The following is a 68,668-nucleotide window of genomic DNA, read 5'->3' on the forward strand; positions in this document are numbered from 1 at the left end:
CCCTCATAGATATCATCCTAACTAACTCGCCCTCCAAATACACCTCTGCTGTTTTCAACCAAGATCACAGTGATCACTGCCTCATTGCCTGCATCAGTAATGGGTCTGCGGTCCAACGACCACCCCTCATCACTGTGAAACACTCCCTAAAACACTTCAGCAAACAGGCCTTTCTAATCGACCTGGCCGGGGTATCTTGGAATGACATTGACCTCGTTCCGTCAGTAGAGGATGCCTGGTTATTCTTAAAAAGTGCCTTCCTCACCATCTTAAATAAGCATGCTCCATTCAAAAATTTAGAACCAGGAATAGATTTAGCCCTTGGTTCACTCCAGACCTGTCTGCCCTTGACCAGCACAAAAACATCCTGTGGCGTTCTGCATTAGCATCGAATAGCCCCCGTGATAGGCAATTTTTCAGGGAAGTTAGGAACCAAAATACAGGCAGTTAGGAAAGCTAAGGCTAGCTTTTTCAAACAGAAATTTGCATCCTGTAGTACAAACTCAAAAAAGTTCTGGGACACTGTAAAGTTCATGGAGTATAACAGCACCTCCTCCCAGATGCCCATTGCACTGAGGCTAGGAAACACTGTCACTACCGATAAATCCACAATAATTGAACATTTCAATAAGCATTTTTCTACGGCTGGCCATGATTTCCACCTGGCTACCCCTACCCTGATCAGCAACCCTGCGCTCCCCACAGCAACTTGCTTAAACCTCCCCCACTTCTCCTTCACCCAAATCCAGATAACTGATGTTCTGAAACAGCTGCAAAATCTGGACCCCTACAAATCAGCCGGGATAGACAATCTGGACCCCTCTTTCTAAAACGATATGCCGAAATTGTTGCAACCCCTATTACTAGCCTGTTCAACCTCTCTTTCATATCGTATGAGATTCCATACATTGGAAAGCTGCCACGGTCATCCCCCTCTTCAAAGGGGGTGACACTCTAGACCCAAACTGCTACAGATCTAAATCTATTCTACCTTGCATTTCTAAGGTCTTTGAAAGCCAAGTTAACAAACAGATTAACGACCATTTTGAATCTCACCGTACCTTCTCCGCTATGCAACCTGGTTTCAGAGCTGGTCATGGGTGTACCTCAGCCACGCTCAAGGTCCTAAACGATATCATAACCGCCATCGATAAGAGATAATACTGTGCAGCCGTATTCATCGACCTGGCTAAGGCTTTCGACTATGTCAATCACAACATTCTTATTGGCAGACTCAACAGCCTTGGTTTCTCAAATGACTGCCTCGCTTGGTTCACCAACTACTTCTTCAATAGAGTTCAGTATGTCAAATCGGAGGGCCTGGCAGTCTCTATGGGGGTGCCACAGGGTTGAATTCTCGGGCCGACTCTCTTCTCTGTATACATCAATGATGTCGCTCTCGCTGCTGGTGATCATTTAATCCACCTCTACGCAGACGACACCATTCTGTATACCTCTGGCCCTTCTTTGGACACTGTGTTAACTGACCTCCAGATGAGCTTCAATGCCATTACAACTCTCCTTCCGTGACCTCCAACTGCTCTTAAATGCAAGTAAAACTAAATGCATGCTCTTCAACCGATTGCTGCACGCCCATCCAGCATCACTACTCTGGCCGGTTCTGACTTGTGGACAACAAGAATATTGAATATGTGGACAACTACAAATACCTAGGTGTCTGGTTAGACTGTAAACTCTCCTTCCAGACTCAAATTAAACATCTCCAATCCAAAATTAAATCTAGAATCGGCTTCCTATTTCACAACAAAGCATCCTTCACTCATGCTGCCAAACATACCCTTGTAAAACTAACCATCTTACCGATCCTCGACTTCGGCGATGCCATTTACAAAATAGCCTTCAACACCTTACTCAACAAATTGGATGCAGTCTATCACAGTGCCATCCGTTTTGTCACGAAAGCCCCATATACTACCCACCACTGCGACCTGTATGCTCTCGTTGGCTGGCCCTCGCTTCATACTCGTCTCAAACCCACTAGCTCCAGGTCATCTACAAGTCTCTGCAAGGTAAAGCCCCGCCTTATCTCAGCTCACTGGTCACCATAGCAACACCCACTCATAGCACACGATCCAGCAGGTATATCTCGCTGGTCACCCCCAAAGCCAATTCTTCCTTTGGCCGCTTCTCCTTCCAGTTCTCTGCTCCCAATGACTGGAACGAACTGCAAAAATCTCTGAAGCTGGAGACTCTTACCTCCCTCACTAGCTTTAAGCACCAGCTGTCAGAAACAGCACACAGATCACTGCACCTGTACATAGCTCATCTGTAAATAGCCCATTCAATCTACCTCATCCCCATACCGTATTTATTTATTTATCTTGCTCCTATGCACCCCAGTATCTCTACTTGCACATTCAACTTTTGCACATCCTACTATTCCAGTGTTTAATTGCTATATTGTAATTACTTTGCCACCATGGCCTATTTTTTGCCTTTACCTCTCTTATCCTACCTCATTTGCACATGCTGTATGTAGATTTTCTACTGTATTATTGATTGCATGTTTGTTTATTCCATGTGTAACTCTGTGTTGTTGTATGTGTCGAACTGCTTTGCTTTATCTTGGCCAGGTCGCAGTTGCAAATGAGAACTTGTTCTCAACTAGCCTACCTGGTTAAATAAAGGTGAAATAAAAAAACTGAGCAATCGGGGGAGAAGAGCCTTGGTAAGAGTGGTGACCAAGAACCCGATGGTCACTCTGAAAGAGCTCCAGAGTTCCTCTGTGGGGATGGGAGAACCTTCCAGAAGGACAACCATCTATGCAGCACTCCACCAATCAGGCCTTTATGGTAAAGTGGCCAGACAGAAACCACTCTTCAGTAAAAGGCACATGACAGCCCGCTTGGTGGTTTGCAAAAAGGCACCTAAAGACTCTCAGATCATGAGAAACAAGATTATTCTGTCTGATGAAACCAAGATTGAACTCTTTGGCCTGAATACCAAGTGTCACGTCTGAAGGAAACCTGGCACCATCCCTACTGTGAAGCATGGTGGTGGCAGCATCATGCTGTGGGGATGTTTTTCAGTGGCAGGGACTGGGAGACTGGTCAGGAATGAGGCAAAGATGAATGGAGCAAAGTACAGAGAGATCCTTGATCAAAACCTGCTCCAGAGCGCTCAGGACCTCAGACTGGGCGAAGGTTCACCTTCCAACAGACAATGACCTTAAGCACGCAGCTAAGACAACGCAGGAGTGGCTTCGGGACAAGTCTCTGAATGTCCTCTCTGGCCCAGCCAGAGAGCCCGGACTTGAACCCGATCGAACATCTCTGGAGAGACCTGTAAATAGTTGTGCAGCGACACTAACCCGTCCAACCTGACAGAGCTTGAGAGCATCTTCAGAAAATAATGGGAGAACCTCCCCAAATACAGATGTGCCAAGCTTGTAGCGTAATACCGAAGAAGAATTAAAGGCTGTAATCGCTGCCAAAGGTGCTTCAACAAAGTACTGAGTAAAGGGTCTTATGTAAATTATTCTTATTTTTAATACATTTCCTAAAATTTGCTTTGTCATTATGGGGTAGATTGATGAAAAAACAATTTAATCAATTTTAGATTAAGGCTTTAACGTAGCAAAATGTAAAATAATTCAAGGGGTCTGAATACTTTCAGAATGCACTGTATGGGCTGACACTCGGCTGCTTGCTCCGGACTGATGACACGCACCTCAGGGCGAGTGCGGGGAGGAGGCATAGGACGTACTGGACTGTGGAGGCGCACTGGAGGTCTGGAGCATAGAGCTGGCACAATCCGTCCTGGCTGCATGCTCAATTTAGCCCGGGGTGCTGGCCCAGGATGCACTGGGCTGTGAAGGCACAATGGAGACACGGTGCATAGAACCGCATAACATGGTGCCTGAACAGTGACACACACCCCAGGGCGAGTGCGAGGAGGAGACACAGGATGCACCGGACTGGGGAGGTGCACCAAAGGCCAGATGGGTGAAACCGGTGCACATGACAACAGACTAGTGTCACGCTCCTAAGCACATCCGCTCTGCAGCGCTCTCAACGCCAGCACCTCTCTCCGGATTCTTGCGTCGAGCTGCTCACTCGACTCCCTGACTGGCTCAAGCCTCGGCTCCGCCGACCACTCCGTGTGCCCCCCTCCCGTGCCTGCGTCAAGTCCTATATTCCTGGTCTTTTCGTAGTTCCTCTCTCGCTGCCTCCGCCTGCTTCCATGGCAGGGTCTTGTCCCCTGCCATTACCTCCTCCCAGGTCCAGGATGTCCTCCACTCCTGGGCATGGTGCTTGGTCACTTGTTGGTGGGATCTTCTGTTACGCCCGTTGTCGGAATGAGACCAAAGCGCAGGTTGGAAAGTGAACACCAAAACAAAATGAACACCCAAAAACATCAAAAGATAAACGAACGTAATGTTCTGCAGGGCTATACAGCTACTGGGCAAAAACAAGATCCCACAAACTCAGGTGGAAAACAGGCTGCCTAAGTATGATTCCCAATCAGAGACAACGATAGACAGCTGCCTCTGATTGCGAACCATACCCAGCCAACAAAGAAATAGAAAACTAGAATGCCCACCCAAATCACACCCTGACCTAACCAAATAGAGAAATAAGCAGGCTCTCTAAGTTCAGGGCGTGACAGGTTTTAATCCTCATACAGTCTCTAAAATAACGTAATGTGAAGCGTAGAGAACAGGTTTAAAATAAATAAACTATTAATACACTGTGCCGCTGATAAATTAATTGCCAGTGAGACTTACTGTGAGTACTGCTCAATCCACCATTCTGACAGAAATTACTAAGGATGATGTAACTTTTCACCTTGACCTCAAAAAAACATACAGTGCCTTGCGAAAGTATTCGGCCCCCTTGAACTTTGCGACCTTTTGCCACATTTCAGGCTTCAAACATAAAGATATAAAACTGTATTTTTTTGTGAAGAATCAACAACAAGTGGGACACAATCATGAAGTGGAACGACATTTATTGGATATTTCAAAGTTTTTTAACAAATCAAAAACTGAAAAATTGGGCGTGCAAAATTATTCAGCCCCCTTAAGTTAATACTTTGTAGCGCCACCTTTTGCTGCGATTACAGCTGTAAGTCGCTTGGGGTATGCCTCTATCAGTTTTGCACATCGAGAGACTGAAATTTTTTCCCATTCCTCCTTGCAAAACAGCTCGAGCTCAGTGAGGTTGGATGGAGAGCATTTGTGAACAGCAGTTTTCAGTTCTTTCCACAGATTCTCGATTGGATTCAGGTCTGGACTTTGACTTGGCCATTCTAACACCTGGATATGTTTATTTTTGAACCATTCCATTGTAGATTTTGCTTTTTTATCATTGTCTTGTTGGAAGACAAATCTCCGTCCCAGTCTCAGGTCTTTTGCAGACTCCATCAGGTTTTCTTCCAGAATGGTCCTGTATTTGGCTCCATCCATCTTCCCATCAATTTTAACCATCTTCCCTGTCCCTGCTGAAGAAAAGCAGGCCCAAACCATGATGCTGCCACCACCATGTTTGACAGTGGGGATGGTGTGTTCAGGGTGATGAGCTGTGTGGCCAAAAAGTTCAATTTTGGTTTCATCTGACCAGAGCACCTTCTTCCACATGTTTGGTGTGTCTCCCAGGTGGCTTGTGGCAAACTTTAAATGACACTTTTTATGGATATCTTTAAGAAATGGCTTTCTTCTTGCCACTCTTCCATAAAGGCCAGATTTGTGCAATATACGACTGATTGTTGTCCTATGGACAGTGTCTCCCACCTCAGCTGTAGATCTCTGCAGTTCATCCAGAGTGATCATGGGCCTCTTGGCTGCATCTCTGATCAGTCTTCTCCTTGTATGAGCTGAAAGTTTAGAGGGACGGCCAGGTCTTGGTAGATTTGCAGTGGTCTGATACTCCTTCCATTTCAATATTATCGCTTGCACAGTGCTCCTTGGGATGTTTAAAACTTGGGAAATCTTTTTGTATCCAAATCCGGCTTTAAACTTCTTCACAACAGTATCTCGGACCTGCCTGGTGTGTTCCTTGTTCTTCATGATGCTCTCTGCACTTTTAACGGACCTCTGAGACTATCACAGTGCAGGTGCATTTATACGGAGACTTGATTACACACAGGTGGATTGTATTTATCATCATTAGTCATTTAGGTCAACATTGGATCATTCAGAGATCCTCACTGAACTTCTGGAGAGAGTTTGCTGCACTGAAAGTAAAGGGGCTGAATAATTTTGCACGCCCAATTTTTCAGTTTTTGATTTGTTAAAAAAGTTTGAAATATCCAATAAATGTCGTTCCACTTCATGATTGTGTCCCACTTGTTGTTGATTCTTCACAAAAAAATACAGTTTTATATCTTTATGTTTGAAGCCTGAAATGTGGCAAAAGATCGCAAAGTTCAAGGGGGGCGAATACTTTCGCAAGGCACTGTATTTAATTTATCCAAGGACACACTCAATTATTATTTTTCCCAACGATCAAAAGCCCAGTAGATGTTTTAATGGTCTCTGCACGTTATTGCCCATTTCTTTACACTGGAGGTGTCGCTAAGGTTACTCTTGTAATATATTGACCATGTATCATTCTTTATGCTAGACAATACAAAATTGTGGGTGCTTATATCTGTCTTATTTCACACATGTACAAGTGTGTTAAATATGAATGTGCGAATTGGAAATGTGTTTCTTTCATATCCCAAATCACCCTGAGACACCCTCAGAGAGTGGGGTCACTGCCAGGGTCTGCTAACAGCAACCCTGGAGCAATTGGGGTTAAGTGCCTTGCTCAAGGTAACATCGGCCAATTCTTCACCTGGTCGGCTCGGGGATTCAAACTAGTGTCCTTCCGGGCCCAATGCTTTAACCACTAGGCTCCCTGTCGACCTAGAGTGGTGATGGCCTGGCAATCATTCAAGACCACGCCATCAATGAGAAATCTATATGCTTGACCCAAACACTTACTTTATCGTCACCTGCTTTGAAGCAGTGACAGATTCGTGGCATGGCTTTTGTATCGGTATGGAGTTGAAAAGACCTCCAGCTCTATTTTAAAAGAGGACTCTTCACAAAGATTGTTTCATCAATGTGGTAAAAATAGATTGGGATTTCATCAGAGGACAATTGTATGCAAATCAGTCTCCCTTGAAGGGTTGAACTGCCCAGGGGACAGAAGTGAGGGAGATTTAGGTTGGATCTACTCAGCAGTCATTTTAGTCCACTGGGACTCCTTGATTTGTATTCACCCACACATAAAGCCATTGTGCTAATGTTAGCTATGAGTCACTATTAAGTAAGTACAGCATCAGGGCGCGTTATTTATATATTGGAGTTATTGTAGATACTGGTAATGTACTCTACTCAATATGTCTGTTTTGGGGTGGAGGATTGAAGCAGTTAGTCGTGAGGAGTCTGTCTTAGGTAAGTTATTGCAGTAGCACTTTACATGCAAATGTCATGAGGTGAGCTGTACTATTCAGCTTTAACCCCCTTGTACACTGTTGACACTACTCCCACTGGGCACAAGCTGCCCATTTTCCATGAGACAATGTTGTAGCCATGTGGAAAACATCATGAATTTGTAAGTCATCAACGTACACACATTTAGAGAACTTTTTTTTTTTCACCCAACCTTCAACAAACAATTTCAAATTACTTTGATTGACAGCTTACTGAAATAGTGACACAATCTAGGCACAGAAGTGATGTCAGTGCCCAGGCAGTGGGTTCTTGCTTTCCGGAAAGATAGGGCCAATTGCAACCACCGATGGCAACCAGATTATCGCCAGCTGATCTCTCGTTAAAACATCAATACACTCAACAACAAAAAAAAATCAATCGCACAGATGATCTCAATTGCAACCATCACCGATTCACCGTTCCATAACACGGATGTCGGGGGTTATCTTTAGTTCTGATCGCAACCAATCATTTCCAAGACAATTTCCCCCTCCGGTGGGTATTATCATCGGAACATTTTATATTCTTGCTTATTGAGCAGACAAAGGGCAATTTATCTATTTGACAATCATTCCATACAACTGAAATAAAGTATTTTATAACAATCTATGAATTGATTTATTGCACACGTGTACTTCACAGAAAAGTTGTTCCCCCGACGGAAATATGCAAATACATGCTAGAATCTCGCTCGCTTGTGCTTGGCTCTGCCCACCACCTTGCTTGTTCTGCCCACTATGCTTCATTTGCTCCCATTGAAAACAACGCAGATAAACTATCTTGGGTTAGTTATAACTATATTTGGTAACAGCATCAGATCAGTCGGTCTGCTACTTTTTATTCCACAGGTTTTTCGCTTTGAGCGCTATGTCATCTTCTGTTAGTCATGCGTTTAGAAAGGTAAACTGCAGGTTCCGAGTCTTCATTGCAATTCTGACATAGGTTCTGCTTCCCTCCATCCGGCTGGCAATTATCACAAGTCACTGCTCATCGGGTCCTGCTGTTATGGTCAGCTGAATGGTCAGTCCACAGGAGGGATGTTTTACATTATGCTTGACCCAGGTTCCTGCAGCTTCGGTCCACTATCACAGGCCGAAATATATGAATTACACCCCGATGGCTTTAAACTATTAACAATTTAGTCAAAAATGCTTTATAAGGGGCACACGTATTGCATGCCTCTGACCTGTCACAGCAGATGAAGGACACCACTGACAGACACTGTGCTTCTCATGCCTTGACCCCCAGTTCAGCAGTATCAAATGAGGTCAATATTCACCATCCCAGAGTGTCGACCGCTCGCATTCTGTTTGCGTACACATCCGCTGCAGGGGCAGCAGTGATGTGGAAAACCTTCACACTTCACATGCAAAAAAACGACATCACTTCCAATCATTTCTCATTAAGTCATGTGTGCCCTGCTCAATTGCATGCGCCGAACTACTGTGTTGGTGAGCGAAGACAATAATGACAGTGGACAAAAGTTGCTTGACTTGAGTCTTTGGAAGTTATCGCTGGGAGTCGTGTGGTCATTACGAATTAGGACGAAGAAGTGAGACTGCAGCTTATGTCTGTGATGAAAGTGGGAAAATAAATATTCATTAGCACCTTTGGGCTGCAGAGACCATGGAATACTTGAGGGAGAACGTTAAACATGTCTGTTAATGGTTCTCTTCATTTAATGCTCAACATAATCACATAAACAATGTTCAGGACAGGAAAGATAGAGGGAAATATGCCTGTTTGCTGGAAGAGTCGCATTGAACGAGTGGACGAGGGTAAATGTCACGCACACCCAGACATACTTGTAGGTAACCTTTTGGTTTGCAGTTGGCAAACCTTTTGATTTGCAGTTATGCATAATAATGCATAATTTGGCTATTTGTGTAACCATCTTAAACCTGTCTAGAATAAATTATCCTTCATTCCAGATCCTCTACATAGGGCACACGTGATTCAAAAGAGGGTGTCTCAATTCCTGAAAGACACCCACTTCAAATATGCTACCAAAATAACACAACTTCATAAACTATAAAAGTGGGAGGCAGGTAACTTAGTGGTTACCCGAGCCGACAAGGTGAAAAATATGTTGATGTGCCCTTGAGCAAGGCACTTAACCCCAATTTGCTCCAGGGGTGATGCACTACTATGGCTGACCCTGTAAAACAACTCATTTCACTGCACCTACATATCTGGTACATGTTGACAACAAAACCATGTTTTTTTAACTTGTTGTTTTTTAAAGGATTCCACAAAACATCCCCTTTTGAATGTCTTACAGTTACAGTAAGCCCTATAGCTCTATGTTGAGGGTAGCAGTTTGGTATCTGGCCATGGGTTCAGCCATCTCCTGAGAGCCTCCTATGAGAACCCAGGGCTATTTCCAGTGTGCTAGGCTATTTATAGAGTGCTGCTTGTCTCAATAGAGAGGCAAAATGATCCGGATCTTCCAAGCAATCAGGCCAGTAATCTGACCGACTAAGGGCTTTTTTGAATCAAAACTGTAGCTCGCTTGAGTATTATGGGTGTTCAGGTCCGTTTAAATCCTCAGACTTATGAGGTCATGATCACCTCAATAAAGTAGGTAAGTGTATCGCAATAGGAGGTGTGTAATCATACCTAAACGCCTTTTCTAGAGGAAGTGATTGAGTTCATTAGCCTTTTGCTATGTCTGTGTGTGCTTGGCGTGCATAGCCATTTCTGATGTAAAGTCACCAACTGTGCCGGATGGGTTTGCAGCAGCTTCAGGGTACAGATTCTAATGAGGTGGAGTCCTCCATGGTTCTTGAATGTAGTGAACACAAATTCACAAACAACATTAATGCAGAGGCATTAAGGAAGAGGCATTAAGGAAGACACTAAAAATAAACTTCCAGAATGAAAACTTAACCTAGAGTCACATGGACAACTTTTTCTTTTTTTCTTGGACCATTAGACTGTATTATGACATCCAAAGTTAAGACGTACCAAACATACAATGAAACGCATTAAAAGTCTTCAAGCTTGTTATTGGAGGCATTTAAGCAGCTGGTGACCTCTCTTTCTCCCTTGTACCTAATGGACATTGAGACTCGTTGATCCATGCTTTGTTTTCTGAACACACAAGCTAACTTACAGTGTCGTGCTACACTTGCACTTGTAGACGACAGATATTTATGTCTTTAACAAGGGCGGAAATGAGTAACTCGCACATCTCTGGGGTATGTGGCCGGCGGGAGATGAAAGGAGAGGCATTAAAATAAAGTTAGTGGGCAAACGTTTGCCCTGGAGCTAATGGTGTGTGCAAGTGTAGTTCGCTCTCTCCTCCCTCTCCACTTCATGTGAATGCATTACTCCTCCAGCGCATCAACTGTGCACTTTATGAAGCACCCCCTCTCCAATCGATTGGTGTACATAACTCCAGTAAGACTGGAAACTGGTGATTGTTGCAAGGCAGTCTTGTCTCCCTCTCTCTTTCTCCATCCAAACGCAGTCAAACACAGCAAGCCCAAGTTCTCTCCTCCTGTGAATATTGGATCATATAGAATGGTCCTTTTCCAGAGCTGTTTGAATTTCAGATCATGTAGAATGTAATCTATGGATACATTTATAATGCCTCACTGGTGACCCTTGAATGGTCTACTTGCTTAGTTACTTGTTCCTTGTCATCATATTTTGTAAATTGAATCGTTCACTTTTATAATGAAAGCCAATGTGAAAGACAAAAGCATAAAATGGTCTGATTAGATTTCAGCTTTCTCCTTTCCCCAGCGATTCACAAATCCCCTGGCAGCTACTGTTCATCTATAACAATTAACGGTGAAGAGTATATTACTGCTTAACTACCCCAAATTGGTATTTTGGGCTTTCAAGATGCATTCCCCAGCACCTTTTTCCATTAGGTTGACAAGAAATGCACTGCTTGAACAGTTTTTTTGTTATGATGTGCCGGAGGGTCGGGCTGCCGTCTTATCGGCTCTCAACCAATCATGCTATTTTGTTTGTCTTTTCGCTTTGTTTGTAACTTGTTTTGTAGATAATGTTGCTGCTACCGTCTCTTATGACCGAAAAGAGCTGCTAGACATCAGAACTGGGATTATTCACCTCAAATTGGAAGAGGAGTTCTTCAATGAGTCGGAAGCCAGGGACATACTGCAGACACCCGACCAGGCCTCGATCCCAGTGATTCACTGGAGAAAGAAACTGAGATTTCGCAGCAAAAGATCAGGGTGCCTTGCGAGGATCAGGCGACGAATGGCTAATATGCCTTTGCCTTCCGTTGTGCTAGCTAATGTTCTATCACTGGAAAATAAATGGGACGAACTGAAGGGACGTATATCCTACCAACGGGACATTAAAAACTGTAATATCTTATGTTTCACCAAGTCGTGGCTGAACGACAACATTAAGAACATACAGCTGGCAGGTTATACACTCTATCGGCAAGACAGAACAGCAGCCTCTGGTAAGACACGGGGCAGGGGCCTATGCATTTATGTAAACAACAGCTGGTGCACGATATCTAAGGAAGTCTCAAAGTTTGGCTCGCCTGAGGTAGAGTATCTCATGATAAGCTGTAGACCAAACTATCTACCTAGAGAGTTTATCTGTATTTTTCGTAGCTGTCTATATACCACCACAGAGCGAGGATGGCACTAAAACCGCACTCAATGTGCCATAAGCAAACAGGAAAATGCTCATCCAGAGGCGACTCTCCTAATGGCCAGTGACTTTAATGTAGGGAAACTTAAATCAGTTTTACCGAATTTCTATCAGCATGTTAAATGTGCAACCAGAGGGGAAAAAATTAAAGACCACCTTCACTCCACACACGGAGATGCGTACAAAACTCTCCCTCGCCCTCCATTTAAAAAAAAATAATAACTCCATCCTCCTGATTCCTGCTGACAAGCAAAAATTCAAGCAGGAAGCACCAGTGACTCGGTCTATAAAAGTGGTCAGATGAAAGAGATGCTAAACTACAGGCTTGTTTTGCTAGCATAGACTGGAGTATGTTCTGGGATTCTTCCAATGGCATTGAGGAGTACACCACATCAGTCACTGGATTTATCAATAAGTGCATCGAGAACATCGTCCCCACAGTGACTGTACATACATACCCCAACCAGAAGCAATGGATTACAGGCAACATTCGCACTGAGCTAAAGGGTAGAGCTGCCACTTTCAAAGAGTGTGACTCTAACCCGGAAGCTTATAAGAAATCCTGCTGTGCCCTCCGACGAACCATCAAACAGGCAAAGTGTCAATGCAGGACTAAGATCGGATCGTACTACACCGACTCCGACGCTCGTCGGATGTGGCAGGGCTTGCAAACTATTACAGACTACAAAGGGAAGCACAGCCGAGAGCTGCCCAGTGACACGAGCCTACCATATGAGCTAAATTACTTCTATACTCGCTTCGAGGCAAGTAACACTGAAACATGCATGAGAGCATCAGCTGTTCCAGATGACTGTGTGATCACGCCCTCTGCAGCCGATCTGAGTAAGACTTTCAAACAGGTAAACAATCACAAGGCCGATGAGCCAGACGGATTACCAGGACGTGTACTCCGAGCATGCTCTGACCAACTGGCAAGTGTCTTCACTGACATTTTTAACCTCTCCTGTCTGAGTCTGTAAGTTTGCTGATGACACAACAGTCGTAGGCCTGATCACCCACAACGATGAGACAGCCTATAGGGAGGAGGTCAGAGACCTGACCGTGTGGTGCAAGGACAATAACCTCTCCCTCAACGTGATCAAGACAAAGGAGATGATTGTGGACTACAGGAAAAGGAGGGCCGAGCACGCCCCCACCGATGGAGAGGGGAAAATGAAACCTATTCCCCCTCGGGAGACTGAAAATATTTGGCATGGTTCCTCAGATCCTCAAAAGGTTTTACAGCTACACCATCAAGAGCATCCTGACGGGTTGCATCACTGACTGGTATGGCAGCTGCTCGGCCTCCGATCGCAAGGCACTACAGAGGATAGTGAGTATGGCCCAGTACATCACCGGGCCCAAGCTTTCTGCCATCCAGGACATCTATACCAGGCGGTGTCAGAGGAAGGCCCTAAAAATTGTCAAAGACTCCAGCCACCCTAGTCATAGACTGTTACCTCTGCTACCGCACGGCAAGCGGTACCGGCACGCCAAGTCTAGGTCCAAGAGGCTTCTTAACAGCTTCTACCCCCAAGCCATAAGTAACTAAGCAACACAGCTAACTGGCTGCTATCCGAGTGACTATTGGCTAATGTCGATTCCGGAGCAAACACCAATTATCCCGGAGCTAGCCAGCTGAAGAGATCCATCAGCCACTCCTGGGCTACAATCACTTATCCGGACCCGTTTTACTGCCAATGCGGAGCCCCACCGGGCCTTCATGACTGAAATACCGACGTTATCTGCCCGAGGGAGTTATTCAACTGGCCCCTCCATCGCGACATAACCTTAACGCCCATCTGCTAACTGCGGCCCGCTAATCGTTATCTGTCTTGAGCATATCGGCTGCTATCTGAACAGGTCTATCGAACAATCTTCTTGGGCCACTATAACTATAACTATTTTGACAATTGGATTGGTCCCCTCTACCACACGGAACCCACTAATCTACCGACGGAAACGCATGGGGTGGCTAAAAACAGACCTCCATCTTCTGCTAGCTAGCTACCCATGGCTCGGCTAGCTGTCTGAATCGCTGTTACCCCAACCAACCTCACTACTCACTGGACCCTTATGATCACTCGGCTAAGCATGCCTTAATGTCAATATGCCTTGTCCATTGCTGTCAAGGTTAGTGTTTGTTGGCTTATTCCACTGTAGAGCCTCTAGCCCTGCTCATTATACCTTATCCAACCCTTCAGTTCCACCACCCACTCATGCGACATCACCTGGTTTCAATGATGATTCTAGAGACAATATCTCTTTCATCATCACTCAATGCCTAGGTTTACCTCCACTGTATTCACATCCTACCATACCTTTGTCTGTACATTATACCTTGAATCTATTTTAACACACCCAGAAACCTGCTCCTTTTACTCTTTGTTCCGGACGTCCTAGACGTCCAATTCTCATGGCTTTTAGCCGTACCCTTATCCTACTCCTCCTCTGTTCCTCTGGCGATGTAGAGGTGAATCCAGGCCCAGCATTGCCTAGCTGCACTCCTATTCCCCAGGCGCTCTCATTTGATTAATTCTGTAACTGTAAAAGCCTTGGTTTCATGCATGTTAACATTCAAAGCCTATTCCCTAAGTTTGCTTTATTCACTGCTTTAGCACACTCTGCCAACCCGGATTTCTTAGCCGTGTCTGAATCCTGGCTTAGGAAGACCACCAATAACTCGGAAATCTCCATCCCTAACTACAACATTTTCAGACAAGATAGAACGGCCAAAGGGGGCGGTGTTGCAATCTACTGCAGAGATAGCCTGCAGAGTTCTGTCCTACTATCCAGGTCTGTACACAAACAGTTTGAACTTCTACTTTAAAAAATCCACCTCTCTAAAAACAAGTCTCTCACCATTGCCGCCTGCTATACACCACCCTCTGCCCCCAGCTGTGGTCTGGATACCATATGTGAACTGATTTCCCCCCATCTATCTTCAGAGCTCGTGCTGCTAGGTGACCTAAACAGGAACATGCTTAACAACGAGCCGTCCTACAATCTAAGCTTGATGCCCTCAATCTCACACAAATTATCAATGGACCTACCAGGTACAACCCCAAAGCCGTAAACACGGGCACCCTCATAGATATCATCCTAACCAACCTGCCCTCTAAATACACCTCTGCTGTTTTCAACCAAGATCGCAGCGATCACTGCCTCATTGCCTGCATCCGTAATGGGTCAGCGGTCAAACGACCTCCACTCATCCCAATCAAACATTCCCTGAAACACTTCAGTGAGCAGGCCTTTCTAATCGACCTGGCCTGGGTATCCTGGAAGGATATCGACCTCATCCCGTCAGTAGAAGATGCCTGGTAATTGTTTTTAAATGCCTTCCTCACCATCTTAAATAAGCATGCCCCATTCAAGAAATGTAGAACCAAGAACAGATAAAGCCCTTGGTTCTCTCCAGACCTGACTGCCAATGACCAGCACAAAAACATCCTGTGGCGTTCAGCATTAGCATCGAACAGCTCAGTAAAATGCAACTTTTTAGGGAAGTTAGAAACCAATATACACAGGCAGTTAGAAAAGCTAGCTTTTTCAAACAGAAATTTGCTTCCTGCAACACAAACTCAAAAAGGTTCTGGGACATTGTAAAGTCCATGGAGAATAAGAGGACCTCCTCCCAGCTGCCCACTGCACTGAGGATAGGAAACTCTGTCACCACCAATAAATCCACTATAATTGACCATTTCAATAAGCATTTTTCTATGGCTGGCCATGCTTTCCACTTGGCTACCCCTACCCCGGTCAACAGCCCTGCACCCCCCATAGCAACTCGCCCAAGCCTTCCCCATTTCTCCTTCTCCCAAATCCAGTCAGCTGATGTTCTGAAAGAGCTGCAAAATCTGGATGCCCACAAATCAGCCGGGCTAGACAATCTGGACCCTTTCTTTCTAAAGTTATCTGACAAAATTGTTGCAACCCCTATTACTAGCCTGTTCAACCTCTCTTTTGTGTCGTCTGAGATTCCCAAAGATTGGAAAGCAGCTGCGGTCATCCCCCTCTTCAAAGGAGGGGACACTCTTGACCCAAACTGCTACAGACCTAAATCTATCCTTCCCTGCCTTTCTAAGGTCTTCGAAAGCCAAGTTAACAAACAGATCACCGACCATTTCGAATCCCACCGTACCTTCTCCGCTATACAATCTGGTTTCAGAGCTGGTCATGGGTGCAGCTCAGGCACGCTCAAGATTCTAAACGATATCTTAACCGCCATCGATAAGAAACAATACTGTGCAGCCGTATTCATTGACCTGGCCAAGGCCATACAACTCTCCTTGCATGGACTCCAACTTCTCTTAAATACAAGTAAAACTAAATGCATGCTCTTCAACCGATCAGGTGCTGCCTGCACCTGCCCGCCCGTCCAGCATCACGATGGTTCTGACAACTACAAATGTGGACAACTACAAATACCTAGGTGTCTGGTTAGACTGTAAACTCTCCTTCCAGACTCACATAAAACATCTCCAATCCAAAGTTAAATCTAGAATTGGCTTCCTATTTCACATCAAAGCATCCTTCACTCATGCTGCCAAACATACCCTTGTTAAACTGACCATCTTACCGATCCTCGACTTTGGCGATGTAATTTACAAAATAGCCTCCAACACCCTACTCAACAAATTGGATGCAGTCTATAACAGTGCCATCCGTTTTGTCACCAAAGTCCCATATACTACCCACCACTGCGACCTGTACGCTCTCGTTGGATGGCCCTCGCTTCATACTTGTCGGCAAACCCACTGGCTCCAGGTCATCTACAAGACCCTGCTAGGTAAAGTCCCGCCTTATCTCTGCTCGCTGGTCACCATAGCTGCACCCACCCGTAGCACGCGTTCCAGCAGGTATATCTCACTTGTCACCCCCAAAGCCAATTCCTACCTTTGGTCGCCTCTCCTTTCAGTTCTCTGCTGCCAATGACTGGAACGAACTACAAAAATCTCTGAAACTGGAAACACTTATCTTTCTCACTTGCTTTAAGCACCAGCCGTCAGAGCAGCTCACAGATCACTGCAACTGTACATAGCCCATCTATAAATAGCCCAAACAACTACCTCCTCCCCTACTGTATTAATTTATTATTATATTTTGCTCCTTTGCACCCCAGTATTTCTACTTTGCACACTCATCTACTGTCAAATCTACAATTCCAGTGTTTTAATTGCTATGTTGCATTTACTTCGCCACCATGGCCTATTTACTGCCTTTACCTCCCTTATCTCACCTCAATGCTCACATTGTATATAGACTTTATTTTCAACTGTATTATTTACTGTATGTTTGTTTTACTCCATGTGTAACTTTATGTTGTTACATGTGTCGAACTGCTTTGCTTTATCTTGGCCAGGTCGCAGTTGTAAATGAGAATTTGTTCTCAACTTGCCTACCTGGTTAAATAAAGGTGAAATAAAAATAAATAAAAACTATGACTCCTGAACAGCTAATCAAATGGCTACCCAGACTATTTTATTAGCTATTTGATTACTCTACTGCTACTCTCTGTTATTATCTATGCGTAGCCACTTTAATTACCCTACCTGCATGTACATCATTGCCTCAACTACCTTGACCCCAGTTCCCCCGCACATTGACACATTGACTCTGTACCGGTACCCCCTGTATATAGCCCCGCTATTGTTATTTACTGCTGCTCTTTAATTCTTTGTTTTTCTTATCCCTTAATTTAAAAAAAAAATGTGTAGGTGTTTTCTTTAAACTGCATTGTTGGTTAAGTGCTTGTAAGTAAGCATTTCACTGTAAGGAATTTTTTATTTTTTTTGTTTGGCCTGAGTTTGACAGACTACCTCATGGCTTCTGCAATGCACCTTGCACCTTCATGAGAAGCATGACAACCTTCCCTGATTAAAACTACACCATCTCAACGACCTTCAGATGAGATTGCTCTAGATAGACTGGAGAGATTTCAGCTACCTGTAGACAAATGGCCTCAAACTTGTTGCAAAGAATTGTCTCCTTCTGAGACGTGAGCACGTTTTCCTACGATACATGTCAATACTTATGTGTGAGAGTAACTCTAAACACACACATTCCTAGTGCACATTTTAAAGTCATTTCCTGATAAATTCATATTTACCTAAATGTCTCTATCTGGTTCAGACAATCGTCACCTTTATTCCCCAATCTCTTTATTCCCAAATACCACCCCAGATTCATAAACGCCTCTTACAGAGACAAAATAATTTGGGTTGCATGGGTTTGTCAAATTTCTCATATTTTGACTTGGACATTGGCAGTATACTTGTACTGTGTGGGTGTCTATGGAAGTGTTTCCAGAAAGGCTTTCTCTTTGAGGGCATTGCTCTTCGTTCCAACCACTACGCACAGCACTAACTATTTCAGTTTGGGCTCAATGTAGGAAACATGTTTGACAGAGAGCGACTCTGTTTTGGCTGATCTGTGACCCGCTAGCACCTCGCCCGGTCAGGGGGGATGAGGCAACCTCACAAAGTAACACACGGGGACACTTTATTGACATACAACAGACATGGAATTTGAATGGGAATGGTTGTGGTTCTGTAATGGACAGAAAGCAAGGGTAATGTTACCGGCAATAGCCCCAGAGCAATAATAACAAGAAGGGGGCTGTGAGATGGTACTTACAGTCACCGTCAGGGAATTCCTACGAATGTTGGTCTTTAACATCATCCTCTTTTTCTTCCTTTATCAGTTGTCTTTGAGAGGCGTGACCTTCCCAGGGCACAATTTATTATTTTGATATCTCTATCGGTGCTTGGTTTCTAAGTCACTTTTGGATCTTACGCGTAAAGTAAAAGTCTGGCAGCCAAAAAACCACAACCACACAACACTTTGTGTAGTTTTATCAGACTGCTTTGTGGCGCTGTAAAGCTGCTCTTTTCTCTTTTTCCTCTTTGTACACGTCTCCTTGCCTCCTCATGAGGGTATCATGGAAACATGGTCACAGTGTGCATCCTGCATCACTTCCTCATCCGTTTCCACGGCAGCACCCCCCCCCCCCCCCCCCCCCACCAGTAGCAGCAGATGTATGCACAACACTTGTGCTGGGGCTTTTTTGCTGAGCCACAGCAAATGGGATGGAAACCAAGTGACATCATCATAAACTTGAGTTAGATAGAACATTGACACACCACACCAAACTCTGCGTGTTACAATAACTGTGCCATCGTTTTAGTTCATGAAGCACCACGACATGCTGCAGCATGTGGAGCCTTGTTTTGCTTGCCATCAGATCTAATGTGCACATTAAGGTTAGCCACATGAGACTGTAATTTCCTGCCATTGTAAATCTATTCGAAAGATGTTAAATTAATTAAAATGCGCTAGTCCACAACAGGGTCTCCCAAACTCGGTCCTGAGGCCCCCCCTGAGTGCACACTTTGGTTTTTGCCATAGCACATCACAGCTGATTTGGGGGGGGGGGCAATTTGAGAAACGCTGGTCTATAAGATGCCCCACAATTCAGAGAAATTCCCAAATGTATTAACATTACATGATGTGGCTCTAGCTCATGCTAGGTTTGGTGATTTATCTTAGACACATTGTTTAGAATGTCGGCACATTATCAAATGAATAGAAATCTTCAAAAATATATAAAAAGAAAGGTTTTCACTGTTGGAGATCTCTTTTCGTGATGATGATGATGATGATGGTGCTGGTAAGGAATTGGATGATCATGACGATCACCCAGTCAATAACATATTCATTCTTCCTGCGGAGTGTTTTAGCTCAGAAACATACTATCTTTCCACTTTCTCTCTTTGCCTATACTTGTTCGCTGAACAGAGGCACAACATGTCAGTCTTTGGCTGGGGTGTGATCACTAGACAGCTTGATTCACAGTTCCAACTCATTAGCTCCATGTGCCAACGCCGCCATGTAGCCTCATCAATCGCAACCCCCGGTGCAAAGTGGCTGCTTTCTTTCTCTACCTGCCCATTACGTTCTTTGTGCCCAATGCAATTACCTAAACAAATGACACACAATGACATAGAAAATACACAGCTACAATGGCATTTGTGTTAAGACACCAAAAATGTGAAGATTGACTGTAAAATCTATAATCGGGGGAAATGTCTGGGGTTTGCACTTTGCACACAAAAATATATATATTTTCTCTCTGGCATTTAGGTTTTAAGCAAGCATATTTTTAGCATGGATGTACACACAGGCTTATAGCCACACACACCTACACGCACGTCTGCACACATGCTCAAAAACAACCACACATGTATTCGCACGCACATCACACACACTCACATGCACATGCATACACAGGATGGAAGGAACACACACACACACACACATTGGTGAGAAACTAGGTTATCATAGCAGTCATTATTGCTGCAGGGTATATAGCTTACAGAGCAAGGGAACATGTTTCAAGGAGTCCTGGGACGTGGACTACCAAACACACACAAGGTATACATAGACTAAAATATGTTGATTTCTGTCATCACCATCCTAACCGCACAAGTTATTGTCTCAAGGCTAAAACAACATCCCATGTTTTTTGGCTAGAAAATGCACAGTACAATACATGTTGTTCTCTCTAAGACAGGTCAGGACATACTAGGAAAGGTCAAGATAGCATAAAAACCTTGCATGCATTTTAACCAAAAGCACAATATGACATTTTACGACATTCCATTGCACACATTTATGAATATTAATACATATATGTCTAATTCTGTTCATGCCCAGAGTCCTCAAGTGAAACATACACGTTTTAATATTTGTATATTCTAGCAGACCAGAGCGACTTACAGGAGGTATTACGGTTAAGTGCCATTGCTCAAGGGCACATTGACAAATGTTTCACCAAGTCAGCTCTGGAATTAGAACCAGTGACCTTTCGGTTACTGGCCACACCACTAGGCTACGTGCCGAATGGATTAACAACAATATAAAGTGTTGTAGTTGGATCAAAGCCCCACAAAGAGCATGCGCATTACTCAATCCCCCACAATGAAAGAAGCGATGCTTCAGTGTATGGTTGTTGGACCATAGTTAGCGGCAGGGTTGTATGTAGAAGTTAGGGAACTTCTCTGTTACCACATGATTCTAAGTCTCCATGCCAAATTGCATCCTATTCCCAATATAGTACACTACTTTTCCTTGTAGTGTGTACTACTTTTGATCAGAGTCCTATGGGCACTGGCCGAAAGTAAAATACTATAGGGAATAGGGCAGGGTTCCCCAATTTTTCTGAGAAAATCTAATTAATTTTTTTATTTTTATTACATTTCCATTGTTGGACATAAGACTGTAAAAACACCAGGGAATGTGTTCCAAGTATTCCCACACATAACAGAGGGACACGTGATCGTATACAAATGTAAGTAAGGTTTGAAATGACTATGTTTGAGTCAAACATGATATCCGTTTTGGGCTTCATACATTAAATATGTAATCAATAAATTATTTGTAATTATGTTTCGGCCCCCAGACCATCCACTCAAGGAAAAAACGGCCCAGCGGTTGAATCTAGATGATGACACCTGGAACAGGGAATCATATCAGGTTCACTATGTTCACTACATGCACATTTCTAGCTCCAAAACAACCTCCTGAGTTGCCAACACGTTGTTCAGCCTCCCAACCATCGAGTCCTATTTAGCGTCTCCTCTGTTAGAGGAAGTACTGTGTAAGAGCCTGGACAGTTATGTCCTGTCTGGTTGCAGAGCAGCTACACTTTAAAAGCCAAGTGGCATAACCAGGTTCGTGGAAACCAGGCATCTTGTCTGTCCCTTAACATTTTACCCGCACCAAACCTTCAGGGGGGGGGCACACAGACCCGGGCATGTCAAGGAATGAGATGAGACAGATTGATAGAATAAGTGGGTGGCGGGGCTGGTGTGATTTAGAAGCACCGGCAGTGAGTTCGCAACGTTTGACGGGCCTGAGGGGAGGCTCTTCTGTGCTGACAGTCTGGGGAATAGTATAGTCTGCTGTGGGAGGTAATAAAGGGGGAGTCCCGTATGTTAACCTATGAATTGGGAATATAACTTGCCTTCGAGTATACTTACCTGTCCTGGTCGTCTGTGTTGGGGCTGTGTGCTGGAGCACTTTAAATAATGTGTTGTGTGGAGTTAGGGGTTCACTATAAACTGTGACAGGCACAAACACTTTTTTTGCCAAAGCCCTCCTTATCTGTAAAGATATGACACACGCACTCTGAAGTTCCTCTCTCGGGTGCAGAGAAATCTGTGAAGTGGCGTGTGGCTTGTGGCCAGTTCCTCTACAATACTGTGTGTGTATTCTTGACTGCATATTGCGACAAGACTGACCAATTTGAATTTAGGCTGTAGATTAATACATTGTTCAGCCTTATACAGACTCAGGACTCCTTACTTCTCATCAATTACTTTAGGTGAGGTGAAGTGATGGACACACATAAATTTAGTTCACAATCTAAAACGGAGTATTTGGCATTTTATCGCCAAATAATATTTAGCCTAATATGGCTGAGCATATGGCCCACTCTAAACGAAAAAGTGTAACAGCACTATTGTGATCATGGCTTTGACAACATCAGATGTGTTTCATTGTGCTCTGGGGGTTGGGTGGGGGAGTAACTAACTACAAGCAGCCAGATCTTCAATCGAAAGCTGGTTGTTGCGCCCTTATTCTCTCCCTGTTGGTCTCACCACTGGATTTATTGCGCGGTAGACGGACAACCCAATTTTTCCATAAAACCTTGCGTTTCAACGCAGCACAGTTCACGTCTATTCTCATCTCTCAAGTCAAACCGTGGTGTGAAACAGAGGATACCTACTGGACTTGGGGTGGATGCCAACAACTGAGAGAATATTGTTTTTGGTTTAGTCATCGGGCGACAGCATGAAAGGTGCACGCGTTCAGATGCTCAGCTGACCCTGGCTTTTTCCCCCCCCCTTGGCGATAGCGGGAGATGCTGCTGGAGTTGCTTTGGCGCCATTCCGCTCTCTCTGTCTTTAATCTTTCCATGTTGGGACAATACATTTAGCGAATGGAGATGTGAAGAGGCTTAAAGTATGGCATGCAAAGATGGTTTCTGCCAAGAAGGAGATGGTAACTGCGATGTACCCCAGTTACATTTCGACTCTCTTCTACTTTTTCTGCTTGATTGCTTGGTGAGTTCCGAGGATACATGATCTGGGGGGAATATTTTTTCCTGTCAGATTGGCGCTGCGCTGGTGCTACTGCCCATGGTCCTGAAGACTCTAGGTGCTGAAATCTGAAAGTGCTGTAATTGTGATAAAATCGACTTCCTAATGCTAATTTTGTCATCCATAGCTTGGGTATCGGAGAGGCTACTGTAATTTCACGATAACAAATCATTTTGATTTATTTGTGTCGTTTTTCAGTGTAAAGAGAATCTCTGGAACGATAAAAAAGGATGACAGAATATATCCCGAGAATTTCACACGCATTTTAGACAGACTCCTGGACGGGTATGACAACAGACTGCGACCTGGATTTGGGGGTAGGTACATACCTGAAACGGTGACAGTTTTCGGCTGTCCAATTAGTTTGTGTGCTACAGTGGCTCAAAGAGATGAGCGACTATGATTTCCATTATTGTACCAATGCCTCAGAGCCTGGTTCCTCTCTAGGGTTCTTCCTAGGTTCCTGCCTTTCTAGTGAGTTTTTCCAAGCCACCAAGCTTCTGCATTGCTTGCTGTTTGGGGTTTTAGGCTGGGTTTCTGTATTGCACTTTGTGACATCTGCTGATGTAAAAAGGGTTTTATAAATCCATTTTTATTGATTTGAGTTGTTTAAATAGGCTATGCGGTCGACAGATCAAAATCACATTGTATTTTTCAACCAGAGGGCATGAGCTTTTCCGTAGCCTACTGTTTCAAATGAAACATGTTCCTCCACTGAGCCACGACTACTGCCTCCCACAGATGTGACACGACATTCCTTGTTTCAAAAGCTAGTCGTTCATGAACTGAATTAACACTTTCCTATAATCACTGCTTTGATTCTTGTGTGCGACTGAAAACGGTAGGCTACCTTCAAATGTTTAAGCGACTTTAGTTATGTCTTCTAATCGCCGTGGGGAAAGCCGCTTATTGCACTATTTAAATAGAAAGAGTGCAGTGTCGTTTTCTTGTGTCAAATTCTCCACGAGCACCAAGTACCATACACACACGTGTTTAAAGACTGTATGCTTGAATGTGAATTAATAACGAAAAAGTAACCTATTTTTCGTTCATTATAGACTTGACGGTGGGTTTGAAAATAGCCTACTTTAGGATACGTCCTTCAACTCCACCCTCAAAAAGATTCTACCTTAGTGCGCGTAAACTTCAAAACTCACCAAGTGTGCATAGGTTAGATACTGATACTCCCAGAAATGTACGATTTAAACCTATTTATCTCAGGTTCACTCCATTATATAAAAGTTTAGAACCTGATGCGGGTTATTAGGTAAGCATACGTTGCATGCTATTGCATATACTGTAGGGTTTTGGCACACATCTCCACAGCACTATCAACCCAACCTTTGGCCAATGTCATGCTGTTACTGAGGTTTTATGTTTGACATATTATTCCATGACAGGCCTACATGTGAATAACACAAGTTCTACATAAAATCAATTGAGGATTGATTCATAAAGAGTAGCCTAATAAACCAGAACTAGAGTGCCTGTAGAAAGTATTACAGACCCCTTGGATTTCTTCACATTATATTGTTACAAAGTGGGACTAAAATGGATTTGTCATTTTATGTCAACGATCTTCACAAAATACTCTGTAATATCAAAGTGCAAGAACAATTGTAGCGTTTGTGAAAGATTCATGAAAAATAAAACACTAACATACTTTGACATGATGGAGTATTTTGTGTAAATAAAATGAAATCTATTTTAATCCCACTTTGTAATGCAACGAAATGTGAAAAAAGTTCAAGGCACTGTACGGTCACTTCAAATCAATCAATTAATCACATTCATTTTATAAATCCCTTTTAAGTCAGCAGTTGTCACAAAGTGCATTTCAGATACCCAGCCTAAAACCCCAAAGAGCAACCAATGCAGATGCACAGTGGCTTGGGGCTATGCTGTGATAAGCTTAGGATATTCTAGATATTGTGAAACTGATAGAATTTTTCTCTCAATAGGTCCGGTGACAGAGGTGAAAACAGACATTTATGTGACAAGTTTCGGGCCTGTCTCTGATGTTGAAATGGTATGTACCGAATCAACAACTTGATACAGATGAATAGCCTAAAAATTTTTTTGATTCGTGTAGACAATACACTTAACGTTTCATAGAAGAAGAGAAAGACAACGTTAACTGTTTAGATTTTGGTTTCTGCTTCCTCAGGAGTACACCATGGACGTGTTCTTCAGACAGACATGGGTCGACAGGAGGCTGAGGTATGAGGGTCCTATTGAGATCCTCCGACTCAACAACATGATGGTCGCCAATGTGTGGACTCCTGACACCTTCTTCAGGAATGGCAAGAAGTCTGTGGCACACAACATGACTGCCCCCAACAGGTTGTTCCGCATCATGAAGAACGGCACGATTCTTTACACCATGAGGTACTACATATACCAAAATGCTTTACACCATGATGCATACATTACCCAGCATGCCAGTGTTTCACCATGCTAACATCCTGTCCAAACAATCAGCGTTGGGTGTGTGAACGTTGCAAAATAAATGTACACATACATCCAAACTGATCGCGGGCATCTGCGAAGCCAGGTGCTAAAATATATTATATTTTAGATGCTTGATGCACTGCAAGTCCTGCCTCTCCCATCTACTCATTGGTTTTTAGACACTTACTAACCCACCTGGGTGATTGAGAGTTTAAGCCACACTCCAGTCCAGTTGGTGGTGGAAATGCACCTTAAAGTTGGTTGCCAAACGCTGTATAAAATCCACAGAAGAAGAAGGAGAAGCAGAAGAAGGAGGGGGAGCAGAAGGAGAATGAACAAGGATCAATTAATCAAAGAAAAACTCAAAACTAAGTTTCCCCTTTTATCTGTGGATAAATTGTCAGAGTAGAGAACATACGATTTTGTGTGACTCAAAATTCTAGAAAGATCCAGCAAAAAAAAGGAACACGTGACCCACCGCCTCAATTCAGTCTTATGTAGAAAATTTTGAAAAATTGTGTGAGCTACAAAATGCTATATCATACACTGATGTTGAGGAATAATGGGAAAGTAATTCTGCTTTGAAAGTTGATCAGTTTGTAACCCCACTTTTGAGAAAATGGCCCTAGAATATTTTGGTACACCCACTGAAGAGCTGCTCTTTGTCTACAACTATCCGTTTGTACTGTACCTATGGGTTCAGTTTATGGTTCATTGTCTAGCTAGCTAGCTAAACAATGAATCATAATCCAAACCCATAGCTACAGTACAAACGGATAGTCATTATCTAGCCACCATGCATGAAATGCTGGAGTATGGATCTGCAGGTTGCAAAAGTTAACCAACTAGGTTCAATGTTAGCTACCTAGCTAAAATTAGGCTATAACTAGCAATGCAAATGGATTTCTGAGATGCGAATAATATTATTACACAGATCATAATGGTAGCGTTAGCTAGCGAGCCAGCATGTCCAGCTCATCCATTATCTCAGCCAATCATAGCTAGCGGGAAGCTTCTTGCCTTTTTCCATGGATAAATCAACTAGGCTCGTAATTTAACAATTTTATTCGTATTTGCAGATGGCATACAAGTGTGTTATTAAGGCACATGAAAGTTTACATGTTCCAGAAGGCATTTCTGCCCAAAAAGCATTTTGATAAAAAAAAAGAAAAACGTTCAAATGCCTCTCCTGTGAAGTAGTGACGTTCGACATACATTCTTGAAATGGGTAACATATGCATTTCAGGTTTTAAAATAACAACCCAGTGTTTATCTCCCAAGACAAATTAGCTAGCAACAACAAGCTAGCTAAATGTCCATGAATGTTTAATGGGTTTCGACCTGTCCCCAAAATAATATAGTTGGTTCACAGTTGGTTTTGGTATTTTAACCTGCGTGTCATGAACGATCTGGTGGGGATAGACAAAATCAACATGTGTATGATGGAGCTGGTTTGGTCAGCATGTGCTACTCAGCCTACCTACAGTATCCATCCTAAAGGTAGTTCTCCACTTTATGGATATGATACATGTTTGTCGTCTGTTTGGAGGGGTCCCTACTCTCTCCAACTCCCATTAGTTTCAATATGTTTAGATGTATGTATCCCCATAGGTTGACTATCAGTGCAGAGTGTCCCATGAAGCTTGTGGACTTCCCCATGGATGGTCATGCATGCCCTCTCAAGTTTGGAAGCTGTAAGTATGATATGATATACTTTAAGTCTATTGTAATAGAAGTGACTTGAGAAGTGACTTAAAAAAGCAGTTCTTCATTCTTCTCATGAGACTAATAAATTGTGGGCCATGCATTCTTCGGAACATTATGCATTGAAATACACCCGAATGCAAATCCGACTATACCGTTTCTTAGCAGATATTAAACCTGACACGGTGTATGTGTTTACATGCTCTAACAGTTCTTTGTCCTGTTTGATTTAGTTTGCAATGTTTATAAAAATGTATATTTGAATACACATGATCACACCAATTTACCAGCCAGCTTCTTTTCCCCTGCTTTTTGTTGTATCTGAAAGGGGTAGGGATTTTTAAAAACATGACAAATTTAAACCCACCTATACACCTTTCACACAATGTTTTTCCGCCAACTTCAACAACTTTTTGCAGACTTTTCTTTTTATGTTGCTTATCAACTCCATAATGTTAAATGCAAACAGCCCCCATGGTTTAGCAACACCCCCAAATCCCCACAATCCACCAGCTACCCAGTGATATGTTTAAAAGGGGTATACCAGCAAATAAAGTGGTAAATAAGGGTCTGTTTTTTAAAGGTGGTCCTATTAACACTGCCTTGTATTTGTTACAGATAATATACCACATCTTCTGTCTGAAATGTGTAGATGTACTCAATATATCCCAGTTTGTCAAAAACAACAAAATTACTAGTTTGTTTTGAGAAAAATACTACCATTACCGTTACCCTATGCAGTGTCAAGCTTGTGGTATTCTTCCAGTTTTGTCATATTTTGGAATTTCATACATAGTCCTCAAGTAAGAAGTCATTTTCTTTTTTCTGACAATGACGCTAATAATAAATGACATTCATTTTGTACCAAAAACAGAACAAAGAAACCCAAAGTCAGCACTATTGTTCATAATGAGTGTAACGGTCAGCAAAACAGTGACTTATCTCCAATGGAAGAGGTTTTCAAATGAGGGTTCTGTCTTATCAGAAAACAGTAGCGATTTAAAGATAGCATCTACTGAGGGAAAAGCAAAAGAAAAGATCGGAGGATGGTTTCCCATGCACTTCCCAACCCTCCCCCAATCTATTATCAGCAATTGTGACATTTGTAGAGGCAGAGGACAAAATAGATTCCTCAGTTATCATTCAGTTACGTTATTCTTGGTTTAACATAGTACCTCCCCCCCACCTTCCCCAAATCCCATCCTCCCATCCTGGCCCAGAGTCAGGGAAGCAGACGCTGCATCCGATGGGGCCTGTAGCTCGGGAAAGGTCAGAATCCCTCTTCCCGCCCCAGGTTAGCTCAGACCTATTCTGGATCTCTCCAGAGCTAGTGTGAGTCGGCGCCCCCGGCAGCAGTCCACTCCACGACGCCCCAGCCGGCCCATTTTCCCTGCGCAGTTGGTGTCATGCCGACTTTGAGTCCCCTGTGGGAAGCGACAAACGGGAACAACAGACCCCGACATGAACTCAAGCATGTGTTGTTGTTTTTTCTTTCAGCCCTCTTGTATGAACCCTCATGTCACATTTCAACGTTTTTGCACCGTTTTTTGCAACGCTGGATATGCAAAAACTTTTCCATGCAACAAAGAGCTTCTGAGACCTGGCAGTTTGTTTGAACGCAGACTCATTGAGCACACATAATTCTACCCTTTGAGCACACAGGAGTCTACCCTTTGAGCACACAGGAGTCTACCCTTTGAGCACACAGGAGTCTACCCTTTGAGCACACAGGAGTCTACCCTTTGAGCACACAGTAGACACCCACACCCTTTATTACCATGCTACTGTACCACTCATTTTCAATCAAATTACGAGGAAAAGGTCTCTCAAAATCCAGAGTGCGCTATTTCAGGTCATCTTCAACGTCTGTATGTATTAAGCCAGTGAGGGATGTACAGATAAAGTGGGGGAACCATGCGTAACTGGACTGCACACCATCACATCACACATCATTGTGTCGTACAAATGCATTGTGATCAGCTGACTAGATGAGGGAGATAGAAACGTTTCTCGTGTTCACAAAGCTTAGAGTTAAGGAGAGGATATCACTTGCACACAGTAGTCATACTCTCATATGACTACCATTTTAACATTTCCACTTAATGACGCTCTCTCACAATAAAGGCCCTATTTTCTCTCTCTCTCACTTTCTCACTTTCTCTCTCTCTCTCTCTCTCTCTATCTCTCTGTCGCTCTCTCTCTGTCTCTCTGTCTCTCTGTCTCTCGGTCTCTCGTTTTTTCATTACAGCTACAATTTTGAATTTGTATTAACCCCCCACTTGAGGGTTCAATATATATATATTTTCCTTCTCTCCCCCCAGATGCATACCCTAAAACAGAGATGATTTATACCTGGACCAAAGGACCACAGTATTCAGTGGAGGTTCCCCCAGAATCATCCAGCCTAGTGCAGTATGATCTCATTGGCCACACTGTCAGCAGTGAGGAGGTCAAGTCAATCACAGGTATGGTAGGCCATTGGTAAGATACAGTAGATATCCCCAACTCTGATGATAGTGATGCCATTCTTTGTTAATAAACATTGGAATTTCTTCTTCAGTTCTTAATTCAGTTTGGAATGTTTTCTGTACAGTAGCTTTGTCCAAAATAACTTGTCTAGTTATATTTTATCATTATTTACTTTTACGCTACTGTCTCCAAAGGCACTCTCTATGGTGTCAGTAAAAATGCATGCTTTTGTTTGACACTGTATCCCTCAGAGAACAGTGAAGACACAATACAAACTAGCAGGAGTCCATCATTTTCTGTGCTTGTGCTCACTGTCTCACGTCAGTCTGTTTGTTTTATGGAACAAATCAACCGTCACATCTATGGCTATCCTCCAGGTGAATACGTGGTGATGACAGTTCACTTCCACTTGAAGCGGAAAATGGGCTACTTCATGATTCAGACGTATATCCCCTGCATCATGACAGTAATCCTCTCCCAAGTGTCCTTCTGGATAAATAAAGAATCGGTCCCGGCTCGAACAGTCTTCGGTACGTATTGCACACAAATCCCGCCATTCTGTAAAATACTTATTTTGAGAGGCAGAGAAGATGCGAAAGTGTGAAAGTGTGTGAAGAGTGATGTGCCTCGTCTGTGCGTCTTTGTCTCCATTTTCATTTTGTGACTACGTGCTGCTGAGCAATGGACTTGGCTGTCTTTAGCCTCTTATATAACAATTAAGGGCTATGATTTATTAAATGTGTGTTATACTTCCATTGTTGTTATCCATCAAGTGGCAGTTGCATTTGCCAAAACCAGCCCATTTGTTTACAAACAGAAATGGCAGGGCCCCACTGTGGGTGGAGTCAAAGATTAAATGAGTGCACCTTTTTAAGCCCCGAACTATACACTCCAGCACAGTGGTTCCCAAACGGTGGGGCCCCGGGGGTGCACCACACAGTTTGGGAAACACTGTGCTAGAGTGTATAGTACAAGTCCATAGGAGACCAAGCAAACAGAGGATATTTACTTAACATCAGGTCAGGTAGCCTTAAAGGTACTCTAATTCCATGCAAGGTGCACAAGGTTCCCGGCTTAAAAGGTGCACTCCTCAATCTCTGACTCCACCCACACTTCTGTTTGTTAACACATGGGCTTCCATCTTACCCTTGAAGGTTGTCATAGAATGCACAAGGTGCAATTTTCAAATTGGGTAGTGCATCATCAGTTTTCTTCTTGTCATGTCAGTCATTGCATACCTTAGAGAGTTATTTATAACTTGTCAGAAATGTCCTGTTCAACCAACCCATGCCAGGTAACGTTTTTTTTTTTGCCAGGTTTTTTAGCCCATAGATTTTGAATGAATACACATTAGACATAGCAAAATGTACAGAACTGCAAGAAAATGAGCTTTAAACCTGTAAAATGTTCTCTCCGCCAATAATAGGGGTGTGAAAAGCTTGTGCCCATAGAAATGCGTGGTGCGTGCTCACCCGTAACGGGGGTGGAGATGTTCCCCAATGCTGTAAAGGGGGCCTGAGTGAAAAGGTTGGAGAACCCCTGCTCTAGAACCTCTCAATTGCACAGCACATTTCCATTACTTTCATTAACCTGGGTTTTACAAGTACTCCATGTAAATCAGCCTTTCTTATGTGTTACCCCTGAGCTAGGGAAATCGCATACTGTATTACAGCGTTCAATATATAGCAATTGATTGGTTTGGGTTCAATTCAGAAGACACATTTCGGTTGAATGCAGGGTTCTGAATACTTGCCGAAGGCACTGTGTGTGTGTGTGTGTGTGTGTGTGTGTGTGTGTGTGTGTGTGTGTGTGTGTGTGTGTGTGTGTGTGTGTGTGTGTGTGTGTGTGTACATACACTTAGGTTGGAGTCATTAAAACTAGTTTTTTAACCACTCCACAAATATCTTGTTAACAAACTATAGTTTTGGCAAGTTGGTTAGGACATCTACTTTGTGCATGAGTAATTTTTCCAACAATTGTTTAGACAGATTATTTCACTTAATTTCACTGCGTCACAATTCCAGTGGGTCAGAAGTTTACATACACTACGTTGACTGTGCCTTTAATTAAACAGCTTGGAAAATTCCAGAAAATGATGTCATGGCTTTGGAAGTTTCTGATGGGCTAATTGACATCATTTGAGTCAGTGCCTCTTTGCTTGCCATCATGGGAAAATCAAAAGAAAATCAGCCAAGACCTCAGAAAAAACATTGTAGACCTCCACAAGTCTGATTCATCCTTGGGAGCAATTTCCAAACGCCTGAAGGTACCACGTTCATCTGTACAAACAATAGTACGCAGGTATAAACACCATGGGACCACGCAGCCGTCATACCGCTCTGGAAGGAGACGCATTCTGTCTCCTAGAGATGAATGTACTTTAGTGCGAAAAGTGCAAATCAATCACAGAACAACAGCAAAGGACCTTGTGAAGATGCTGGAGGAAACAGGTACAAAAGTATTTATATCCACAGTAAAACGAGTCCTATATCGACATAATCTGAAAGGCCGCTCAGCATGGAAGAAGCCACTGCTCCAAAACCGCCATTAAAAAGCCAGACTACAGTTTGCAACTGCACATGGGGACAAAGATCGTACTTTTTTAGAAATGTCCTCTGGTCTGATGAAATGAAAAAATAACTGTTTGGCAATAAAGACCATCGTTATGTTTGAAGGAAAAAGGGGGAGGCTTGCAAGCCGAAGAACACCATCCCAACCGTGAAGCATGGGGCTGGCAGCATCATGTTGTGAGGGTGCTTTAAAAAAAGAAAATTATGTATTGCAAAAAATACAAGGAAGGGGTAACATTAAACTATTAAAACATGTAGGACAAACAATACAGCAACAAGACACTATCAAACGTGTCAGTCCTCCCGCAACAGAGCCATCCTTCTGTGGGAGGGTGCTTGTGCATGATAGTGATATAAAATATGTCATAGTTTCCTTTTTCATGATCACAACCTTGTGAAACCCGAACCCTCCAAGATCCCCCCCACAGTTCCCCAATAGCTGTCCCTCAACCATTCGAGACCCCTCCCACAGTCCCCCCCGGAAGAAATAAAAAATACAATTAATTCCATTCCCCACCCCCAAGAACCCCCCAATGCACCAACAACCAAAAGATTGAACTAAAGAGAAAAAAGTAAACGACAGAAGAAAACAGCAAACAATGCAATTTTTTTAAAACAAAATTATACATTTACAACAAGGGACATCGAGGACAACTGAAATCATAACAGCAATGCCAACTGTATATGTTTGTGTTCATGTCTGGCACTATTACATGTGTGTGTGTGTGTTACATTTACATTTTACATTTAAGTCATTTAGCAGACGCTCTTATCCAGAGCGACTTACAAATTGGTGCGTTCACCTTAAGACATCCAGTGGAACAGCCACTTTACAATAGTGCATCTAAATCTTTTAAGGGGGGGTGAGAAGGATTACTTTATCCTATCCTAGCTATTCCTGAAAGAGGTGGGGTTTCAGGTGTCTCCGGAAGGTGGTGATTGACTCCGCTGTCCTGGCGTCGTGAGGGAGTTTGTTCCACCATTGGGGGGCCAGAGCAGCGAACAGTTTTGACTGGGCTGCGCGGGAACTGTACTTCCTCAGTGGTAGGGAGGCGAGTAGGCCAGAGGTGGATGAACGCAGTGCCCTTGTTTGGGTGTAGGGCCTGATCAGAGCCTGGAGGTACTGAGGTGCCGTTCCCCTCACAGCTCCGTAGGCAAGCACCATGGTCTTGTAGCGGATGCGAGCTTCAACTGGAAGCCAGTGGAGAGAGCGGAGGAGCGGGGTGACGTGAGAGAACTTGGGAAGGTTGAACACCAGACGGGCTGCGGCGTTCTGGATGAGTTGTAGGGGTTTAATGGCACAGGCAGGGAGCCCAGCCAACAGCGAGTTGCAGTAATCCAGACGGGAGATGACAAGTGCCTGGATTAGGACCTGCGCTGCTTCCTGTGTGAGGCAGGGTCGTACTCTGCGGATGTTGTAGAGCATGAACCTACAAGAACGGGCCACCGCCTTGATGTTAGTTGAGAACGACAGGGTGTTGTCCAGGATCACGCCAAGGTTCTTAGCGCTCTGGGAGGAGGACACAATGGAGTTGTCAACCGTGATGGCGAGATCATGGAACGGGCAGTCCTTCCCCGGGAGGAAGAGCAGCTCCGTCTTGCCGAGGTTCAGCTTGAGGTGGTGATCCGTCATCCACACTGATATGTCTGCCAGACATGCAGAGATGCGATTCGCCACCTGGTCATGTGTTCTTGTATGTGTTTATTTGAATGAGAGTGTGTGTATATGCATGTGTACAAACACCTGCACGGCATCAGCCTCAGGCAAACCGGCATTAGTTGTAAAAATACTGCCACTTAGTGTCATTCAAATGCACTTTTATTATGTTTTATTTAGACTTTTTTTCCCTTTATCTTTTGACCATCACTCTCTCTCTCACACAGCAACTCCACTCCCACTTGTCTCCAATTCCACATACCAACCCTCAACTTCCCTCAGCCCATCCCATCTATCTCTGCTGGCCACCCACTTCGTGTTTCTACGCAACACATATCTTTCAACTATGCTATGATGTTTAACGTACAATTTCAATCTATCTAATCGAATAGAATCTACAGATTGCGTGTTGAAGATAAATACTTTTACTAAGAGTATTAGTATATTGGTAATTGACTGACCCTGTCTCTCCAGATCTCCTGACAGTACTATTTCTGGGGTCAATTTTAGATCAATGCTATGCATTTTCAGCCATTCCTGAACCTGAGACCAGAAACAGGCTAACTGAGGGCAATACCAAATAAATGATCTATTGATTCTGTATCCTCACAACAAAATCTGCAGAGCTTCGATGATTTTATGCCACAAATATTCAACATTTTGTTGGTGGCAAGAATTCTATATAATAATTTTAGCTGAAAAGCACGAAGTCTTGAATCTTGCGTTGTTTTATATATCAACTCATACGATGGAGGTCACACCCTGTACCATGGAATCGGTACATCAAAAATCTCTTCCCAACTATTTTGCAATCTGTATGGCACAGTTGTCAACATCCTGGTCCTCAAATGAAACTGGTATACTTTCCTATTTAGGTTATTTTTATTCCTGTGCCAGTTTTGATCCTTTATGTTGGGCAGATAGACCAGTTCCCTACCTCCTCCCGCTGCCACCCTCCTCCTCCATTTTTGGGGCAATGCTGTAATCAATTGGTTGTACTCTTGGATTGAGCAGACCTTCCCGTACAATTCTGATAACTCCATGAAGGACATAACTCTACCATTACAATTTACAATATAATTTAAGAACAAAATACCCTTTTCAAACTTCTTTCCCATAAATACAGGTATTTTATCAACCAGCACATTTGAGTTCAGTCATAGAACAAATATTATCTTTTCAGGGGAATGAAATTGAACTTGTAGCCAGCTCTGCAATGCTTGCTTGAAAAAGACACATACTTTGAAAAAAGTATAATTTTCAATTATTCGAAAATGAGACATGGCAATCTGCACAAAGGCAAAAAGGCATTTTTAAACAAAGGATGAGCTTTTCTTATTAAAATACTTGAGAACCATTTATCGTTCAAATAAAACTTTTGAATGAGTGAAGCTTTTAGAGAGGTTTAGTGCTTATATATTTAATAATCTCAAACCACCCAATTCATATTCATTATATAGATAGGCTCGTTTTATTTTGTCTGCTTTAGCGTCCCAGATAAAGCGAAATATTTTTTGCTCATGTGATTTGAAAAACAAATCATTAAGAGTAGGCAGCGCCATAACTAAGTAAGTGAGTAAACTGAGATATGACTAAGGAGTTAATCAGAGCAATTTTTTCATAAATAGACAGGTATTTACCTCTCCATGGTTGCAGGATCTTGTCTATTTTTACAAGTTTTCTATTGAAATTCATTGTGGAGAGCTTATTTATATATTTTGTGATATGAATACCGAGCATGTCTACATCACCATCATCATTCTGAGCTCTCAAGAGCAGGTTTTCATCAAGGATCTCTCTGTACTTCTCCGTTCATCTTTCCCTCGATCCTGACTAGTCTCCCAGTCCTTGCCGCTGAAAAACATCTCCACAACATGATGCTGCCACCACCATGCTTCACCTTAGGGATGGTGCCAGGTTTCCTCCAGACGTGACGCTTGGCATTCAGGCCAAAGTGTTCATTCAATCTTGGTTTCATCAGGCCAGAGAATCTTGTTCCTCATGGTCTGAGGACATTAGGTGCCCCCAAGCGGGCTGTCATGTGCCTTTTAATGAGGAGTGGCTTCTGTCTGGCCACTTTACATAAAGGCCTGATTGGTGGAGTGCTGCAGAGATGGTGTCCTCCTGGAAGGTTCTCCCATCTCCACAGAGGAACTCTGTAGCTCTGTCAGAGTGACCACTGGGTTCTTGGTCACCTCCTGACCAAGGCCCTTCTCCCCCACTTGCTCAGGTTGACCCGGCAGCCAGCCCTAGGAAGAGTCTTGGTGAATCCAAACTTCTTCCATTTAAGAATGATGGAGGTCACTGCGTTCTTGGGGACCTTCATTGCTGCAGAGATTTTTTTGGTACCTTTCCCCAAGTCTTTGCCCCGACACAACCCTGTCTCAGAGCTCTACGGACAATTCCTTCAACCTCTTGGCTTGGTTTTTGCTCTGACATGCACTGCTAACTGTGGGAACTTATATGGACAGGTGTGGATTGGATTTACCATAGGTGGTCTCCAATTTGTAGAAACATCTCAAGGATGATCAATGGAAGCAGAAAACACCTGAGCTCAATATTGAGTCTCATAGCAAAGGGTCTGAATTCTCATGTAAATGAGATATGTTTTTTATTTCTAATAAATATGCAAACATTTCTAAAAACCTGTTGTTTTCACATCGTCATTATTGTCTATTGTGTGTAGATTGATCAGGAATTATTACTTTATCTGTTTTAGAATAAGGCTGCAACATAACAAAACTATTTTCTACATTGAAGAATAATAGTGAGATCATCCGTTCACCTACTCTGCATCTGGGGACTCTTTAACAGTCTGATGGTCTGGAGATAGAAGCTGTTTATCAGTCTGATGGTCTGGAGATAGAAGCTGTTTATCAGTCTGATGGTCTGGAGATAGAAGCTGTTTATCAGTCTGATGGTCTGGAGATAGAAGCTGTTTATCAATCTGATGGTCTGGAGATAGAAGCTGTTTATCAGTCTGATGGTCTGGAGATAGAAGCTGTTTATCAGTCTGATGGTCTGGAGATAGAAGCTGTTTATCAGTCTCTCGGTCACAGCTTTGATGCACCTGTATTGTCTTAGCCTTCTAGATGGTAGGGGTTGAACAGTCCTGTAGTTGCCGTACCAGGTGGTGATGAAGCCCGAATGGAAGTTTTAGAGGCACTGTTGCTCCTTCTTCACCATACTCTCTGTGTGAATGGACCATTTCAGGTTGTTGGTGATGTCCACTGCGGCCCCGTTGTCATTGTGGATGAGGAGCGTGATCCCTCTGCTGTCTCCTGAAGTCCACGATCAGCTCCGTTTGGTTGACATTGAGGGAGAGGTTATTTTCCTGGCCCCACTTCGCCAGGGCCCTCTCTCCCTCCCTGTAGGCTGTGTCGTCGTAGTTGGTAATCAGACCTACTACTGTTGTGCCTTCTGCAAACTTGATGATTGAGTTAAAGACGTGCGTGGCACCCTTGTCGGGCCCCTGTGTTGAGGATCAGCAGGAAGTCCCGCCAGGAAGTCCAGGACCCAGTTGCAGAGCGCGGATTTCAGACCCAGCGTCCCTAGCTTAGAATTGAGCTTGGAGGGTACTATGGTGTTGAGGGCTGAGCTGTAGTCGATGAAGAGCATTCCTTTTTTTCTTTCTTTAACTAGGCAAGTCAGCTAAGAACAAATTCTTAGCTGACGGCCTTCACCGGCCAAACCCTAACCAGCCAATTGTGTGCCGCCCTATGGGACTCCCAATCACGGCTAGTGGTGATTCAGCCTGGGATCGAACCAGGGTGTGTACTGACGCTTCTAGCACTGACATGCAGTGCCTTAGACAGCTGCGTCACTCGGGAGCCGAGGAGGGGGCACAGCATTCTTGCATGGGTATTCCTCTTGTCCTGATGGGATAGGGCAGTGTGCAGTGGAGAATGTGTCATCTGTGGATCTGTTGGGGCTGTATGCAAATTGTAGTGGGTCTAAGGTAAGGTGGAGATGATATGATCCTTAATTAGCCTCTCAATGCACTTCATGTTGACAGAAGTGAGTGTTACTGGGCGATAGTCATTCAGTTCAGTTACCTTCGCTTTCTTGGGTACAGGAACAATGGTGGACATCTTGAAGCAAGTGGGGACAACAGACTGGGATAAGGGGGGGTTGAATATGTCTGTCAACACTCCAGCCACCTGGTCTGCACATGCTCTGAGGACACAGCTAGGGATGTATGTTAGCTAACTATGTTAGCCATGTTATCTCGACCTCAGGATACGATTTGAGATCACTAGTTAATGGTTAGCTAGTAACTTGGCTGCATGCTAACAGTAAATTCAGTGGCTATCCAGCGGCTAGCCACACTAGAAAAACTCCTCAATCAGCTTTCTGAATTGCCCTAGGGGCACCAAAACATAACATTTTAAGAACATTTTGAAGATTGTTCCACAAATAAGGTGCAAGAAAACTAAAAGCTGATTTACCTAACTGAGACCAAAGGAATTTCTAAAGTTAGCCATTCCTGAGACTGGGTGTGGTAACTCATACGTCTAAAGTTTACAGCGGGAGTTTTTGTAAAAGGGTTTTCTACATGAAACCATAGCAATGTAAACCTACACGACATCAAAAGAGGGCCAACCAACTTTCTGGTTAAGAATGCAGTGATGAGTACTAAAACTGTATGGCACACCTGTAATAGCACACCTGTAATCAAAGCACAGTGTCCTATGATAAACTGCATCTAACGACTTTAACGAAGTGGCAGCTACGTGTATATAGATAGGAGCGTCTACTGAAGAATCTGTTTTCTGTTGTTTAGCGAGAGGCAGGATCCATTTCTATAGAAGAAGCCCTTTTTATACTCAGCTTCTTAACTAACTCATCGATATGGTTTTTAAAAAGACAGCTTTTCATCTATCCAGATGCCCAGATATTTGTAAGCAGGGACACGATCAGTATGGACACCATCCAAAGTAAATTATCAGACTTATTTTGATGCGCTCTAGAGAACAACATATACTTAGTTTTACCATCATTCAGTACTAATGTCAGGTCAATAAAGATTTTCTGTAATACACTGAAGGCAGAATGTAGTTCAGATAGAGAATAGTCAACGGTGGGGGCAATAGCATACACATACACATCAAGTGCAAGTGCAGGTTACCTGATTTAACACTGTAGATAGAAATTGGGGCAGTTTTACTGACACAGAAGATGCATAATCCTCGACTAAATTGCACTTTTAAACTGGACTAACTGAAATGGCATTTCTCAGACATTGTTTAAAATAGTCTGACTTGCCCAAGTCTGGATTTCAAAGGTCTGCCTTTCAGAAGGGCGATTAGAATTAATCTAGATCCAAGTGAAAGCTTAAATGAAACCTGTCCAGAGGAATGAAGGGAGCAGAGAGCTGCAGCAAAAATGTATCAAGCATATCACCCTGGCGATTTTCTTTCTCATCTATCTTAAGCAAGGCATCTAGCACGTCACAGGTAGTAAATTGTTGAAATGAAAACAAACAAAAAAGGCTGACAGAGGTAAGAAGAGTCGATTGACTGACCAGAGTCAATTTAAACCACCGGTACTCTCAAATAAAAAGCCTTCCGAGATAAAATCATGATTAAAATAATCACTTATCCCGTTCTTCTCAGTTATGATGCCAGTCAGACAGAACTTGCTTAGGCAGCGAAGAAGGCGAATTGGTATGCTTCAGTGCATTTACTGTTTTCCAATGCGTTTTTGCCCTTTCGTGTGTTGATGAAAAGATAAATGAGCACCCACCTTTTGGCACTGTTTTGCATGCTACCCCACATGTGTGTATCTGCATCTGTTGCATCTATGAGCCTATTTGCTTTGCCTGCTGACTTTCTTCCAAAGACAAACACATGATCGCTGAGTCACTGGGTTCTACTCATATCCTAGCAGCTGTAGAAGCTAGTGCGTGTTATTTCACAGCCACACTGATTCACGCAACGCCCCAGTGCGTCCCCTCCCACCTCCTGTCTCAGCGGGGAGCTAATGAAACTGTCCAATATGTGACAGGAGGGTGTTGTGGGAACATAAATATTGTTGCATTGGCCAAACCCCCAGGCTGTGGGGCTGTTACAGTACTCTCTCTTGTGTGCATGTGTGTGTGCATGCGTGTGTAAGGAGGGAAAGAAAGGAATTGACTTGAGGGATGTTAAGAAGCTCCCCCTGGTGGCTCAATATGTTATTGTCTAGTGAAATGTGTGGCATATACAGTCGAAGTCGTAAGTTTACATAAACCTTAGCTAAACACATTTAAACATTTAATCCTAGTAAAAAATTCCCTGTCTAGATCAGTTAAGATCACCACTTTATTTTAAGAATGCGAAATGTCAGAATAATAGTAGAGAGAATGATTTATTTCAGCTTTTATTTCTTTCATCACATTCCCAGTGGGTCAGAAGTTTACATACACTCAATTAGTATTTGATAGAATTGCCTTTAAATTGTTTAACTTGGGTCAAACGTTTTGGGTAGCCTTCCACAAGCTTCCCACAATAAGTTGGGTGACTTTTGGCCCATTCCTCCTGACAGAGCTGGTCTAACTGAGTCAGGTTTGTAGGCCTCCTTGCTTGCACACGCATTTTCATTTTTGCCCATAAATGTTCTATGGGATTGAGGTCAGGGCTTTGTGATGGCCACTCCAATACATTGATTTTGTTGTCCTTAAGCCATTTTGTCACAACTTTGGAAGTATGCTTGTGGTCATTGTCCATTTGGAAGACCCATTTGCGACCAAGCTTTAACTTCCTGACTGATGTCTTGAGATGTTGCTTCAATATATCCCCATAGTTTCCCTACCTCATGATGCCATCTATTTTGTGAAGTGCACCAGTCCCTCCTGCAGCAAAGCACCCCCTCAACATGATGCTGCCACCCCCGTGCTTCACAGTTGGGATGGTGTTCTTCAGATTGCAAACCTCCCCCTTTTTCCTCCAAACGTAACAATGGTAGTTATGGCCAAACAGTTCTATTTTTGTTTCATCAGACCAGAGGACATTTCTCCAAAAAGTATGATCTTTGCAGTTGCAAACCGTAGTCTGGCTTTTTTTTTGTGGTTTTGGAGCAGTGGCTTCTTTCTTGCTGAGCAGCCTTTCAGGTTATGTCGATATAGGACTCGTTTTACCGTGGCTATAGATATTTTTGTACCCGTTTCCTCCAGAATCTTCACAAGGTCCTTTGCTGTTGTTCTGGGATTGATCTGCACTTTTCGCAGTAAAGTTGTTTCACCTCTAGGAGACAGAACGCGTCTCCTTCCTGAGCGGTATGACGGCTGCGTGGTCCCATGGTGTTTATACTTGTGTACTATTGTTTGTACAGATGAACGTGGTACCTTCAGGCATTTGGAAATTGCTCCCAAGGATGTACCAGACATGTGGAGGTCTACAATGTTTTTTCTGAGGTCTTGGCTGATTTATTTAGATTTTCCCATGATGTCAAGCAAAGAGGCACTGAGTTTGAAGGTAGGCCTCGAAATACATCCACAGGTACACCTCCAATTGACTCAAATGATGTCAATTAGCCTATCAGATGCTTCTATAGCCATGACATCATTTTCTGGAATGTTCCAAGCTGTTTAAAGGCACAGTCAACTTAGTGTATGTAAACTTTTGACCCACTGGAATTGTTATTCAGTGAATTATTAGTGAAATAATCTGTCTGTAAACAATTGTTGAAAATAATTGCTTGTGTCATGCACAAAGTAGATGTCCTAACCGACTTGCCAAAACTATAGTTTGTTAACAAGAAATTTGTGGTGTGATTGAAAAACGAGTTTTCATGGCTCCAACTTAAGTGTATGTAAACTTCCGACTTCAACTGCAGCCTAAAACTAACCTCGTCTCAGATATGTTTGTCCAATCAAATTTTGGCATGATGAAGGCCAAAGGGGTTTGCAAGACAGCACAAACAGATCTGGGACTCAAATAATGTTAAACTGGTTCTGCCTCTTGGACATGCACTGGTCATGTTTCAATACATTTGAGGGACTGATATGCATCTAGCATTTCATAGGTGGCATAACAGCTTGTTTTTGTAGATTCTTTCATCGCTATCTAACCTTTTAACCTATACACTGACCGATGGTAAGTCTGTGTCCATCCTCAATTTGACTGAATATGGTGTGAGCTCTGTGTGGAATATGTGTGGGAGTGCATGTGTTGAGAGTGTGTCATTTCCCCCGTTCACCTTTTTCTCAGTTTCAATTCTCAATGACCCATTGTTTTTTAGTATGAATCATTCTCTACCACCTGAGTGCTTACTGGAATATTTCTCAATCTTTGTTGTCCTCAATGCATCCTATACGCACTCATTGAAACAGTAGAGACGGGGAGGAGACACTGAACACACTAACATGTGGGCCATGAGCCACTCTGGGGACATTCATTGTGACTCACAATCCTCACAGTAGCCTACCGGATGTTGTAAGTAGATGCAATGTTTGAACACATATATTATAAAGTCAGAAAGACCAACCATGGAAGGGCCTCCCCAGGGGAACATGTACTTACAATGGCTTACAACATCCGGTAGGCTACTGTGAGGAGTCACAATGAATGTCCCCAGAGTGGCTCAGGGTCCACATATACATTATGAATACCCTACTGTTTATATATATATATATATATATATATATATATATTGCGACAGACCAGGGGGTTGGGTCAGACACGGACAGAGTAGGATTAGCTCAGTTTCAAAGGTGTTTATTAAAATAATATTTCAAAAGAAAATAATAGGTCTCCCCCATGAGACCCTCTCCGGGATACCGTCTTCTGGGCTCCGGGTCTTGCAGTATCCTGTGGGGATCAAAAACTGAACTCACTCCTGTTACCTCTGCAACCATCCCCAACTATAGAGGAGTCCTTTCTTCCCCCACTCTCTCCCCTGTGTGCTGCCCTTCTGGAAGCTTTATGGGACTTGTTCAGCTGGTGAGCAATCAGCCCTTGATTACTCACCAACTCCCAATCAGCCCCAATTAGTCCTGGCCCGGAGAGCCCGTCGAGGCCTGGCACGTCCAGCAGATGGAGCCAACACCTCGTGATGTATACTCCGTCTGTCACCAGGCCTCGACGAGTCTCCCCCTGGTGGCTGACCTGCTGTACACCACAAAATATATGCATAGAAATGTCAATACAACGTGAACCCTTATGCTGGAGAAGAAGGTTAACGTTTTACGTGTCCCCAACCAATTTTTTTTTTTTTTTGCAACTTATTTTTTAAACTTATTTTGTACATAACGTTGCCGCCATCTCTTATGACCAAAAATAACTTCTGGACATCAGGACTACGATTACTCATCACAGACTAGCAGAATCCTTTTTTTCCTTTAACGAGTCTGACAAGCCTCAGTGTGAATGATATACTGTTTTCGTGGGAACAAGCGCCAAATGGCGGGCTGCCTTCTGAGAATTCGTAGGCGACCCCCACTTCCTTCCATTCTGCTAGCAAACGTGCGATCTTTGGAAAATAAAATGGATGACCTACACGGAAGACTAAACTTCCAACGGGACATTCAAAACTGTTATATCTTATGCTTCACGGAGTCGTGGCTGAACGATGATATTATCAACATACAGCTGGCTGGTTATACACTGTACCGGCAGGATAGAACAGCGGCATCTGGTAAGACAAGGGGCAGCGGACTATGTATTTTGTAAATAACAGCTGGTGCACAATATCTAAGGAAGTCTCAAGCTATTGCTCGCCTGAGGTAGAGTATGCCATGATAAGCTGTAGACCACACAATCTACCGAGAGAGTTTTGATCTGTAGTTTTCATAGCTGTTTACATACAACCACAGACTGAGGCTGGCACTTAGACCGCATTGAATGAGCTGTATTCCGCCATAAGCAAACAAGAAAATGCTCACCCAGTGGCGCTGCTCCTAGTAGCCGGGGACTTTAATGCAGCGAAACTTAAATCCGTTTTACAAAAAGTCCTAGCAGCATGCTAAATGTGCAACAAGAGGGGAAAAAAATCCACCTTTACTCCACACACAGAGACACATACATACAAAGCTCTCCCTCGCCCTTCAAATCTGACCATAATTTTTTCCTTTAATTACTGCTAACAAGCAAAGGTTAAGGCAGGAAGCACCAGTGACTCGATCAACAAAAAAGTGGTCAGATGAAGCAGATGCTAAGCTACAGGACTGTTTTGCTAGCACAGACTCGAAAATGTTCCGGGATTCCTCTGATGGCATTGAGGAGTACACCACATCAGTCATTGGCTTCATCAATAAGTGCATTGATGATGTTGTCCCCACAGTGACCGTACGTGCATACCCCAACCAGAAACCATGGATTACAGACAACATCCACACTGAGCTAAAGGCTAGAGCTGCCACTTTCAAGGAGTGGGACTCTAACCCGGAAGCTTATAAGAAGTCCCGCTATGCCCTCCGACGAACCATCAAACAGGCAAAGTGTCAATACAGGACTAAGATTGAATCGTACTACACCGGCTCTGATGCTCATCGGATGTGGCAGAGCTTCTTACCATTACAGACTACAAAGGGAAGCACAGCCGAGAGATGCCCAGTGACACAAGCATACCAGTCGAGCTAAACTACTTCTATGCTCGCTTCAGGGCAAATAACACTGAAACATGCATGACAACACCAGCTGTTCCGGAAGACTGTGTGATCACGCTCTCCGCAACTGATGTGAGTAAGACCTTCAAACAGGTCAACATTCACAAGGCTGCAGGGACAGATGTATTACCAGGATATGTACTGCGAGCATGCGCTGACCAACTGTCAAGTGTCTTCACTGACATTTTCAAACTCTCCCTGTCCGAGTCTGTAATACCAACATGTTTCAAGCAGACAACCATAGCCCCTGTTCCCAAGAACACTAAGGTAACCTGCCTAAATGACCACCGACCCGTAGCTCTCACGTCTGTAGCCATTAAGTGCTTTGAAAGGCTGGTCATGGCTCACATCAACACCATTATCCCAGAAACCCTAGACCCACTCCAATTTGCATACCGCCCCAACAGATCCACAGATGATGCAATCGCTATTGCTCTCCACACTGCCCTTTCCCACCTGGACAAAATGAACACCTATGTGAAAATGCTATTCATTGACTACAGCTCAGCATTCAACACCATAGTGCCCTCAAAGCTCATCAATAAGCTAAGGACCCTGGGACTAAACACCTCCCTCTGCAACTGGATCCGGGACTTCCTGACAGGCCACCCCCAGGTGGTAAGGGTAGGTAACAACACATCCACCGTGCTGATCCTCAACACAGGGGCCCCTCAGGGTTGCGTGCTCAGTCCCCTCCTGTACTCCCTGTTCACTCATGACTGCACAGCCAGGCATGACTCCAACACCATCATTACATTTGCTGATGACACAACAGTGGTAGGCCTGATCAACGACAACAATGAGACAGCCTATAGGGAGGAGGTCAGAGACCTGGCCATGTGGTGCCAGGACAACAACCTCTCCCTCAACGTGATCAAGACAAAGGAGATGATTGTGGACTACGGGAAAATGAGGACCGAGCACGCCCCCATTCTCATCAACGGAGCTGTAGTGGAGCAGGTTGAGAGCTTCAAGTGTCCTTGGTGTCCACATCACCAACAAACTAACATGGTCCAAGCAAGCCAAGACAGTCATGAAGAGGGCATGACAAAACCTATTCCCCCTCAGGAGACATGGGTCCTCCTCCGATCCTTAAAGGGTTCTACAGCTGCACCATCAAGAGCATGGTTGCATCACTGCCTGGTGTGGCATCTGCTCAGCCTCTGACCGCAAGGCAATACAGAGGGTAGTGCGAATGGTCCAGTACATCATTGTGGCCAAGCTTCCTGCCACCCAGGACCTCTATACCAGGCAGTCAGAGGAAGGCCCTAAAAATTGTCAAAGACTCCAGCCAACCTAGTCATAGACTGTTCTCTCTGCTACTGCACGGCAAGCGGTACCGAAGAGGCTTCTATACAGCTTCTACCCCCAAGCCATAAGACTCCTGAACACCTAATCAAATGGCTAATGACTTTTTCCATTGCCCCCCCTCCTTTTACACCGCTGCCGCTCTCTGTTGTTATCATCCTATGCATGGTCACTTTAATAAACTCTACCTGTACATATTACCTCAACTGGTGCCCTGCACATGGACTCTTCACCGGTAGCCCCCTGTATATAGTCTTGCTATTGTTATTTTACTGCTGCTCTTTAATTACTTGTTACTTTTATTTCTTATTCTTATCTGTATTTTTTTTTAACTGCATTGTTGGTCAAGGGCTCGTGAGTAAGCATTTCACTGTAAGGTCTACACCTGTTGTATTCGGCGCACGTGACTAATCCAATTTGATTGGATTTTTAATTGAAGTTACAGAACAGAGTAGCGGTGTTCTATAGTACACTGTATTACTTCTACAACTAATATAAGGACAGGACATGAGATGGGAGTAGAAACTAACGGGGGCATTGTTTAATGCATTTCACAGAACAAAACATTCCAAGCATTCCAATGTACGTAAGCAGGCGGGGCGTTACCAGTGCCCTAAAGAACATCAATACACAACAAGTGTAGACTAGAACTTATTTTCTACTCCCAATATAATGTAAGCAAGACCCATTTTGTCCTAATCCAAGCAACTCCAAAGCCATGCGTTCTAATCTAAACAAGGTGTCACACGATGAGGAATGAAGACTGTACTCCAACAGAAGCCGTCATTGCTATTACCCCTTAATTTGACGATTATAGCTCATCTGATTACATCAGTCACACCTCATTAATCTGTTCCAGGAACGATTGTGCATCTGATCTTGCCAATTAATCCAAGGAAAGAGACATTTTTATTAAAGATAATATCTACTGTACCTTTGGAATTCCTCTGCCTCATACACTTACATATGCATGCTGTAGGTAGGCAGAGTTTTGGAGATGGAGGATGAAGTTATGTTTCTGTATCTCTAACATAAAGGGGATTTTCTCTGATTACAGCTATTTGCTAATAATCCCAAATGACCTGCAAGTTTACTATAACTCCCCAGTTATTGTAAAGGTATAATCCTCAGAGTGGAGACAATTTGGTTATTGTCTTAAAAGGAATTTGAGGTGAGGGAAAGTAGGTATGCTATGTGAGGTGGTCGCTTGGGCAACCTCATTAGGAAATAAAAAACAGGAAGCAAAGGTCAATAGGTCATCGACCAGATGTTTACAGGTCATTCTAGTGTCAGAAACGTTCAGTTTCCTGTTTTTCATGTTAAATATTAAGGCCGCCATTCATTGATTAGTGTGTTGGATTTCCACAAATTATTTTAATCGATTTTTTTCTATGTAGTTGTATCCCTGAACTAGCACACCTGATTCAATTAGCCAAGGGATTGATGATTATATGAGAAGTTGAATCAGGTGTGCTAGCCCTGGAATAGATTAAATACAATGAACAGCCAAGGGGGGGGGTCCCCCAGGAATGGTTTGAGTAATGCTAATATAATAGGACGGTTAGGTTTATACCGACTGTTTTAGTACTGTATGTAATATTTGAGTGTGTTGACATAACTATTATTTTGGTTACAATTTACAGCCAAGGTTACAAACTTTTTCAAATTTTCAGGCATCACCACGGTCCTGACCATGACCACGTTAAGCATCAGCGCGCGCCACTCCCTCCCCAAAGTCTCCTACGCCACCGCCATGGACTGGTTCATTGCCGTGTGCTTCGCCTTTGTCTTCTCCGCACTCATCGAGTTCGCTGCCGTCAACTACTTCACCAATGCAGAGATGGAGAGACTGAAAAGGAAGCCGCCAAAATGCCCGCCGGCGCCCCAAACAACCCCAGTGAAAGTGAAGGATATGGAGGAAGTTCTGCAGGTGTGTTAAGACCTATCCTCATTCCCTATACCCTTTTCCACTTCAGAGACTGAAGTATGCACTTGTTCATTCCCCTTCGTTAATTTGTATGCTGATCATCAAATGGAGATTCATTGCAAGTCTCAAAATTGGATAAATGGACTTACTAAAATATAATACAGTAATACAGTAACTGAAGGTTACTTTAGCATTGATCATTTATTATGTTTGGAGGGTCTCTTTTCCTGGCTCTCTCCCTTTGTGCCTCTCTTGTTCTCTTTGTACCTCTCTTTCTCTTTGTACCCCTCTCTGCCAGCCTTCTCTCCCTTCTCTCCCACTCTCTCCGTGATATCACGAGCTAGAAACATTCACTTCCTGAAGGCCAAATAGGAATAGTAAATGATGAATACATGTTAAGTTTGTCCCATTTAGAGTACAGCTGCACAACTGTCTGCTTAGATCAATGCACGCCATTTGTAATCCAGCGCAGAGGCTTAGCAATATTATACAAATTTTAAAAAATGAAATATGCTCTGAACGTCCTACATTTGCTTGCTTTCTCATCATTTAAAAAAAAAAATCTTCAGCATGAAGATAAGGGTTTTGAAGACCCGTGTTGTAGAATATTCGTCCCATTTTCATTTGTTACCTACATTTACAATGTGATGCAAGCATGTTTGCAAGAGCCATTTTGGTATTACCAAAAAATGAACGGCTCCGACAAAGTTTTTGGTTTTTGCTCGTCATACTGCGTACAGCATGTTCTCATGAAAGGGGATTTGTACAGAATCGCGTGTAATGGGGGTTGATCAAACATGTTTTACATTGAATTCATTACTCCATGCATTTGCATTCTACTGCAGTATGAACACAATCCTTAAGTTAAGGGGAAATGACATGCTAACTCTCTCATGTCACAGTCCAGCTGTTGATTGATGGCTGATACTGACCGGGAAAAAGCCATACATTCCCCCTGTATGGCCCGATGACTGCTTAAAGTGTGCCCTGTGGATCTCAAGTCTTCGTGCGGAGTAATCGCGCCTGAATGCAGTTTTAGTAACAACTGCACATCAATGGATTAGCAGGTTGCCACAGCAACACTGCTGGGGCACATCTGTACAAGTTTCAGAAGCCTTGGCGCCAGGAGATAACTCTGTTCCTACAGAGCTGTGGCTCCAGCCCCGCACGGCTAACAGTGGGCAAATCAGCTCGGCATTAGGGCCCGCGGTGTGTATTGATGTGGCTCAGATTTATCTAAAACCTTTTACCTCCCAGCCATAGTGATGTCAAACCTAGCCTAGTGTCCACAGCACTGCGCCTCACATCTCTCAGACAGTAAGCAATATGCTTAGCCAGTTAGCACATTCCGGTAGGGGAATTATCACCGGTGAGGCTATAGTGCAGCACCTCCCTCTTCTGGGGCTGAAACCTATGCTAGCTCTCAGGAGATAAGCTCTTTTGATGTTTTACTGTACTGCCATGCCACCCCATGGAACAGTACTTTGTGACATAAGCTTGTGTGAGATGAGTGAAAACCTACACAAATAACATCTGGGAGCTGGGCTATTCTACCACGCAGTGCAGTATGTATGCAGACTAAAGAGTGTCGGCGGTATAAAGTAGGCCAGTCATATTCAGGCACATAGGAAAGGCTTAGAATCAGTGGTGCCTGACTGTTAACATGGTATAGCTCTGCATAGTTGATATTTCTCAGCTCAGTACAATTGTCATATTGTACCTCATCACAAAGAATCAAGGAAAAATGGTCACATTTGAATTCAAATTGCTCCACTTCAAGGGACTTGCTTGTTGTTGCACATGAGTGAACTATGTGCACAATTCATTCACATCACTGCAGTTTTGGGTTGATGGTTATTTATTATTTTTCCACAGCATAACCCTGACACCAATGGTAACCTGCGGAAACGGATGAACTATATGTCCCAGCAAGATGGCCAGAAAGCCGAGTCAAACAGCACAACAGCGGCAAGAGGGGTAACCAGGAAACAACCCCAGTCTGGCCAATCATCTTCATCCAAAGGGGCAACTGGCGGCGCCATCATCCTACCACACTCCAGCCCCGGCCCCGCCAGCCAACCCAACACTTCCTCCTTGACCCTGTCTGCCATGAACACGCCCCTGGCTCCACCCACAACTGAAAAAGCAATGACAATACTAGCCAACCAGAGCCAGCCCACCGCTGACTCCTCGCTCCGGGACCTTCTAGGACCCAGACTGGAGCACATTCAGCTGATGGGCAAAAATGAGCCCAAGCAGTCGCCATGCTCCCAGCCGACCACCGCCAGTATGGGTGGGACCAGTAAAATCGACAAGTATGCCCGCATCCTGTTCCCGGTGTCCTTTGGCGCATTCAACATGGTGTACTGGGTGGTTTACTTGTCAAAAGATACCATGGAGGCCAAATTTAGAGGCCAAATCTAGTTTCTAGCTCCTCTTGGGGTCATTTTGGGAATCCCTTTCTCCAAAATGTCAAATGACAGGAGAAAAAGAGCTTTGGAGACATGGGAGATTAAATCATTTTTCAACTAACAAGGAAACCAAATATGCTGGACAAGAGCCTCAAAAGATTACACCCAGGAATACGAATCTCTGCACATCTGTTTGTTTAATTTCCGAGAGGTCTTCTGAGAATGAGCATGGTAAAAAACAAACATAAAACCATTTTAAAAAAATGTCTGATTCAAACAAATATCACAACTATGGCCATATCCAATATGCAATACAGTAACGGTTTGATGGATTGGTTAGTTGTCTTAATGTTAGTGAGTACAGTAACACCTGATCTTAGCGTAAACAGCTAATAGGTCCCTCTAGTCTTGGCAGGCATTGCTCCAATGACAAAGGACAAGGACAATATCACTGAAGACGAGCTGGTCACACAAGTCGCAAGGTGTCGAGCATATGAACAAGAAGATTTTGGGTGTACTTTCTCCCTTATTGATGACCAGATGTAAATGACTGGGTATGTTGTCATTTGTTCTGGTATCAAAAGTAGATACACTTTTGTCCACTCAAGTCTAATTTGCGCTCCCAAGTCTGTGCAGCAAACCTCGACCAAGCTTTGTTAAATAGCATAGAATGAGGATACCAAATACCATAGGTGCTGGCCTATTTACTTCACTCAGTACCCTACAAACAACATTTCCAGGGGGTAATGTTCATCTAAGCCCCATTAGTTCCCTCCAAAAACATTCTAGGAAGTCTTTGTTTGAACGGTCAACTATGAAACGATGAGCGTTTTTTTTTTTTACATGGTCAGTTTCTGGAACATTGTGTACTAATGTATTCAGTCAATATTCTTCATTCATGTTAACTTACAAAGGAACATATTGTAGGAACCCTTTGGTTTGGGAACGTTTCCTCTGAGTTCGGGAGTGTTTATTTGTGAGCAAATGTGGGGCCTGATTCATACGGTTTTGTCCGCTACCTGTTATTGTTATTGTGCATCATGTGTGCAGAGGAAGAGTCATTCCCCATAACCAAATTCCTACTATTAATGTAGAATGCCGTGCACTACCATGAGTCCATCGGGACACGCCCAGAAGTTCTGTTGGTTACCCACAGGGCGAACGACGTCATTTCAACATGGAAATGTTGGTAGTATTTGGTTGAGACGTTGATCAATAAGATTTCAACCTTTATTCACCCACTCAAAAAGAAAGCCATGAGTTTGTTGAATTCCCAATGTGTTATCACTATGCTTTTAAATCATCTAAAAGCACAACCAAATTCCAATGGGAAAAACCATGTCGGATTTTTGGTTTAGTTGTCATCTAAATGTGTTATTAGTGCACGTTCAGCCATTTAAAAAGCAGAACAAAGTTCAAATGGAAATACAATGGTAGATGTTGTATTTATACAAGAACTTCATGTGTTATCACTGTGCTTCATCTAATAGCAGAACCAAATGACCTGGGTTGCAGTTGAGATGACATTAGAAGTACATGATGCAGATGATGCTGGTTGAGATTCTGCGCAGATTATTATAGCAATTGTGAAGATCTCCACAGACCAGCGACATTTGCACGCTGTCTTGAACATGCACGCTTTCTATGATCACAGAAGACATTTAGTAACAGTAACCTCAATGTGGTCATAGATGTGTTACTCATATTAGGTTAAACAAATACGGTTACATTAGTTTGTAAGATAGCCTTAACTTCATGCTATTTACTGTATTATAAAAGTCATGTTGAATTGTGTTTGTGTCACCAAATATCAACATTTAAAGGAGATGTTCTGTATCCAATGATTGGAAAGTTTCATCTGAGCCACTTGGCTTAATCCGATTCTTTAAGTTTTGGTTGTGATGGAGGTATATAAATGATTAATTTGTAGACAAACCAGAATTAAAGACAGTCTGTCAGTGGCAGACAACTATCCAAGCAGAAAATACATCTCCTTCAAATGTTAATATTTGGTTGCGTTGAATACCAAACACAATTCAATATCCAGCTCATCTAAAAATGAATAATTTGTTACAGTGAGGGGGGGTAGTATTTGATCCCCTGCTGATTTTGTATGTTTGCCCACTGACAAAGAAATGATCAGTCATAATTTTAATGGTGGGTTTATTTGAACAATGAGAGACAGAATAACAACAACAAAAAATCCAGAAAAACACTTCAAATGTTAGAAATTGATTTGCATTTTAATGAGGGAAATAAGTATTTGACCCCTCTGCAAAACATGACTTAGTACTTGGTGGCAAAACCCTTGTTGGCAATACCAGAGTTCAGACATTTCTTGTAGTTGGCCACCAGGTTTGCACACATCTCAGGAGGTATTTTGTCCCACTCCTCTTTGCAGATCTTCTCCAAGTCATTAAAGTTTCGAGGCTGACGTTTGGCAACTCGAACCGTCAGCTTCCTCCACAGATTTTCTATGGGATTAAGGTCTGGAGACTGTCTAGGCCACTCCAGGACCTTAATGTGCTTCTTCTTGAGCCACTCCTTTGTTGCCTTGGCTGTGTTTTTGGGGTCATTGTCATGCTGGAATACCCATCCACGGCCCATTTTCAATGCCCTGGCTGAGGAAAGGAGAGAAAAACACCCCCAAAGCATAATGTTTCCACCTCCATGTTTGACGGTGGGGATGGTGTTCTTTGGGTCATAGGCAGCATTCCTCCTCCTCCAAACACGGCGAGTTGAGTTGATGCCAAAGAGCTCCATTTGGGTCTCATCTGACCACAACACTTTCACCCAATTGTCCTCTGAATCATTCAGATGTTCATTGGCAAAATTCAGAGGGGCATGTATATGTGCTTTCTTGAGCAGGGGGACATTGCGGGCATTGCAGGATTTCAGTCCTTCACGGCGTAGTGTGTTACCAATTGTTTTCTTGGTGACTATGGTCCCAGCTGCCTTGAGATCATTGACAAGATCCTCCCATGTAGTTCTGGGCTGATTCCTCACCGTTCTCATGATCATTACAACTCCACAAGGTGAGATCTTGCATGGAGCCCCAGGCCGAGGGAGATTGACAGTTATTTTGTGTTTCTTCCATTTGCGAATAATCGCACCAACTGTTGTCACCTTCTCACCATGCTGCTTGTCGATGGTCTTGTAGCCCATTCCAGCCTTGTGTAGGTCTACAATCTTGCCCCTGACATCCTTGGAGAGCTCTTTGGTCTTGGCCATGGTGGATAGTTTGGAATCTGATTGATTGATTGCTTCTGTGGACAGGTGTCTTTTATACAGGTAACAAGTTGAGATTAGGCGCACTCCCTTTAAGAGTGTGCTCCTAATCTCAGCTCGTTACCTGTATAAAAGACACCTGGGAGCCAGAAATCTTTCTGATTGAGAGGGGGTCAAATACTTATTTCCCTCATTAAAATGCAAATCAATTTATAACATTTTTGACATGCAAATTTCAGGATTTTTGTTGTTGTTATTCTGTCTCTCACTGTTCAAATAAACCTACCATTAAAATGATAGACTGATCATTTCTTTGTCAGTGGGCAAAAGTACAAAATCAGCAGGGGATCAAATACTTTTCCCCCTCACTGTATATGTTGGATTCACTTCTCCATCTCAACCAAAAATCCAAGTCAAAGAATAGGACTAAATCAAATCAAAAAGGTAAATGCACTTTATTCAAAGTTTGATTTAGTACTATTCTTTAGCTTAGATTTTTGGTTGAGATGAAGACATGTATCCAACATATTAATTGTTGACTTCGGCCTAGTATGGTTCTCAATCAGAGGCAGCTGTTGTTAGTTGTCTCTGATTGAGAATCATACTTAGGTAGCCTGGGTTTCACTTTTGGTTGGTGGGTGTTTGTTTCCGTGTGAGTGTTTGGGCCACACGGTACTGTTTCGGTTTTGTAAATTCACGTATTCGTTTATTGTTTTGATTCAGTGTTCAGTGCTTTCTTTAATTAAAATCATCATGGACACTTACCACGCTGCACTTTGGGCCGATCCTTACTCCTCCTCAGACGAAGAGGGCGATAGCGGTTACATAACTGCAAGGAAATATGTGCCGTCATCATTGCTTTGCACAAAAAGGGCTTCACAGGCAAGGATATTGCTGCCAGTAAGATTGCACCTAAATCAACCATTTATCGAATCACCAAGAACATCAAGGAAAGCGGTTCAATTGTTGTGAAGAAGGCTTCAGGGTGCCCAAGAAAGTCCAGCAAGCGCCAGGACCGTCTCCTAAAGTTGATTCAGCTGCGGGATAGAGAGTAGAGAGTTTGCTTGGGAATGGCAGCAGGCAGGTGAGTGCATCTGCACGCACAGTGAGGTGAACACTTTTGGAGGATGGCCTGGTGTCAAGAAGGGCAGCAAAGAAGCCACTTCTCTCCAGGAAAAACATCAGGGACAGACTGATATTCTGCAAAAGGTACAGGGATTGGACATCTAGGGTAAAGTAATTTTCTCTGATGAATCCCCTTTCTGATTGTCTGGGGCATCCGGAAAAAAAGCTTTTCCGGAGAAGACAAGGTGAGCGCTACCATCAGTCCTGTGTCATGCCAACTGTAAAGCATCCGGAGGTCATTCATCTGTGGGGTTGCTTCTCAGCCAAGAGAGTGGGCTCACTCACTTGGCTAAGAACACAGCCATGAATGAAGAATCATACCAACACATCCTCCGAGAGCAACTTCTCCCAACCATCCAGGAACAGTTGGGTGACAAACAATGCCTTTTTCAGCATGATGGAGCACCTTGCCAAGTGATAACTAAGTGGCTCGGGGAACAAAACATCGATATTTTGAGTCTGGCCAGGAAACTCCCCAGACCTTAATCCCATTGAGAACTTGTGGTCAATTCTCAAGAGGCGGGAGGACAAACAAAAATCCCACATTCTGACAAACTCCAAGCATTGATTATGCAAGAATGGACTGCCATCAGTCAGGATGTGGCCCAGAAGTTAATTGACAGCATGCCAGGGCGGATTGCAGAGGTCTTGAAAAAGAAGGGTCAACACTGCAAATATTGACTCTTTGTATCAACTTCATGTAATTGTCAATAAAAGCCTTTGACACTTATGAAATGCTTGTAATTATACTTCAGTATTCCATAGTAACATCTGACAAAAATATCTAAAGACACTGAAGCAACCAACTTTGAGGAAATTAATATTTGTGTCAATCTCAAAACTTTTGGCAACGACTGTAGACCTGAACAGTATCAGTGATGATATGACTTATAAAGTATGGTTAGATTTAATTTGCTTTGTGATCAGTGTCCCTTCCACGGGACGGTTGAGCTAACGTAGGCTAATGCGATTAGCATGAGGTTGTAAGTAACAAGTACTTTTCCCAGGACATAGACATATCTGATATTGGCAGAAAGCTTAAATTCTTGTTAATCTAACTGCACTGCCAATTTACAGTTGCTATTACAGTGAAATAATACCATGCTAATGTTTGAGGAGAGTGCACAATTTTGAATAAGAAAAGTTATTAATAAACAAATTAGGCACATTTGGGCAGTCTTGATACTACATTTTAAACAGAAATGCAATGGTTCATTGGATCAGTCTAAAATATTTTGCACATACACTGCTGCTATCTATTGGCCAAAATCTAAATTGCACCTGGGCTGGAATAATACATTATGGCCTTTCGCTTGTATTTCAAATATGGTACAATTTTTTTTTTTAAATAACGTTGTTGTTTTTTTCTTTGTATTGTCTTTTACCAGATCTATTGTGTTCTCCTACATTTCTTTCACATTTCCACAAACTTAAGTGTTTCCTTTCAAGTTGTACCAAGAATATGCATATCCTTGCTACAGGCAGTTAGATTTGGGTATGTCATTTTAGGCGAAAATTGGGGGGAAAAAGGGGCAGATCCTTATTAAACCTACCCTTTGGAATGACTTCTATAGCAACAGAGAATGTATTTAGTTATTAAGACATGAATTGTCATTCTCACCATAGCACATTGGTAGTAGTCAGTGACATATCGAAGCTGGGCTTGGTTAAAACACTAGATGTGAGACCAAAGGGATAGATCAATTCTCCAACTAGGAAGTGCTGCCCAGCCTATTGTTTGTTTCCTGATAGTCAATTTAACATTGAAGATCTGATATTGTTTCAAAGGTACAAATTCAACATATTTTATACAAGGTTCGTCTATGTTGAAAATTGGTTTCCATGATGACAAATCCTGTGGTTTAAATATCACCTTAAAAAAAACAGTTTACTTTGTATTTTTTACAACGTTGGATCAACCACTTTGTGCCCAGTGGGTAGGGACTTGGTGAGGAAGTGGGAAAGTGTGCTATGTAATTCTCTCTGGTCGTTAGGTATCGAGAGTCTTTATAGGGTCTCTATGCCAACTTTGGACAGATTTCCACTGATAAGTTACAGAAGCCTACATGGTCAATTCTTACACTGTGCCATGTCCACTGTGCCATGACATGTGCCATGTCCATAGCATCCTCTTACGGTGAAAGTGTACTTCTGTCTAATCTTTCCCGGATGGCAACTCTCCTCTCGCCTTGTCAGCTGAGGTGATGTCACCTGCAGAGGCATGGTCAGTGATCATCCTGATGCTTGGTTTCCTGCAATGCTAATGGCTATTATCACCCAGATAGGTCACACATCGTTGGCCCCTCCGTCACTGTTGACCTAATTGTGCATTTCTTCCATTTCCTGAAGGTGGGGCTCAAAACAGAGGCTGATGGACAGATCAAGATGTCTGCCTCAGCTTCAGGTCTCCTCCATGCACTCGTGTGAAATTGATTCAGCTCCCCCCCTTAACAAAACACACATCCACGTACAACAACACTCTTTAAGGACCTTGTTAGCAGCAGGTGAGATGGTGTTTTGATGCATTTCTGTGTGTTCTATTTCCCAGCTGTCCCCATTGATTTCTCTGTCTCAATAACACACCTTGCCTAGGGATTGATGTGGGTGTCATCAGTGGGTCGCCTTGCTTGTTTAAACAATCCCAGGCTAGACGGCGGCCGGCTAATGAAAGTTAGGTCTTACGTAAGGAGCTCCTGGATGCTGTTTGGGAGCGGCAGAACAGAGGAGAAGTGTAGTGAGTCTAGTGGAAATAGCCAGAGTGCTCTTGCAAAGGATGTGGTTGACTGGTTACATCTGATACTTAAGCATCTCCCTGGGTGGTTAGCGTCACCATAACAGAGGGAGATATAGAGGTATTGCCCAGGCCCAATGAGGAAACACATCGTCCCAGTTTTTTTTTTCTCTCATACATTTTTTGTTTTGTTTATGTCCTGAATATCTAAATGAGGCTGCTTAGAAGAAGCAGATCTGGGAAATCATGTGTTAACACACTGCAAACCTGGACATAAAAACTGTCCACCACTGTTACGCCCAATTGTTGGAGTTGTTTTATTCTATTGCCCACTAAAGATGTTCTCCGAGACATGGTCCTGAAGGTCAATAGTTCAATTTATGGGTCATACGTTGGTTTTCATAACGCCCTGACCATTGTCTATATTCATCAGAAACACAACTCTTTCAAAAGGTCCTTTTTATCATACGTATTTTTGGTTCAATAATATGTGGGGTTACATTTCAGTGTAATTGTGTCTTACACAAAAGTCTTGTGAGGTTTTTGTTCTTATGCGGTACCTATAATTTCAGCTTTGAGATCACGGTAAGCTTTCCTCCACCCGCTTGTATGGTTTTACGATTACTGTCATATTGGACTCCGGTACAGAGCTGTGTCTTTGTTTTCTGTTTTAGGGATGAAGCTTATTCCTCGACCTACTGCCATTGGAAGATAATCATATTTGGTAAATTACTTAGCAATGGAAGTCTTTGTCTCTGAGAAACACTGGAGATTGAAAATGATTTATTGTGCAATTAATTATGTGCACAGATATCCATAATTGTCTTTGGACTGCCTCCCGAGACCAGAACCAAGCCCAGGAGAGAAATATAATGTAACGGTTTTCTATTGGTGAAGGAGAGTCGGACCAAACTGCAGCGTGTAGATTTCGATCCATGTTTAATAAAACAACGTAACACGAATCAAAATACAAACTCAACAAAACAATAAACGTAATGAAAACCGAAACAGCCTAAACTGGTGCAAACTACCACAGAATAAGGACATCAAGACACTAAGGACAATCACCCACAATACAACCAAAGAATATGGCTGCCTAAATATGGTTCCCAATCAGAGACAACGATAACCACCTGCCTCTGATTGAGAACCACTCCAGACAGCCATAGACTTTCCTAGAACACCCTACTAAGCTACAATCCCACTAACATACACACCAAAACCCCCAGACAAAACACACCACAATAGAAAAACTCCATGCCACACCCTGGCCTGACCCAATACATGAAGAAAAACACAAAATACTTAGACCAGGGCGTGACATATAACTACAATAAGAATTGGGATGGCATTTTTGAAAGTATATATGAGATTTTGGTGAGGAAGTGACATCACCAATCAGCCAAATAAACAGAGTGCATATGTTACAGCATTTGGTGGTTCAGTTTTCTCCATATTCTCTTCCCGAAGAATTCAGCAGGTTTTGCATTACTATATGTTACGTGGTCAGCCATTAGGCTATATAGTCAAAGTTCTAGCCATGTGTCTTCTTCAGCACCCCTATCTGGTAAAAGGCTTGTATTGTGATGCGTTTTAACAAACCAAAAACAAAAATAGGTGAATCTGTTTGTATAATAAAAATGTTTACATCCATATTAGGACATCAGTCATCCTCCTCAAACCCCGAACACAGGTCAAACATCAACCCTCCCATTTTGTTGTTCAGCCCTAACCATTAGGGCTAATGTGTTACAAACTGCAGAGTGCAAAGTAACTGCATTGACAGCCCCGGCGTGAAAATAATAATAATAATAATAGCTTGGCTGTAAATGACACGAACAATTTGTCGGTGCTTGACTCGGCAATTTCACAAAGCAATTAAAGCATAATTAAGAAAACATTACTTCATAGACGGTTGGCTGAGCGCATGTCACTGACAAGTGCTAGGCAAAGGGCTGAGGGCTGTGACTCATGCTTGTTGTGTCCTGCTGCTGCTATCCCAATTGTACACAGACACATCTCACTGGTTAGCATCTGCATGTCACAGCAGTCAATGATGTGTGAGCAACTCGACAACAACCCCAAACTGGAGTGAAATAAGGAGGAAATGTCTCAATTAGTAGAGTGTTGTATCTGAGTACAGTATTGGTAGTGACATAATATATGCATGTACTGTACTGTGTGGGTTTTTTCTCTCTTTTACTCACAACAGTTTTGTCTGTTCATGTAGCCATTTGCTTCTTTGATTATAGTAAGGAAAGACAGTTGAACTAATCTCATTTTCATAATCGGGTTATATTTCATTATTCAAAATGATTGGAATCCTACCTTGTTTCTTACCTTTGCCAAAATCAACTCACATCCTCTTCATGCCCATAAAAGGTATACCGTTTAGGTCAACACACTAGTCTGTCCAGCTTTAAATATGTTTACTATAATGCCCCCTGCTGCCATGTTATGATATTACACAATAAACTGAAAATACTGTGACAGCAATGACTATAAAGTCTTACTGTTTTTTAGTGTATGTTGTCAGAGTTTGCCTATTGATAATGAGTCTTGCAGCCTAACCTAAGGGGACAGAACTATACAAATGTAAACGTCGAAGCTACCAACCTTTTACTGAAAGAGACAATATTAACCCAGAGATATTTAGATTAGGGCATATTTATAGATTTAGTCATGTGTTTGTTATAAGGTTGTTTGTTGGATTCTTTTTTATACTGCCCACAAACCTACGCTTTTCAAGATGATCGGTCCTGACTTTGTGTGATAATGAAAGTTGTGGGTGGGTGTATTACATTTTCTTACATAATATTTAGTTTTCCTAATATCTTGTACCCTACCAAGAACAAGAGGGCTCCAGCATCTGTGGTGCTTGGTCCCCTAACAAGTTCAGAAATGCATTCACATACAAATGTACACACATTAATCTATACTCATTGGTGGAAAAAGAACCCAATTGTCACAACGGTAAAGATAACTTAATAGAAAATGACTCTAGTAAAAGTGAAATTCACCCAGTAAGATACTACTTGAGTAAAAGTCAAAGTATTTGGTTGTAAATATACTTAAGTATAAAAAGTAAAGTAAAATTATACATTTTTTCAAATTCCTTATATTAAGCAAACTAGAAGGCACAATTTTCTTGTTTTTAAAAATGTATTTATGGATAGTCCAACACTCCAAGACATAATTTACAAATGAAGCATGTGTGTTTAGTTAATTCGTCAGATCAGAGGCAGTAGGGATGACCAGCGATGTTGTCTTGATACTTAGGGGAATTGGACCATTTTCCTGTCCTGTTAAGCATTCAAGTACTTTTGGAGTGCCAGGGAATTGTATGGAGTAAAAAGTACATTATTTTCATTAGGAATGTAGTGAAGTAATAGTAAAAGTTGCCAAAAATAGGAATAGTAAAGTACAGATACCCCCTCAAAAACTATTCAAGTACAACTTTAAAGTAGGCCTACAGCCTATACTTATTTAGGCTAAGCTTTTGTTTTGCACCTTTTGTGCATTTCCCATTTCTTTTGGTTAAAGTAAAAAAAAATATCTCCCACAGTAAGAATTCCCTTCCATTGCTTGATGTTTTTCTCCTTGAGCATATTCATGTTTGTCTCGTTTAATGTTATTCTCAGAGAAATGTACTGAAGAGAATAGGACACAACGAACTGCAAAAAAAGAGACTCGGTAGAATTCCATTTGGTTTGTTTCCTTGGTAACCTGAAGTAAATTAAAAACTAAATGCAGAGAGATTAACTCCTGGGAATTACATTGCCAAGGTCACAAGGTTGGCATCTTAATTCACGTACATGTGCGTATGATTCATTCATCTCTCCTCCACATAAGAGAAGAGCTAAAAATAGTTTTTTTTAAAATGGTTAAATATGAACTTCATTACATTAAACAGTGAAAAAATTATGAAACATGAAATTATTAGTCTTTTTTTCTTCAGTTTGGTGTGTTTACTCTAAATAAAAGTGGGGTTAAATCTGAAAGTTTGGGAGTACCATTTCCAGTTGCCCATGTTCCCTAATTGCATCTAGAAATGAAAAGGCATACATTTTCATTATTTTGTACATGCCTCATAATTCAGTTTCTATTGTTTCATAACAGGGAAGCATTTCGGGTTGACATTACATTTGAGTAAAGCAACACAAAAGCTAAATCTCCATTATTGGCATGATATGTTTCACAATTTAAACATAATCATTTCAGCAAGACCCATCCATGTAGGTGTGTAACCTATTTCATTAATGAATGTATTAATTCATGATTTTATTCCTCCTAGTGTGCATACTTAGAGTCAATAACCAACACTTGTAACAAGGGAAAAGCTAAGTATTTGTGAAGCATGACGGAGTTATTGTTGCCTTCTGTCAGAGCACAGTAATCATGTGCAATATTTTGAAATGCATCAATGTTTTACAAATTCATGAACGACACCAGAATAACAAGGTATGTCAAGTGTCATCATATTATTTCACCTTTTTGTCTGTCACCTTTTCATTCTAGAGAGACAAGGGTTCAACATTAGGGTTGAATAGCGGGAACCAGATTTACCAATATTTCCAGCCCAAACCCGCTCCCTTATCCTGGGATAACTAACTGCAAGAAACCGGTAAATTATAATAAACTATTTATATGAATGTGAAATGGAACTGTTAAATGATATGCAATTCCTAAATCTGACTTCTCTATCTATGGCCTTCTCTCTTCTATCTACATGATCAATGCTTAGGCTGGGGGAAAGACGGCGCATCTCATCATGTAGTGCAGTTCACAATGCATGTATCATCTCATCATGGTCAATCTTTGTCTTGTGACAGGTAGGCCTACAATTGCTGCAGCATAATATGCTACAGTAAAATAAGGACTGAATGCGCTTCTAATTTACACATCTCCATCTAACTTTCGGGGGTCAAATATTTTTTTATTATTGTAAAGATATATATTTTTGCAGCTGCAGAGTTTTAAAACGCATCACTCGAAAATCATTGCTTCAAATCAGTGCACGCACGTGAGCTCTCTGTCTTTCTCTTTCCATCAATACCATATATACTATGTACACAAAGGTATGTGGACACCCTTCAAGTTAGTGGATTCAGATATTTCAGCCACTCCCGTTGCTGACAAGTGTATAAAATCAAGCACACAGCCAATCAATCTCCAAAGACAAACATTGGCAGTAGGATGGCCTTACAGAAGAGCTTAGTGACTTTCAACAAGCAATGTTCCAACATCTAGTGGAAAGCCTTCCCAGAAGAGTGGAGGCTGTTATAGCAGCACAGGGGGGGACCAACTCCATATTAATAACCATTATTTTGGAATGAGATGTTCGATGAACAGGTGTCCACATACTTCTGGTCATGTAGTGTACACAGATGAATGGATGGACGATAGACTACCAGTCAAAAACTTTAGAACACCTACTCATTCAAGGGTTTGTCTTTATTTTTTACTATTTTCTACATTGTAGTATAATAGTGAAGACATCAAAACTATGAAATAACACATATGGAATCATGTAGTAACCCAAAAAAGTTTTAAACAAATCAAAATATATTTTATATTTGAGATTCTTCAAATAGCCACCCTTTGCCTTCATGACAGCTGTACACACTCTTGGCATTCTCTCAACCAGCCTCATGAGGTAGTCACCTGGAATGCATTTCAATTAACAGGTGTGCCTTGTTAAAAGTACATTTTTGGCATTTCTTTCCTTCTTAATGCCTTTGAGCCAATAAATTGTGTTGTGATAGCCCTATTTGGTAAAAGACCAAGTCCATATTATGGCAAGAACAGCTAAAATAAGCAAAGAGAAACGACAGTCCATCATTACTTTAAGACATGAAGTTCAGTCAATACGGAACATTTCATGAACTTTGAAAGTTTCTTCTAGTGCAGTCGCAAAAAGAACAGAAAGCGCTGTGATGAAACTGGCTCTTATAAGGACGACCACAGGAAAGGAAGACCCAGAGTTACCTCTGCTGCAGAGGATAAGTTAATTAGAGTTACCAGCCTCAGAAATTGCAGCCCAAATAAATGCTTCACAGAGTTCAAGTAACAGACACATCTCAACATCAATAATTATTTTCCACCATAATTTGCAAATAAATTCATTAAAAATCCTACAATGTGATTTTCTGGATTTTTTATTTCTCATTTTGTCTGTCATAGTTGAAGTGCACCTATGATGAAAATTACAGGCCTCTCATCTTTTTAAGTGGGAGAACTTGCACAATTGGTGGCTGACTAAATACTTTTTTAATTAAGCTCAGGTACATCCAATTTCCTTTGATCATCCTTGTGATGTCGCTACAACTTGATTGGAGTCCACCTGGGGGTAATTCAACTGTTTTGACATGATTTAGAAAGAAACACGCCCGTCTATATACAGTAAGGTCCCACAGTTGACAGTTCATGTCAGAGCAGAAACGATATCATGAAGTCCAAGGAACTGTCAGTAGATCTCTGAGATTTGTGATGAGGCATATATCTGGGGATGGGTATAAAACAATTTCTAGATTGTTGAAAGTTTCCAAGGGCACAGTGGTCTCTATCATTGAGAAATTGAAAAAATGTCCCATCTAACTTAAAACTTCTTATGGCTGAAATCCCATTAACGGGATCGATTTGACAACAGCCAGTGAAATTCAAACAGAAATCTCATAATTAAAATTCCTCAAACATATAAGTATTATACACCATTTTAAAGATAAACTTGTTGTTAATCCCACCACAATGTCCGATTTCAAAAAAGCTTTATGAAGAAAGCATACCATGTGATTATGTTAGGTCAGCGCCAAGTCACAGAAAAACACAGCCATTTTTCCAGCCATAGTGAGGAGTTACAAAAAGCAGAAAGAGAGATAAAATGAATCACTAACCTTTGATGATCTTCATCAGATGACACTAATAGGACTTCATGTTACACAATACATGTAAGTTTTGTTCGATAAAGTTCATATTTATATCCAAAATTCTCAGTTTACATTGGCGCGTTATGTTCAGTAATGTTTTGCTTCCAAAACATCTGGTAATTTTGCAGAGAGCCACATCAATTTACAGAAATACTCATCATAAATGTTGATGAAAATACAAATGTTATGCACAGAATTATAGATATACTTCTCCTTAATTAATGCAACCGCTGTGTCAGATTTCGAAAAAGCTTTATGGAAAAAGCACACCATGTAATAATCTGAGTACAGTGCTCAGGCACCAAAACAAGCCATACAGATACCCGCCATGTTGTGGAGTCAACAGAAGTCAGAAATAGCATTATAAATATTAACTTACCTTTGATCTTCATCGGAATGCACTCCCAGGAATCCCAGTTCCACAATAAATGTTTGTTTTGTTCGATAAAGTCCATAATTTATGTCCAAATACTTCCTTTTTGTTTGCGCGTTTAGTTCAAATCCAAATTCACGAGGCACAGGCACTTAGTCCAGACGAAAAGTCAAAAAAAAATTGTTACAGTTCGTAGAAACATGTCAAACGATGTATAGAATCAATCTTTAGGATGTTTTTAACATAAATCTTCAATAATGTTTCAACCGGAAAATTAATTTGTCTTCAGAAATAAAAAGGAACGCAACTCGCTCTCATGGTCGCCTGCCTGACTTGGCTCATGGCATTCTGCCAGACCTCTTAGTCAAACAGCTCTTATTCGCTCCCCCTTCACAGTAGAAGCCTGAAACCAGGTTCTAAAGACTGTTGACATCTAGTGGAAGTCTTAGGAAGTGTAATCGGATCAAATTTGACACTGTATATTGGATAGGCAAAGACTTGAAAACCTACAAACCTCAGCTTTCCCACTTCTTGGTGGATTTTTTTCTCAGGTTTTTGCCTGCCATATGAGTTCTGTTATACTCACAGACATCACCCAAACAGTTTTAGAAACTTCAGATTGTTGTCTATCCAAATCTACAAATAATATGCATATCTTAGCTTCTGGGCCTGAGTAGCAGGCAGTTTACTCTGGGCAACTTTATTCATCAAAGCTACTCAATACTGCCATAAGAAATTATTAACAGATCTTGAGAAAATCTGCAAGGAAGAATGCAAGGAAGAATTCAGATGTGCAAAGCTGATACAGACCTACCTAAAGATGAACCAAAGCTGTAATCGCAAAGTATTGACTCAGGGGTGTGAATACTTATGTAAATTAGATATTTCTGTATTTAATTTTCAATAAATTTGCAATAATATCTAAAAACATGTTTTCACTTTGCCATTGTGGGCTATTGGCTGTAGATGGGTGATGAAAATATTTAATCCAGACTAATACAAAATGTGGATTAAGTCAAGGGGTATGAATATTTTATGAAGGCACTGTATACATTGAGTGTACAAAACATCAGACACCTTCCGAATACCGAGTTGCAGTCATGGAAAAAGCCGATGTTCCTAATGTTTTGTAGACTCAGGTTGTATATTTTATTTTATATCTTTATTTAACCAGGTAGGCTAGTTGAGAACAAGTTCTCATTTGCAACTGTGACCTGGCCAAGATAAAGCATAGCAATTCGACACATAAAACAACACAGAGTTACACATGGAATAAACTTAACATACAGTAGAAGAAATAAAACAAAAAGTCTATATACAGTGAGTGCAAATGAGTTAAGATGAGGGAGTTAAGGCAATAAATAGGCCATGGTGGCGAAGTAATTACAATATAGCAATTAAACACTGGAATGGTAGATGTGCAGAAGATGAATGTGCAAGTAGACATACTGGGGTGCAAAGGAGCAAGATGAATAAATAAATACAGTATGGGGATGAGGTAGATATATGGGCTGTTTACAGATGAGCTATGTACAGGTGCAGTGATCTGTGAGCTGCTCTGACAGCTGGTGCTTAAAGCTAGTGAGGAAGATATGAGTCTCCAGCTTCAGTGATTTTTGCAATTCGTTCCAATCATTGGCAGCAGAGAAGTGGAAGTAGAGGCGACCAAATCGATCGATTGAAAAGCATGCATTTAGTTTTACTTGCATTTAAGAACAGTTGGAGGCCACGGAAGGAGAGTTGTATGGCATTGAAGCTCGTCTGGAGGTTAGTTAACACAGTGTCAAAAGAGGCGCCAGAAATATACAGAATGGGGTCGGCTAAGGCTATATATGCATCAGCCTACTAATTATAAAAATGTAAAATAGTGCCTATTATATTTAAAAACAAGGCAACAGTAAACATGTCATCCCACACAAACGATGGAGCCCCATGGAGCTTGTTTCATTTACTTACCTAAGAGAGCATAGCTACATCTATGGGCTTTTATATTTTCCTGTCATGCATAAGGTGCGGTAGCATTAGCCTATATATCATAGGCTATGTATTGGATAACAGCACAATCATTTGGGATTTTTTGGGCTTGGACTCATAAATGTTTTTAATGTATGGCTCATCAGGCTAAGGTAATGAAGCATCAGGTTTGAATTGTTATGCCGTACAAAGCTCTAATCGAATTCAGACATTTACTGTACATGTTTTATGCTCTAGAATGACACTTCCGTTTGTGGCGGGAAATACCGGGGTACCCGGTAGAAAAGTGATTTATTCTCAAGATGGAACATTTGTAAAATACCGGAAAACATATTCAAAAAACATGTTGGGTGAACAGGTTCTACCTGGAAAGGGTTCTAGGGTGACAAGCCATAGAACCCTTTATGACAAGTGGAACTTTTTTCCAAGAGTGGGGATCATTACTGCCTTAAAACCGCTCTGGGATAGGCGGGACACAAATGTACCACCTGGCTAATTGCCAGGGAAAATGCAGAGCGCCAAATTCAAATAAAATGCTATAAAAAACTTTCATTAAATCACACACGTAACGTACCAAATTAAAGCTACACTCGTTGTGAATCCAGCCAACGTCAGATTTCAAAAAGGCTTTTCGGCGAAAGCATAAGAAGCTATTATCTGATGATAATACAACAGTAAACAAAGCGAGAAAGAATATTTCAACCCTGCAGGCGCTACACAAAATGCAGAAATAAAATATAAATCATGCCTTACCTTTGACGAGCTTCTTTTGTTGGCACTCCAATATGTCCCATAAACATCAGAAATGGTCCCTTTGTTCGATTAATTCCGTCCATATATAACCAAAATGTCCATTTATTTGGTGCGTTTGATCCAGAAAAAAACAGCTTCCAATTTGCGCAACGTCACTACAAAATATTTCAAAAGTTACCTGTAAACTTTGCCAAAACATTTCAAACTACTTTTGTAATACAACTTTAGGTATTTTTAAACGTTAATAATCAATCAAATTGAAGACGGGCCTATCTGTTTTCAATACAGGACAACAACAAACTAACGCTACTTTTCAAGACTTGCGCAACTCTCAACAGTGTTACACTGTTTCAAGATGGCCGTACTTCTTCATTTCACAAAGGAATAACCTCAACCATTTTCCAAAGACTGGTGACATCCAGTGGAAGCGGTAGGAACTGCAAACAAGTGCCTTAGAAATCTAGTTCCCCAATGAAAACGCATTGAATAGACAGTGACCTCAATTTTTTTCTGAATGGTTAGTCCTCTGGGTTTTGCCTGCTACATACAGTGGGGCAAAAAAGTATTTAGTCAGCCACCAATTGTGGCTAGTTCCCCCACCACTGATTTTTTTTCTCATTTTGTCTGTCATAGTTGAAGTGTACCTATGATTAAAATTACAGGCCTCTCTCATCTTTTTAAGTGGGAGAACTTGCACAATTCGACTAAATACTTTTTTTGCCCCACTGTAGGTTCTGTTATACTCACAGACATGATTCAAACAGTTTTAGAAACTTCAGTGTTTTCTATCCAAGTATACTAATAATATGCATATCTTATATTCTTGGCATGAGTAGCAGGAAGTTGAAATTGGGCAAGCTATTTATCCAAAAGTGAAAATGCTGCCCCCTATCGCAAAGAGGTTGACCACCTACACTCTTAGAAAAAAAGGTGCTATCTAGAATCTTAAGGGTTTATCCAGCAATCCATATAGGAGAACCCTTTGGTTAACCTATTTGGTTCCAGGTAGAGCACTTTTGGGTTCCATGTAGATTCCGGAACCAAAAAGGGTTCTACATGGAACCAAACAGGTTTCTCCTATGGAGACAGCCGAATTACCCTTTTAGCAGTGGTGGGGGAACTAGTCAATCGTCATACTTCAGTAAAAGTAAAGATACCTTGATTGAAAATGATTCAAGTAAAAGTGAATGTCACCCAGTAAAATACTACTTGAGTAAAAGTCTAAA

The 68,668-nt window shown here is 42.3% G+C and overlaps 1 protein-coding gene across 1 annotated transcript; it reads left to right on the forward strand.

Annotated features, from left to right (window-relative positions):
- Positions 1–22,882: 22,882 nt before the first annotated feature.
- LOC115129931 (gamma-aminobutyric acid receptor subunit alpha-6-like) lies at positions 22,883–53,861 on the forward strand. Its single transcript, XM_029660732.2, has 9 exons — positions 22,883–23,214; positions 23,449–23,567; positions 25,212–25,279; positions 25,418–25,638; positions 27,313–27,395; positions 29,727–29,870; positions 30,252–30,404; positions 47,668–47,924; positions 49,797–53,861. The coding sequence occupies exons 1-9, from the start codon at positions 23,129–23,131 to the stop codon at positions 50,343–50,345; spliced, it is 1,680 nt and encodes a 559-aa protein (XP_029516592.1). The 5' UTR covers positions 22,883–23,128; the 3' UTR covers positions 50,346–53,861.
- The last annotated feature ends 14,807 nt before the right edge of the window (positions 53,862–68,668 follow it).

This window comes from Oncorhynchus nerka, linkage group LG5 (assembly GCF_034236695.1).
Source record: "Oncorhynchus nerka isolate Pitt River linkage group LG5, Oner_Uvic_2.0, whole genome shotgun sequence".
In the NCBI taxonomy this organism is placed as follows: Eukaryota; Metazoa; Chordata; class Actinopteri; order Salmoniformes; family Salmonidae; genus Oncorhynchus; species Oncorhynchus nerka.

Bases quoted from the DNA above. Each gene is read 5' to 3' on its own strand.
- LOC115129931 (XM_029660732.2), top strand. From the start codon at position 23,129: ATGGTTTCTGCCAAGAAGGAGATGGTAACTGCGATGTACCCCAGTTAC. The intron at 27,396-29,726 runs GTAAGTATGATA...CTCTCCCCCCAG, and splicing joins CCCTCTCAAGTTTGGAAGCT to ATGCATACCCTAAAACAGAG. The intron at 30,405-47,667 runs GTACGTATTGCA...TCAAATTTTCAG, and splicing joins CCCGGCTCGAACAGTCTTCG to GCATCACCACGGTCCTGACC.